The 72,089-nt window shown below is 37.8% G+C and overlaps 2 protein-coding genes across 2 annotated transcripts in view; one reads left to right on the plus strand and one right to left on the minus strand.

Annotated features, from left to right (window-relative positions):
* Positions 1–34,453: 34,453 nt before the first annotated feature.
* tdrd12 (tudor domain containing 12) lies at positions 34,454–59,313 on the minus strand. Its single transcript, XM_062420715.1, has 35 exons — positions 59,290–59,313; positions 57,644–57,808; positions 57,309–57,445; positions 56,916–57,035; positions 56,638–56,693; positions 56,451–56,536; positions 56,105–56,282; positions 55,790–55,821; positions 55,590–55,705; positions 55,422–55,487; positions 55,108–55,159; positions 54,543–54,622; positions 54,314–54,370; positions 53,739–53,795; positions 53,509–53,580; positions 52,820–52,880; positions 52,583–52,690; positions 51,371–51,556; positions 49,885–50,038; positions 49,215–49,342; positions 48,721–48,912; positions 48,329–48,457; positions 47,902–48,019; positions 47,670–47,809; positions 47,346–47,575; positions 46,750–46,831; positions 45,364–45,545; positions 45,071–45,278; positions 43,221–43,313; positions 42,231–42,403; positions 41,842–42,138; positions 39,629–39,742; positions 36,404–36,557; positions 34,634–34,694; positions 34,454–34,527 (listed from the first exon to the last, which is right to left on the minus strand). Exons 1-35 carry the CDS (start codon positions 59,311–59,313, stop codon positions 34,454–34,456), a joined length of 4,182 nt encoding a protein of 1,393 aa, XP_062276699.1.
* An 8,163-nt stretch (positions 59,314–67,476) lies between these two features.
* The window catches only part of faap24 (FA core complex associated protein 24), a 4,886-nt gene continuing 273 nt past the window's right edge, over positions 67,477–72,089 (plus strand). Inside the window, exons 1-4 of the mRNA XM_062420488.1 lie at positions 67,477–67,731; positions 69,647–69,789; positions 69,867–70,022; positions 71,840–72,089. The exon at positions 71,840–72,089 is cut by the window's right edge and continues 273 nt beyond it. Coding sequence (XP_062276472.1) covers positions 67,629–67,731; positions 69,647–69,789; positions 69,867–70,022; positions 71,840–72,089 — 652 coding nt within the window. The 5' untranslated portion in view covers positions 67,477–67,628. The remainder of the gene's footprint in view (positions 67,732–69,646; positions 69,790–69,866; positions 70,023–71,839) is intronic.

Here is a 72,089-nt window from a genome sequence, read left to right on the forward strand (position 1 = left end):
ATGTAGTATGCAGTATTACAGCAAAAGTACTGCAGTATTATGAGTGATGTAGTATGCAGTATTACAGTAAAGTAGTGGTTTGGTCCTCTGACTGATATATTATTATTATGACATCATTAGATTATTAATAGTGAAGCATCAGTGTTAGAGCAGCATGTTACTGTTGTAGCTGCTGGAGGTGGAGCTAGTTTACACTACTTTATATACAGTTAGCTAGTTTAGTCCAGTGGTTACCAATGGTAACAAGTTTCACAGACCTAAGAGGTAAAAGTTTTAATGTCAAGTTAAATTAAGTTTTAAGGAGGTGGTAAAACGGAAGGAAGGAAAGTGAAAGTTATGACTCACGATGCCGTGAAACTCTGCCACTCGTCTGCAGAGGTCCGGTCTCTGCTTCTCCAACGCCAGGTAGAAAGGATTCTTCAGGATGTTCTCATCATATACAGCCATAAGGAGCTGGAAGTCTGGGTCCTGAGGAGGAGGAGGAGGAGGAGGAGGAGGAGGAGGAATAGGAGGAGGAGGAGGAGGAAAGGAGGAGGAGGAGAAGAAGGAGGAAGAGGAGGAGGAGGAGAGGAGAAGGAGAAGAAAGAGAAGGAGGAGGAGGAGGAGGAGGAGGAAGAGGAGGAGGAAAAGGAGGAGGAAGAGGAGAAAGAGGAGAAGGAGGAGGAGAAGGAAGAGGAGGAGGAAGAGGAGGAGGAGAAGGAAGAGGAGGAGGAGAAGGAGAAGGAAGAGGAGAAGGAGGAGGAGAAGGAGGAAGAGGAAGAAGAGGAGGAGGAGGAGGAAGAGGAGGAGGAGGAGGAGGAGAAGGAAGAGGAAGAGGAGGAGGGGGAGAAGGAGAAGGAGAGGAGGAGAAGTAGAAGGAGGAGGAGGAGAAGGAGGAGGAGGAGGAGAAGGAGGAAGAGGAGGAAGAGGAGAAAGAGGGGGAGGAGGAAGAGTGGGACGAGGAGAAAGAGGAGGAGGAGGAGGAGAAAGAGGAGGAGGAGAAGGAGGAGAAAGAGAAGGAAGAGGAGGAGCAGGAAGAGGAGGATTATTATTAGCTTGTTTACATGAACACTTAAAAAGATGCTGTCGAGTAATTCTTGTGAAATCTAAACAAACTAAAGTTAGTTTTGGCTGAAATCAGAGTTACAGAATCGAGGTTTTTATTGCTTATAAACTAAATGAGGATCCGATTTAATCTAATACCCGTTATTTAGTTATTTAGTTATATAGTTTCATGTTGGACTCATTTATAAATCACATGTCTAGATCATAAAGCAACTAGAGCCCGACCGATATACTGGTATCAGTGTTTATGTTGTCCAATATGTAACGATTTTAAAGTTATATAAAGAGCATTTAATGGATATTTGATCCTTTTTTCTTATTTCAAGTTAAATATAAATAAACATGTTTTTTTGTTTTTTGTTATTTAGTTAGTTTAGTTATTTATAATTAATAAATTCCCAGTGTAGTTTACGGTTCATCAGTGCATTGATGTCATTTTATACATTAAGTAACATATCATGCCTTCATTACATATCTATAACTACTCTATATATCATATAACTACATTTAAGGGATCAATGCAAAAAATGTATGTTTATGTATATTTTCTTCATATATAAAATGATCAGCTGACATATTGATATCGGAATTGTTTTTTACTCCTTAATATCGATATCAGTATCAACATCGGCCCCAAAAATCCAGTATCAGTCGGGCTTTAAAAACAACACGACCAAAACACAAAAACAGACTTATATCCTGACTTTAGACATTCCTTTATGAAGACAACACCAGGTGCACAAGTACATTTTACCCATTGGTGGTTTTAGGTGAACAGCGCCCCCTCTGGCAGCATTAATCCACAGCATGTTGCAGTTGATTGTTTATCATTGTTTTGTTGATTGTTGCTACAGAGCAGCTCTGAAGAAACATTGTTTGGGTCTCGAGCTTCATGTGATTTTGGTTACAAGAGGAAAAAGAAAAACAAGCACCAACATCAACAACTATAAATAGATATTAATGAAAATATATAATAGACGAGTGATGACAGAGACTGCTGAACCTCGAGACAAAAGCATGTGTGCAGCTTTGTGAAGAATTGAGTTAAAGCAGATTAAAGAGACAGAACTCATGATTCCAGCGTGTTTCCAAATGAAACCCGCAAATATTTTAGAGACAAAGAGACAAACACAAGCTGAAAGATATTATTAATAAATCAAATATTTGCTTTGAGGATGAAAGACAAAAGACTCTTTCAGACACGAGTTTTCTCTGACGGAGTTTCTTTTATATATTATCTTGTTTTCTGACTCTTTCTTTCAGCACTGTCGTCCTCGTTTCTGTCGACTCTGCAGGAGCTCCGACTGACCAGCAGGGGTCACTAGACATGATTCCTCACCAGCTTCCCACCATAGACTGTATATAAAAATGGACCTAACATCCGTGACGTCACCCATTGGTTTGTGGACTGCTGCTCGGAAGCCAATAGTTTCCGATCTGGGCAGCGCCATCTTGAAAATTTCAGGTGCATGCTGGGAAAAATAAAAACATGGATTCTACTTATATGGGCATCAGGAGGAGCATGAGGCGCCCTCCTGAACCTGTGAACCAATCAACCTGTCAATCACCACGTAGCCACGCCCTAATGCATACCCTGCTTTATCGTCACATATAAAATCAGGGAGGCCAAAATGTCCCAAATGAACATCATACTGCATTGAAGAAGGCTTTAAACTAGCGATTGAGACCATAAACACATTTTGAAAACGTTTACTGAGGTTAGAAATCAAGTGAGAAGTTGGTGAATTCTCCATTGACTTGTATAGAGACGGAAGTCCTTTTGACACCAAAACGGTCGCCCCCTGGTGGCCCTTTGATAGAATGCAGTTTTAAGTTACTTCCGCGTTGGCCTCATTTCAGAGGACCGGAACTCCCCGCCTGCTTCCCACACGCAATACCTGACAGTGTAGAGTTGCAACGAGCTCATTAATCAATTAGCTACCTACTATTAAATCAATCAATCAACAACTATTTAGATAACTGAATAATCATTTTAAGTCATTTTTAAAAGGAAAAAACATCCAAATTCAATGATTCCAGCTTCTCAAATGTGAATATTTTCTGCTTTCTATGAGATTAAACTAAGTATCTTTGGGTTGGTTGGGGTATTTTTAGTTTTAGTTTTAGGCAAGGGGGTGAACAGTTCAAATAAGATGAAACAACACCCATCTTTCAATCAATGCACGTGACCAAACATGTGCAGCCCAAACAAAGATATAAACACATTTTGGCTCCTACTACAGGTGTTGCTGAAGGAAGGAGGCACAAACAGTTTTTCATCGTACTTGTTGTGCATTTATTTTAGTTTTATGTGACAAGCTTAATGAAAAGTGATGAACATTGGTATAAAAATAAAACACAGTATATGTAAATCTACTGGAAAAAACTTCTAAACCATTACTCCCATTGGCAGTTAAAGTTTAGGGGCTTTGTCACTACAATGGAGGATGCAGTGATTGGGTTATTAAACATGGTGGTTGATGCATTGGCTCAGTACATACCCTGAAATAAGAGCTAAAAAGTCCCTAAATATGGAGTGTTAAGAATTACAATCATTTTCTCTGCAGTGTGGACTAGGGGCCGACCTAGTTGACAAAATCAGGGGCTTAGTCCAGAGCTTAACACAGAGCACTCAGAGCCAGGAACAATTTCTTTGGATGGTTCACATGCACAGAACTTAATTTTATTGCTCCGTATGACTATTGCAAACATTAGTAGTAGAAGTACTGATTTAGTTTGGTCGTTATTAACAATTTCCCAAAAAGAATGCACATTGAATTAAGTAAATAACAATAAGTAGAGGTGGAAGTAACGAATTACAAGTACTCACGTTACTGTGATTGAGCTATTTTACTTTTGACTTTTATGGTTTAAATGGAGTAAAAGAAGTAAGAGAAGTTAGTTATATTTGTACTTTCATCTGTTACTTAGTGCGATATGGGCAGAATCAAATATCACAATATTTTTGACGAAATACCTCGATATCGATATTTTGACAATATTGTAGAGATGACTATCAGTGCTTTCATAAAATATTTACGCAACAGGATTTTTGATAAATAATCATCAGTAATGTAGATATAATGACAACGTGGATAAAAGGCAGATAATAGAACAATCTGTTAAACTCAGAAAATCACATTTTTACTGTAATGCAGCCTTTAAAAGCATTACATACCATATGACAATATTCAAAATCTAAGACGATATCTATAAAATATCATTATATTGATATAATACTGATTTATTGCCCAGCCCTAGTGTGTACACTGTAAAAAGTGAGTAGATCCTCCAACAGTTCCTTCAGTCTTAAAAGAGCCTGATTTTAGTCAAGTCACTGTTATATGAACACCTAGATAATGTTTCCAGTGTTTTCACTTCACATGACGACGTTAATCTTCATTTTTTAAACATGTTAATATTTCATTGGTTCAAATGTGTATTCATCACTGCTGCTGCTGGATTTAATGGAGTCTAATAATCCGACCGCAGCCACAAGAAAACATGCTTCTTGTTGCTTAAGAGGTCAGGAGAGGTTGTTTATAAGTGTGTCGGGTTTCCTGTGTGTGTGTGTGTGTGTGTGTGTGTGTGTGTGTGTGTGTGTGTGTGTGTGTGTGTGTGTGTGTGTGTGTGTGTACATGGTGTGATGATATTAACAACAGTAAAACTGACGATAAACTCAATGTTCCACTTTTAAATTGATAGTTTTATGCTTTAAAATGACTTTATCTTCCTTATTGTTCAGGTCACTGTGAGTAAAATACACAATGTAAAAAAAACTCTGCTTTCAATGTTGGGGTTAAAAGATCTAAAATAATCTAGTAAACACAGATTTCTTTAAGATTTGATGAGATGAAACCTTTTAATCACATTTATAAGAGAAGATTGTAAAGCACACAGTAAAAACAGGCTGAATAAGAGACATAATCACACTGTAAACTTAACACTACAGGAGGAATATAACACACAACAGCAGCTTTAAGTCACAACTACTGAATTACAATAAATACTAAACATTCACTCACACCCACTGAGCGTGTTATTAGGAACACTTGTGCAATCGTGTCTAATACGACAGCTCATACTGAATCACTTCCTACAGTATTAACAGTAATACAGAAGTGATGATTCACAAACTGGACAATTTTAGGCGGAACAGCAACTCAACAATCAGTAAAAAGACTAATTTAAACACTTCATGCAGTAGTGACCTGTCTCAGATAAATCACAGAAATCTGATTTATGTGTTCAGTATGGCTGAGTATCGGTACTTGTTACCTTTAAGATAGCAACCGAAATTACCGAAATACCAAGTAGTATCGAAACATCTCCCATCAAATAATACCTGCTATCGATCATTTTTGCACCCAGAGATAGAAACATGACTATTTGTATGGACTTCAAACTTCAATCAATGCAAGAGTTATCCGATTAATAAATATTAATAATTTAAAGACTTTCAAAATGCATTTGTGTAAAAACCAAATCATTTAGATGTGGATGAGTGGAGGCAGGTGATGGGTATCGAATGAAGTACTCGATTGGTATCAGTATCACTTAAAGGGAACGTAGAGTCCGGTTCTGCTATAGATATAGGTTGTTCTATGGTTGCTATAGATACAGGTTGTTCTATGGTTGCTATAGATACAGGTTTTTCTATGGTTGCTATAGTTACAGGTTGTTCTATGGTTGCTATAGTTACAGGTTGTTCTATGGTTGCTATAGTTACAGGTTGTTCTATGGTTGTTATATATACAGGTTGTGTTATGGTTGCTATAGTTACAGGTTGTTCTATGGTTGCTATAGTTACAGGTTGTTCTATGGTTGCTATAGATACAGCTTGTTCTATGGTTGCTATAGATACAGCTTGTTCTATGGTTGCTATAGTTACAGGTTGTTCTATGGTTGCTATAGATACAGGTTGTTCTATGGTTGCTATAGATACAGGTTGTTCTATGGTTGCTATAGATACAGGTTGTTCTATGGTTGCTATAGATACAGGTTGTGCTTTAGTGTATAAAGGAAGAATAACACAAATCACTGCTGACATCAGAGATCCTGCTGGAGACATTTTTGAAGTTAATGTTTCATTTCTTCATCTTGTACATGAACAGAATGAGTCTCTAACATGTTTTTATTAAAAGTTTAGAACCAATGAGGTGTGAATGAGTCTGTAGAGGTCTGTAAAACATCACATTTAGGCTCAATGAGGAAATAAATCCATGTTTTATGTTGTCATGGCCTCAAAGAGAAAGGAAAAGTAAAGAAATAGCACTTTCTTGATGTGAACTACAAAGGGATAAAAGGGGAGTTTTTTCTTGCTGCTGTCGCCAAGTGCTTCTCATGTGGGAACGTTGAGTCTGTTAAGATTAAATTTAAGAGCACAGTCTAGACCTGCTCTATGTGAAAAGTGCCTTGAGATGACTTTTGTTGTGATTTGGTGCTATATAAATAAAGACTGATTGATTGATTGATTGATTGATTGATTGATTGATTGACTTGGATTGGTACTGATATCGTCAATTATTAAATGATAACCAGCCCCAGTGTTCAGTAGATCAATATAATCATCAATTAACTATTATTGACTGATGTACTCATGTCTAGTTTTATGTGCATCTTATTGTACTGTGTACCATGTTTTACTTTATTTATTATACAGATGTACTTTGAAGAAGTTGGGTTTAGACCTGCTCTATGTGTAAAGTGCCTTGACATGACTTTGTTGTGATTTGGCGCTATAAAAAAATAAAGATTGATTGAATTTGTTTACCTCCTTTCTTGTTCTTTAAAATATATTTTAATGTCTTACTTTCACAAAAGCCCTTCTAGAGACAGGTGGTGCAAATCAGCAATCACTACACACACTGTGATACTTACATCAGACAGTTGTTTTAGTCTGTCTATGTATATATTTTATCTGTCCCTATTTAAATAAACCATAATAAATAAATAATCCAGCCAATGAACCTTTTCTAGATGCTGCAAATTCAGATTTTTATAGTAAAATAGTTTAATTTAAAGTCCACATTGAACAAATCCAATGCATCATTCAACAGGACGATTCAAGAGTAACAACGACATCATAATAATGATAAATTAATATTCAGCTTCATGAATTAAAGTGATTTTAACAGCCTATAAGCTGAGTGAAAACACTAACTCACAGCTTGTGAAATAAAGCAAACTTTCTTGTATATATGAGGAAAGAAAATATATAATCTGCAGCTCAAACAGCCTCTAAACCTTCTTTTAAATCAGTCTTTTCCAGCTTTTCACTCATCAGGATCGAATATATCGAGACTACGTCTATCATCCACAGGCTAGCCCTCCACAGGTTTAAATCCCTTCAATCAATCAGTTTAACTTAATTTATACAGCAGCTTTCATTCAGTTAATGTAGTTCAAAGTGCTTCACAGTTGATTGACAAGCTGATAAATAAGACAGAACAAGTGTAGACCGAGGACGACGTAAAGAAAAGGAACAAATATGATGAATAATTTGAGACCAATGCACGCTAGAAAAAATGACAATGATAGAAAATGTAATAAAAATCTAAAATAAGAGAAAAGTTAGAGTAAAAACGGGGTTAAAATAGATTAAAAAGACTAAAATAAAAGCAATCTTCCCTCCGACAAGCTGATGGACTCACCTCATCTCTCTGCTCTGAGATCAGCTTCATCCTCTCTCAGACCAGCAGACTAACTGGGAACCAGCAGAGCACAGCAGAGACTCTTTACTCTGCGTCATGAGCCGACCCGACCGAGAAACAAACTGAGGAATGAGTCACCTGACCCCTCTGCCTCCACCGCTCCAACCCCCCCGCCCCCCACCCACCTCCCATGTCCTCGTGACCTCACAAGCTTGAGCCTCGCAGCGTTATTCTGCAGGAGTGCAGGAATGTCCGCGCCCCCCTCGAACGCACCGTTTCAAGACACGCTACTTACAGTCATTCAGCTGACGACTGAGCCTGAAGCTTTATAGTGTGTGTGTGTGTGTGTGTGTGTGTGTGTGTGTGTGTGTTACTGCAGCCACACAACAAACAACCAACAGAGGAAGAGATTAAAGTTCAACAGATTCTGGTTTAAGATGCTCAACATGTCTTTGAGTCTTACTGTTGTTGCATAAATCCACAAAAAGGCAGAATGAGGCTACGAAATGAGCAGAGCTGCAATAATTAGTAGATTTATTGATCAACTAACAATAATCTGACATTCTTTTGATGATTAAATGATCATTTCAGTCATTTATTTACACAAAGATGCCAAATATTTGCTGGCTGCAGCTTCTCACATGTGTTCGTTGATGCTTTTCTTTGTTAAACATGAAAATAAACTAAATATCTTTGAATTTTTGGACTTTTTTTCACTTTTTTCTGAGAATTTAAAGACAATAATTAAGAAAATAATTGTCATATTAAATCAATAATGAAAGTAATTGTTACTTGCAGCTAGGCGAGCAACAATTAGTCGACAAAAATCGATGACGGAATTAGCTGCAGACTGATTTAAACTGTCGATAATTAATCGGTTACATCATCATGCACGAGCTGTGGAGATGAACTAACATCATCATTCCTGAGCTGAGCAGCTGAGGAGTGAGACATCTCTCTTCCATCTTATCTCTGCTGAGTTTACACATGATCAATAGTGACGGGGAAGCAAGAGGTAAACAAAACAAAGTCAAATAGTCGTTAACCAGCTCTGCATAGACGGAGCTGCGTTGGTTGTTAATATTAATATAAAGGTCAGTGACAGATAAGTGTTGGCAAGATGAGCAATTAAACAAAATATCTTTAAACTAGATTTAAAAGCAGCATCAGGTTTGTTAAAATGTACATTTAGTATTTTTGTTGGTTTTATATCTATTGAAATGACATTTGCACCATTTTTTACCAAAAGTAAGACTGAATGCTCCTGAAAATGTCAAATGGTGTAACCACAAAAGAATGATAAATATTAAATATTTTATCACCTACAGTGTATTTAAGTTGACTTATACTAATAATGACTTCATTTAAAAACATCAAATGACATTTTTTTTGGAGTATTTTCTACTTTTTCAAGCATTTTGTCGACATTGAGCAGGACATATCCTAAAAACAACCAATGTAAAATGTGTTATAAAAACATAGTGTTGTGTTATTAAAATTTATCACACATCTATTTTCCTGTATATAAATTACATTTTTATGAAAAAATACCGGTTACACCAAATGAAACTGGGTTGCATCACATCATTGACCGAAATACAGGCTTTCCTCTGCCTATCTATATACAGGCAGGTTGCCTTTAGATTCACGATTCAAGAAGTTTATTGTCATATGCAGAGTAAAGAAGCACAGAGGTTCTGACAATGCAATGAAATTCTTACATTGCTGCTCTCCCTTAGACTCTACAATAACACACAACATATAGAATTAAGCCTGAGAAGAATAAAATTAAGCTTAAAGTTAAACTTAAAGACTTTAAGTGGCAGCGACTCTGAACCACGAAGCCTTTAAATACTGCCAACAGAAACAGGAAGTGATGAAAAAGTAAATATGAAACAACAGAGAGACGCTTTGAATCTAAAAGGTCTAAAGCTCATTTTTAATGTCCCTTTATTTACAAGTATATAGTAGAGTCACTACATGTATCTTTTGTAATTTTAAAAAATCCAGCACAGATCTCCGTGTATGAGCGAATGGAGGAGACGATCAGGGTTTCAGGGATATAAGAAGCCAATTGAAGAAGAAACCTCACAATTAAAGTCATGTTTAGGATCCATACTGTCTGAGATTGATTAGACTAGAAATCACCAGTAAAGTGGCCACTTATATCTCAAACTACAGCGTTGTTACTGCCTCAGTTTGGAAGAAATAACCAATCATGAATAACAGGTTGGTATAGAGGTCGAGATGTGTTTTTTTAGATGAATACAGCGAGCAGATGACGGAGGAGAGGAAGAGAGGAAAAGAGGAGGAGGAGGGTGAAGCGATGATGTGAAAGAAGACACCACTGCTGCTGCCGTCGGCTTTCACCGGATCAATGAAAATCTCTCAGCGGCCGAAAACACTAAAAAAAAAACCCACTGCAGACCAGATTCACAGCTCAGATGTGACTCTCACATCTCATCTCATCGTCGGGGCAACACACACATGATGCAGCCTGAACACACAACGCTGCTGAGAGGACAGAAACACCAGCGACCTTTGACCTTTACACAACTTATCAGAGTCACATATCTGATTCAGACAGTCAGGAAGACTTTAAAAAGTCAACTGACCATTAAGATAAAATAAGAATGTGTCATTTCCACAATATAATTAGTACTGATAAACTATTTAAACAAAGATAAGTACATTTACTGCAGTACAGTTTGAGGTACTTGTACTTTACTGTAGTACAGTTTGAGGTACTTGTACTTTACTGTAGTATTTCCATGTGATGTTACTTTCTACATCTCAGAGGGAAATATTGTACTTTCTACTCCACTACATTTATTTAACAGCTTTAGTTAATTTTCAGATGCAGATTTGACACAATGGATAATATAACAAGCTTTTAAAATACAACACATTGCACTCATAATACTGCAGTACTTTTACTGTAATACTGCATACTACATCGCTCATAATACTGCAGTACTTTTACTGTAATACTGCATACTACATCACTCATAATACTGCAGTACTTTTACTGTAATACGTAGTATTACTGAGCACTTCTCCCACCATAATATATTCATTTTTCAAAATACAAATTGTTTAAAGATCTACATATACATGATATTGTGGCATTAAGTTTTCAGGTTGAATTGTTTGCTGTAGGTAATGTTTGTACAGCTGTTTCCTTTGTGCACACAGACAAATAAAACCAAACTCCATTTAAAAAAGTGTCATTTTAAAGTTAATTTCCTTACTGGTGTTGTTACAAACCACACAAAACATACCGCGTGCTAAGAAGTGAAACCTTTCTGTCCTCTGATAAATTCGGCAAACAAATAATTATCTTATTTGAACGTTAAATCAAGTAAAAAACATCTTTTGTTTTTGCACCGTGACAATGACTGGATCGAGAAGGAGGCGTGCCAATTGTCTGTGATACCAAGTCATTTAATATCGAAAACCACGTATATCATCTTATTTTAACGCATTTCTTAACGTTATATTATACATTATATGGACGGAGACTGGTGTGACATTCCTGCTCATATTTATGTTAAATATTAGCTAAACAAACAGGTTAATAAAGGAGCTATAACACTAGCTTCCTCTCAGCCGGTGTTACGGTTTAATTGGTGACCGTGTTATCTGGTGACTCTCTGACATCACAAGATACGTTACGAGATGTTGAAATGAGTCTTCTTAACACAATTGAACTTAAACATAAATGGTTATTAGATAATTTAAATATTAAAAACACAGATGACATGTGATTAAAAACTATAAAGTAATTTTTTAGTAGAAAGTCACCAGATAACACGGTCACCAATTAAATCGTAACACCGCACACACGCAGGTGGAAGGAGACATTTTTTTTAGGTGCTACGGTTAAACTGGTGACCGTGTTATCTGGTGACTTTCTACTAAAACATGACTTTATAGACTATTACTTTAATATCTAAGTATCTAATAACTATTTATATTTAAGTTCAATTGTCAGGGTTCTCACACATTTTTACCATTGGATTTCCATAACTATTCCATAATATTTTACCACATTTCCATGACTTAATTTAAGTAGTTTAACGAAAGGTAAGGGGCGATTCTAGGATCAGACCTTTTGTAATTTGACCAATAATGAGCTGCAAGTGTTTAAACCCTCTGCTGATTAATTCATTTCACTGGATAACAGAAATTACAACAAGAAATATTAATACATAGTAGAGTAGTGTACTGTAGTGTATAATTATAATGGTTCAGAATAAACAATCAGATTTCTACAGAGAGGACCCTAAGGTAGTTACTGAACCCTGAGGGAAAGATTCCTATCTATTAATGCCAGAACTATCCAAAGTATATTAAAGCTGTTAAAATAAAGTCATTTGAACCTGTTTGTCCCATCTCTAACAGACAGGCTCGCAAAAATAATTCAAGTTGTATAAAATAATGGTAATTTATTTATTTTTTAGGGGTGCTGAGATCAAATTTAGAGGTGCTTGAGCATTCCAAAAAAGGGTCTGAAAATCACCCCTGGTATCGGGTTTTCATCTGTTTGAGTTGGAGAGCTTTGTTGAGGCTTTTGTCGAACATCAGAACCAGAGCTGTCAACTTTTCAGAAAACCTTGGAGCGAGATTGGAGGGGGGGCTTTTCAAGAAAGTTGGGCTTTCATGGTCATGACCCAACGTCAAAGACATTTTTCATTTAATTTGTACTTTAACCCTTAAACAGGCACCAGGAGGTAAATGCATATATCCATTTTTTTTATACCTTAATAGGAGCAATATATCCTGGTGGAGATACAACTCATAAAACCCAAAATAGACAAAATATTTTAAAAATTGCAACATGTTTAACAGGGTAGATGTAATTTCCTGTATTATGCCTTTTAACAGGTGTTTGGACACTTTGATCTCACTGAATGATGGGTGCATTTTAGAAATTGATGATTAGTATATTCATATTAAATGAATCTACTGATTTTGTCATGGTAAAAGTGGGAGGGTCCAAGTTCTTATATCTTTGATCCCTAATTCAATAGTTTTCCAAAACATTTCCAGGCCTGGGAAACAGTTATTCTCATTTCATAACATTTCCAGGAATGTCATGACAGTGGGAACCCTGAAACATGTTCAGATTATTCATTCAACCTCTAGTAACGTATCCTAAAATGTGAGAAAGTCACCAGATAACACGGTCACCAGATAACACGGTCACCAGATAAACCGTTACACCGGACATTTTAAACATTAGCGCACGATAGCTTCAAACAACCAGAAACAGCTCAGGTTTAGGGTTAAATATATCTAATGTGAGCTGGTTAGTATGTGAACATGAACACACAGGAGTGATATTCAGTAGGTGAGTGTTTTTACCTGTTATCAGTGAGTCCCGCAGGTCATTTAGGGTTTGGCATGGCACAGATAAAAACACCCTCCGCCTGTCAAGAGCTGCTGCGATCAGCTGGCTGCTACTTCTTCTGCTACTGCTTTCAGGCTCACTGGGTGCAGGTTAGAGCCCTGCTGCCCCCTGCTGGTGGAAGGAGCGTCACTGCTACTGCTTTGACTGGGTGCAGGTTAGAGCCCTGCTGCCCCCTGCTGGTGGAAGGAGCGTCACTGCTACTGCTTTGACTGGGTGCAGGTTAGAGCCCTGCTGCCCCCTGCTGGTGGAAGGAGCGTCACTGCTACTGCTTTGACTGGGTGCAGGTTAGAGCCCTGCTGCCCCCTGCTGGTGAAAGGAGCGTCACTGCTACTGCTTTTACTGGGTGAAGGTTAGAGCCCTGCTGCCCCCTACTGGTGGAAGGAGTCACTGCTGCTTTTACCCTCTTGAGACTTAACGTGTTTACACTAAATGTATGTATGGAAGCTCATTACTGACAATATGATGAAAAAAGAAAATTATATAGGTCATTATTATGAGATTTTTTTCCTCAAAATAATTACTTAGTAACTCAAAATAATGACTTGGTATCTCAAAATAACGAAATATTATCTCAAAATAATGACATATTATCTCAGAATAATGACTTAGTATCTAAAAATAATGACATAGTAACTCAAAATAATGAGGAACTATCTAAAAAATAATGACTTAGAAACTCAAAATAATGACTTAGAAACTCAAAATAATGATTAGTATCTCAAAATAATAAAATACTATCAAATTAATGACTTAGTAACTCAAAATAATGACTCAGTATCTCAAAATAATGACTTGGTATCTCAAAATAATGAAATATTATCTCAAAATAATTAGATACTATCTCAGAATAATGACTTAATATCTAAAAATAATGACTTAGTAACTCAAAATAATGACTTAGAAACTCAAAATAATGACTTAGTAACTCAAAATAATGACTTAGAAACTCAAAATAATGATTAGGATCTCAAAATAATAAAATACTATCTCAAAATAATGACTTTGTAATTCAAAATTATGATTCAGTATCTCAAATAATAAGTTAGTATCTGAGGGAACAGGAACAGCCATGAAAGACGGCCCCTCTGCTCTACAGTAGAACCCAAGACCCCCTATGCAAGGGCCGCGAAGAGGAAATAAACTAAATGAAAAAACACCAACCTCTGACTGAGGACCCTTTGAACTGGTGGTGGGTACACACGGTCACATTTCCCCTCTTTTCTCAGCTGGCAAAACCATACTTGTGTGATACTCTCCACTTTTAAAACACTGCTTAAAACGCAGTTGTTAACCTTGGCCTATATGGCGGAATATAGACGCTTTTATTGGGTCTTTTATCTGTTATTTTGGGTATTTTATCTGTTATATTTCTCTGTATTATTGTTTTGATTTCATTGTTTTTTATTGCTTTTATTATTTTTATTGTTTCTGCTTATTTTACTGTAAAGCACTTTGGTAGGCCATTGGCTGTTTTAAATGTGCTATATAAATAAAGATGACATTGACAGTATTGCATTATTAACCATTCATATTAATTTTTTATTTACTGTTTATGAACATGTTACAAACTCTTCATGGGTTGAGAATATCCTCCTCCTTCTAAGCAAAACAAACCTTTTAAAAATGCTTTGAATTATCTGAAAATTGAATTGAATTGTCCTTATTGTCATTGCATTGAGGTCAATACAACGAAATGTAAACAGCTCCATCCTCAGTCATCACTCACACACACATCTCATACTTAAATAAAAGGAGAAGATAAAAATAAAATAAAAAATATATACACATATAGATACATACACCCCATACCCATGTACACACATACATACATAAAACTCATCATTTAAAGTGCATAGATGGTATATAAAGTGCATTTAGCGAAAGATCTACAGTCACAAAGTTGAAAGCTGCCTTTTCTCAGCCCACAAATCATGAACATTTTGCAGATACATCGTTTTCACAGGACTGTGATGAAATCATGTAAAATCTAATAAAGAAGCAGGATTTTTGAATTAATCTATCTATCTATCTATCTATCTATCTATCTATCTATCTATCTATCTATCTATCTATCTATCTATCTATCTATCTATCTATCTATCTATCTATCTATCTATCTATCTATCTATCTATCTATCTATCTATCTATCCATCCATCCATCTATCTATCTATCTATCTATCTATCTATCTATCTATCTATCTATCTATCTATCTATCTATCTATCTATCTATCTATCTATCTATCTATCCATCCATCCATCTATCTATCTATCTATCTATCTATCTATCTATCTTTGGTTCAAACTCTCAACAACTTTTGGATAGATTTTAATTCAAACAAGCATCCACTTTTCACGAGATAAAATACATTTTTAATACTTCAGTTTATAACTTAATATCTCAAACACTAATGACACAGCTGTAGACTTTTTCAACTGTAAATACCCCGCTCAGTTAATTTCTAAGTTAAACATTTTTGGGGGCATTATTGGCAGTGACTTTCTGCACTAACTCTAGACGTGTTCTAAGACATACAGAAATACTCTACTGCTCTAGTAAACAACTATTATTATGTAAAACCAAAAGCCTTTATCCCTGCACAAGCAATAACATCCAGGTACAACAATATGTATGAATATGAAAGGGGAGGAGGAGGAGTGGGCTGGTGTTGTGGTCTTTGAGGCTCTTGTACTGCCTCTCTAATGGGAGGAAGTCAAAAAGTTGATGTCTGGGGTGGGAGGAGTAATACTGATCATGGTGCCAGCCTGCTGCAGACGTCCCACCTGTCTCTTCCTCTTTCTCTTTCAAGAAGACAATAGGGCGCTGCAAAGTTTCCTTTAAGCAGACGCTCCTGATTGATCAGACCTCAGCAGACAGACTTCACTTCAGCACAGGTACGAGCTCCACTTTTAAGTTTTATTTATATATCGAGTTATAAATTCAACACATATAAACATTTTAGTCTTAATCTAAAACCCAACCCAAAACATATGAAATATGAAACCAAAAGGCAATTAGTTTAGCTTAGCATAAAGACTGAAAGCAGAGGGAAACAGTCAGCCTGGCTCTGTCCAAAGGTAACCAACCCTGAAGCTCACTTATAAACGTAATATCTCGTTTCTTTAATCCGTACAAAGGCCAAAGTTTAAAGTACAAATTGAATTTTTTGGGGGGCATCATTTCTTGGCAGTGACTTTCTGCACTAACTCTAGACGTGTTCTAAGACATACAGAAATACCAAGGCCGTAGCCAGGATTTTTCAAATACCAAGGTCAAAAAGAAGACCACAACTTATATATTAATTAATTTTTATATCGCAACACAGCTGGAGCTGTTTGGTAAGAAAACCAGTTAAATTGGAAACCAGTTGGGACATAACACCGGGGCTGGTGAAAATAATTCCCGGTGGATTTCAAGGCCTCACTCCGCCGCTGGCTATAGCCAACTGCTTTCGTTTTCACACGGCAGCGGTATCTGCAAGTATGTGTCATGTGATGGTCCGTTGATGCAAGGATAATTTTTTCTCGTCAGCTATTTTCACTTCCCAATGAAACTCAACTTCAAGAAAAACATACCGAGGACATGACCTCGGTGTCCTCAATGGTAGCTACGGCCATGAGAAATACTCTACTCTAGTAAACAACTACTATAATGTAAAACCAAAAGCCTTTATCCCTGCACAAGCAATAACATCCAGTTACAACAATACAGTATGTATGAATATGAAAGGGGAGGAGGAGGAGTGGGTTGGTGTAATACTGATAATACTGATAATACTGATCATGGTGCAAACGTCCCACCTGTTTATATCTCTTTCTCTTTCAAGAAGATAAAAGGACATGTGAAAGTTTCCTTTAAGCAGACGCTCCTGATTGATCAGACCTCAGCAGACAGACTTCACTGCAGCACAGGTACGAGCTCCACTTTTAAGTTTTATTTATATATCGAGTTATAAATTCCAACCCAAAACACATGATGAGAAATGAACAGAGGTGGAAAGAGTACTGAAATATTCTACTCAAGTAAAAGTACCACTACTTCGATTAAATGTTGATGAAAGTAAAAGGTACAGGTCTAAAAATATACTCAAGTAAAAGTAAAAAGTAGCTTGTTAAAAAAATTAGTAGTTCAAAAAGGACAAAGTGATGGCCCATACATCTCTAACTAGTTGTTTTAATTAAAGGTAAAGGTAAATTCAACTTCAATGACAAAATTAATATGTCGACACACAGCATTTAAAACATTTATGGAGATATGTGTCATCCCATAAAACATTTTCAAACAACACAACCATTGAATTGAAGGCGGCATAAAATGTGGATTCTGTAAACCAGGGGCGATTTTAGCCCCTTTTTAGGGATGCTCTAATACCCCTAAATTTGATCTCAGCACCCCTAAAAATAAATAATAAACCCACCATAGTCTCTACAAAAAATTGTGTGGGAAACACTTAATTAGGGCCTAAGCACTACAGTGCGAAGGCCCTATTGTAATCGTAGAGATTATTATTATAGTTCTGCCGGAACGAACGCCTTTTTGAAAGCCTAAACGTGCCCCAAAACTCACAAAAATGTGCGCGCACATCAGACCCGGCCAAAAATTTGATATTTTATGGTTCGCATAAATGGACTTCGCAAAATGGCTCAATAGCGCCCCCTAACGAATATAAAAATGTGACAGATTGACGTACATGAACGAAATTTGGTATATATATGTATCATGTCCAGACGCACAAAAAAGTCTATGGGGCCCATGACGTCACTCCAACAAGAAGTCGGCCATTTTGAAAAATATGTGCGATTTTGGCGTTTTCCACGCCTCGTATTTTAACGAACTTGTCCTAGGGATTTTATCCGACCGACTTCAAATTCACTCAGAAACATCTTGAGACATTGGAGATGAAAAGTTATCAAAACCTTTCTGATTAGGGATTCGGTTTGGGCGTGGCTGCGCCGACAATTTCCTTCGCCATTTGATCCTTCGCCAAAAAGCAGGAAGTCCTTATAACTCCTACAGACATCGTCCGATCTACACCAAATTAATCACGCATGTAGAAGGTCCCGCCCTGAACACGTATATGTATCAATAATGCGTTAGCTCCATAGCGCCACCTACTGGATACAATAGCGCACCCTAGAAAATCCCAAAAAAATTGAGCCCCTCAACTCAGATTGACATAGATAAACGAAATTTGGTACACATATGTATCATGTAAAGACGCACAAAAAAGTATCTTGGACCCATAGCCTCACCCCAACAGGAAGTCGGCCATTTTGAAAAATATGTGCGATTTGGGCGATTTCCATGCCTCGTATTTGAACGAACTCCTCCTAGAGATTTAATCTGACCGACTTCAAATTCACTCAGAAACATCTTCAGACATTGGAGATGAAAAGTTATCAAAATCTTTTTGATTACTGGTTTTGTTGCTTCGTGGCGATGTGAGGAATTTTGCCGTTTCGCCATTTAACAGGAACTACTGGCCAGATGGGGGTACTGCACCCCGTAGAAGATTAAGAAAATTGAGCCCCTCCCTCCAGATTGACGTAGACAAACGAAATGTGGCACACATATGTATCGTCCAATGACGCTCTCTTGGACCCATACTCTGACTCCAACAGGAAGTCGGCCATTTTGAAAAATATGTGCCATTTTGGAGATATTTGTTGCCATTTGGCTTAGAAGATGCGTCGCGGAAAGGTTCGCTCATTAGTGGCGTGGCGGGGGAGCTTGGGCCCGGTCATCGCTGCTTGCAGCTTTAATTATTATTGGGTTTTTTTCAGTTCTGAAGTTGAAACATAAACCTTCATGTTAACTTTCTCTGACCTTTAAGTCACCACATTTTGCTGCATTTATGTCACCCTCTGTCTTCATAAGCAGTGGTGGAAGAAATATTCAGATCCTTAAGTGAAAGAACCAAAACAACAATATAAAAATACTCTATTTTAAATAAAAGTTCTGTATACAAAACAATTCTACTTAAGTAAATATACAGAGGTGTTGCAACAAAAGTAACTTTTGAAAAGTTAACTACTATGTGTGTTTCAACTACTTAATTCACAATGTTATAAACAAACTCCTATGTGTTGTTATGGAGTCACTTGCTCAAACCAGGTATACAGTCCCCTCCAAAAGTATTGGAACAGTGGGGCTAATTCATTTATTTTTGCTGTAGACTGAACACATTTGGGTTTTGACATCAAAAGATGAATATGAGACAAGAGATCAACATTTCAGCTTTTATTTCCAGGTATTTACATCTAGATCTGATACACAACTTAGAAGATAGCATTTTTTGTAACGGAACACCACATATTTAGGTGAGCAAAAGTATTGGAACAGAAAGACCTAAAATAGATTAAAGTGAATAAGACTTAGTATTTAGTTGCAAATCCTTTGCTTGCAATAACTGCATCAAGCCTGTGAACCATTGACATCACCAAAGTTTTGCATTCTTCTTTTGTGATGCTTTTCCAGGCTTTCACCGCAGCCCCTTTCAGTTGTTGTTTGTTTTGGGGGGTTACTCCCTTCAGTCTCCTCTTTAGCAGGTGAAATGCATGCTCTAGAGGGTTTAAGTCTGGAGATTGACTTGGCCAGTCTAAAACCTCTAAAAACTCCTTTGTTGTTTTTGCAGTGTGTTTTGGGTCGTTATCTTGCTGCATGATGAAGGATCTCCCAATCAGTTTGGTTGCATCTTTCTTTAAACTGGCAGACAAAATGTTTCTGTAGACTTCTGAGTTCATTTTGCTGCTGCCATCATGTGTTACATCATCAATGAAGATTAATGAGCCCGTCCCAGTAGAAGCCATGCAAGCCCAAGCCATGACATTACCTCCACCGTGTTTCACAGATGAGCTTGTATGTTTGGGATCATGAGCAGATCCTTTCTTTATCCAAACTTTAGCCTTTCCATCACTTTGGTAAAGGTTAATCTTTGTCTCATCAGTCCATAAAACTTTGTCCCAGAATTTTTGAGGCTCGTCTCTGTACTTTTTGGCAAAATCCAGCCTGGCCTTCCTATTCTTTTTGCTAATGAGTGGTTTGCATCTCCTGGTGTAGCCTCTGTACTTTTATTCATGAAGTCTTCTGCGAACAGTAGATTCTGATACCTTCACTCCTGCCCTCTGGAGGTTGTTGCTGATGTCACTAACCGTTGTTTTAGGATCTTTCTTTACAGCTCTCACAATGTTTCTGTCGTCAACTGCTGTTGTTTTCCTTGGTCTACCCGTTCGATGTCTGTTACTTAGAACACCAGTGGTTTCTTTCTTCTTCAGAACGTTCCAAATGGTTGTACTGGCTATGGCCAATGTTTGTGCAATGGCTCTGATTGATTTTCCATCTTCTCTCAGCTTCACAATTGCTTTTTTTTCACCCATAGACAGCTCTCTGGTTTTCATGTTGGTTACACCTCTAACTATAATTAACTAAGTCTGCACAGGCAAAACCCAAATCTGAAACAGAGCGTAGACATTCAGCGCTATTTATTGTTTGGATAATCAATGTAATAGGACACACCTGGGCAACAAAACACACCTGTCAGTCACATGTTCCAATACTTTTGCTCACCTAAAAATGTGGTGTTCCGTTACAAATAATGCTATCTTCTAATTTGTGTATCAGATCCAGATGTGAATACCTGGACATAAAAGCTGAAATGTTGATCTCTTGTCTCATATTCATCTTTTGATGTCAAAACCCAAATGTTTTCAGTCTACAGCAAAAATAAAGGAATTGGCCCCACTGTTCCAATACTTTTGGAGGGGACTGTATGGTCGTTTTAATTTGAAGGACGTATAGTAAATTCTAGTACTTATATATAAGTTTGCAGACGTTACAACCTCGGTTAAGTTCACTTTAGTTCAGAATCATTTCACGTTACTTACATTCATCTCAGGTCAGTTCAGTTTATCTTTGCTCAGTCCTCCATCTCTGCCTCAGCTGTAATTATTGTCTCCATGTGTTCATGTCTGATTAATGCTGCTCTATTCTGTTTCAGGCCAACTATGGATCAGGATGAATTAGAAGGGGCCTTAAGTGTCATAACACAACTCACTCCTTTAATCTGCAAACGGTACGACCAGGTGAAAAATAATGAAGAAAGGTGTGAACATTTTGCCAATATAGCCCAAGAACTGAAGTCTATCACAAAGGGCGAGTGGAAAGAAATATCTCCGAAACTGAAGTCCACTTTGATAAACATTGAAAATGTTGTGCAGTCAGCTGATAAACTAATACATAAGTTCAACAATGCCAAAAGTATGGAGCGCTTGCTTAGGGCCTTTAAATACCGAGATAAGTTCGACAACCTGAACCAAACGCTCCTTGATGTCTCCGTTCAGCTCAATGAGGTTCTGTGTGAAGAGCTGAAACGGATGAACATCAAAATGGCTTCGATGGAAAGACGACGTGAGTCTATGTCTAGGTCTGAGTCTAAGTGTATTATTCTGTGAAGCTGCTGCACTACAACTGTGTTCGTAAACAAGTAATAGAATGAATGAAATAATTTGAAGATAATGTAAATCAGCTGTTGATGATGATATTGTTTTCTCACATTTCTTACTTTTGTACAAACTGATTAATCTCTTTCACTTTTCTTGCCCTTTGAACATTTGTCATTTTTGTTTTTCTTGTTATGTGACACTGAGATGAATTCAAAAGTATGTCTGTTAAAAATAACATATGATCAGTGATGGAAGAAGGTATTAGATCCTTTAATGAAGTAAAAGTAGTTTCACAGTGAGATGATTTTATCTTTCATGTGGGGCTTTGAAACTTACTTTAATAATTGCTCCTTAAATTAAATGATTCTTTCTTATTCAGAATTAGTGATTGTATTGTTAAAACCAGAACAATGTAAGTAAGTTCTTGTTAATACTCTTTAATAATTTTGTGAAGAATAAAATTGTCAGAAAATGTGCTTTTATGTTGTTCCTTAATATTTAATTATATTCTCCTATTTACCAATAGAGAAAAGGTATATTAAAGGAAAGTCTGTCTTAAACCAACAGTCAGGAGCCCAAATGAACATTAAAGCAGTGTTTTCGTGCTGTAATGATTCCTCCTGTTCATACTGACCATTAGAGGATCCCTTCATAATGTTTACAATGGAAGTGATGGAGGACTAAAGTCTTTGTGTTCCTATACTTCCACCACAGCTCAACAGGGAAACACTAAGAGGTTATTTGATGCTAAAAAGACTGTAAATGTGTCAGATATCACTTGATATGACTAACTCACATTGCTGAAGCTCAATAGAAGCTGATCATCTACTTTTAAAATCTATTTACTGTTCATATGGACACTTACTGTTTAAAAAGAGACTATCCTATAAACCTGCAATAACTGGTTTGTCCACTTGATGGCAGCAGAAACGAGCAGTGAACGCAGCACTGACAGAATATTAATAATTCAGCCATGAAACAAAGCTAAGCGTCACAGAGACAGCCACCTTCATGAGGGAGAGAGGTTTGAATGTTATCTGTGTCATTTCCCAGAAGTACCACAGGTATGAACACTTTCAGCATGTTTAGGTTTATGAGACTGGACTTTCAAATGTCACATGATAATATCATGTATGTATTGTTTTGAAACAGAGAACCACCTATTTTAGTTTTGGTTCAGATGTGTCATTTTACCAACACATTTAAACAAAGATAACAATAAATTTATAGTATTGTTCTATTGTGATAACAGATTTATGTTCTCATTAAAAACAGACAACACATCACATGATTTACATGTTTCTTTTGATTTTTCTCTGTATACAGAAAGTACCACAAAGCTTATAATCTGATAGAGGAACAGATCAGAGCTGAATACTAGAAACATTGACAGGTCTAAAAGTGTGACATCAAAACGTATTAAAGCATGTATCAAATACATGACTTATACTACTATTAACCCACATACAGCAGCTCTGAGGCTTACTCATTAACATGTTATATCTTTCAAAAGATCAAATTGTAAATGTACAACCTGCAGTTTTATGGTGGTTGCTGATTATTTCTTGGCAGCACTTCCTGCACTAAGAGAGAAAATACGCTGATATTTTCCAAAATGTTGAACTATTCCTGTAAAGATTTTAAAACATATGAAATTACTGTACTGCTCTATTAAACTATTATGAAGTAAACTGTCAGAATTTAACCTAAAGCTTTTGATCTCCATGTTAATAAATACATCCAGGTACATTACTGTCATAGAACAACAAGGTTTAATCTACACTTCAAATTTATAGTATTGTTCTATTGTAACAACAGATTTATGTTCTCATTAAAAACAGACAACACATCACATGATTTACATCTTTCTTATGATTTTTCTCTGTATACAGAAAAAAACACAAAGCTTATAATCTGATAGAGGAACAGATCAGAGCTGAATACTAGAAACATTGACAGGTCTAAAAGTGTGACATCAAAACGTATTAAAGCATGTATCAAATACATGACTTATACAACACAGAAAAAATAACCCTATAAATACAGTTAATTAATTACTTGTTTTAATTACAGACCTCCCACCTGTTTCTATCTCTTTCTCTTTCAAGAAGATAAAAGGACGTGTGAAAGTTTCATTGAAGCAGACGCTCCTGATTGATCAGACCTCAGCAGACAGACTTCACTGCAGCACAGGTACGAGCTCCACTTTAAAGTTTTATCATATATCGAGCTGTAAATTCAACAAGTATTAATGTTTTATTCTTAATCTAAAACCCAACCCAAAACACATGATGAGAAATATCACTTTGTGTCAGTAATTGTTATAATTTAATGGGCTCACTTAATAACTGTATTATAATGACTTTAACAAACTGCATAAACAACTTATTCTCTATCAGACATCCAAATATATTCAGTTCTCTGTTAGGTTTTATAAAAACTGAAAAACAAAGCAGAAGCATGGTTATATTTCTAGAAGCAGATCTGATGAAGGAATCTTAAGATTTCTTTCAGACTTTTTTTAGTAGTATAAATACTGTTATTTGCTCACTTTACTTTCATTCAGAGTATTCATGTAAGCATGTTAATATGCTGATGATATGGAAACATTTTATTGTTTCCATAAAGTCCAGTAGGTTATTTCTAGGTAGGTTGTTTCTGACAGAGTTACCATCATAAGTCAGAACAATGTGTGATAAATGACATACAGTTTAATTATAGTCTCATATTTCTGTAGAAATCAAAGGTTTGAAAAGATGTAAATAGTAATCTGATGTCTGAGTAATGTAATCAGTAGTTGTTATAATTTAATGGGCTCACTTAATAACTATTATAATTATTTTACTAACAAACTGCATAAACAACTTATTCTCTATCAGACATCCAAATATATTCAGTTCTCTGTTAGGTTTTATAAAAACTGAAAATACACATCAAAGGATGTTAGTATGATTATATTTCTAGTAGCAGATCTTATCTTAAGATTTTTTTCAGACTTTTTTAGTAGTGTAAATACTGTTGTTATCCCACTTTGCTTTCATTCAGTGTATTCATGTAAAGATGTTCATTTGCTGATGATATGGAAACATTTTATTGCCTCCATAAATTCTGTAGGTTACCACCGAGGTCAGAGGTGCAATAAATACATTTTTAAAAAAGTAGAAAAAGAATGAATAATAACCATAAAATTGAGGTCATTTATTTGATACAATGGATGGAAACAAAGGTGTGTAAGGTTAGGGTCAATGTTGTTTTTGTGTTTTATGGTTCTTCTGTCCTTCCAGTAAATTGATAAGATGCCTTGTTTTTATTATTATTATTATTATTATTATTATTATTATTATTATTATTGTTATTATTATTATTATTATTATTATTATTATTATTATTATTATTATTATTATTATTATTATTGTTATTATTATTATTATTATTATTATTATTATTGTTATTATTATTATTATTATTATTATTATTATTATTATTATCTGATGATTTTTTTTGTTGTTAATTATTGGAGCCACATCACAACAACATGATTATAAACTACTGTATGTGGACATTTAAAATGTTCCCTCAGTTTGCTGAAGCTGTGTCAGGCTGCATGTGCTCCATAAATAATGACTTATAGTCCTGTCACAAATTCAGAATTGAATTGAGACTCTGACTCCTGGAGATTAAAGGATGGGTTCACAAAGTCAGTCTTAAAGTCAGGAGTTTAAATGAACACTGAAACAGGTTTTTCTTGTCCTAATCATTCCTCCTGTTCATACTGCTTTTAAGAAGCACTTGGAAAATTGTGAAATTGTGGGGCAGTTGTTTTGCTAATTTGTCAATTTGGTTATTCTTGATTCATCCAGTGACGTGTCACCTTGTTCACACACAGCTAAACACAATCACATCTGAATCAGCCCAGTTCAACCACAGCCTGATCCACTACTCACTCAGAAGGTAAGGACTCCTCATCACTGGTTTACTCACCAAGACAGTTCTGAAGTTGAAACATAAACCTTCATGTTACTTTCTCTGACCTTTAAGTCACCACATTCTGCTGCATTAATGTCACCTTTAGCAGTGGTGGAAGAAGTATTCAGATCCTGAGGTGAACCATGGATACAACAATCTAAACATACTGTACTACAAATTCTGAATACAAAAAAATCGACTTCAGTAAAAATACAGAAGAGTTATCAACAAAAAGCATTAAAAGCATCAAGCAAAGCATCTACTATATGTGTAAGCATCATGTTAATGCTGGAGCTGCTGGAGGAGGAGCTAGTTTCAACTACTACATAAACAATATTATAAAACACTCCTATGTGTTGTTCTGGTCAAACCACGTATATGGTCGTTTTAAATGTGAAGGACGTATCGTAGACTCTAATGATCACATATAAGTTTGAAAACATTACCCAGCTTCAGTTAAAAGTTCAACTTAGTTAATAATTATATTTAGTTCATCATAATTTCACATTACTTCAGTTCATCTCAGGTCAGTTCAGTTTATCTTTGCTCAGTCCAACATCTCTGTCTCAACTATAATTATTGTCTCCATGTGTTCATGTTTAATTAATGCTGCTCTTTTCTGTTTCAGTGCAAATCCCCGTAAGGCTCGGGGCTCCAACATGGATGTGGCCGTAGAGATCAAAGTTATAACTCCTATCATTAAGGTAGCATTGTACATCTGCACAAAATGCCAGGATGTGAAGACAAATGAGGAGCAATGCAGGAAGATTGCTGAAACAGTCAAAGAACTGCAGAGATTGTTGAATTCAATCAAAGAAAAGGGCTGGGACAAAGTATCTCCGAATTTAAACTCTGCTCTGGAGAAAGTGGGAGGTGTTCTGCAGTCAACTAAAACACTGATAGATGAATTAACCAACAAAAACAGGATGGAGCTCATGATTATGTTCAGTAAATACAGAGATGAACTCAACGACCAGCACCACAGGCTCACTCGTGCCTCAGTGGGTCTCTCTAGGGCTCTGCATGATGAGCTGGAGAAGGAGAAAAAGAAGCTGGAGAAGGAGAAAAAGAAGCTGGAGGAGGAGAAACAGAGACGGGCTTTGGTGGAAGCTGAAAACGCTCAGCAGCGGGCACGGATTAAAAAATTAGAAGATGAAGCTAAGTGTAGTATTCAGTGATGCTGCTACACTGTAACTGTGTACATACATAACTAATAGAATAAATGAAATTATTTGAAGATAATGTACACCAGCTGTTGATAATGATATTGTTTTTTCTCACATTTCTTACTTTTGTACAAACTGATTAATCTCTTTCACTTTTCTTGCCTTTAGAACATTTGTAATTTTTGTTTTTCTTGTTACTTATGTGACACTGAGATGAATTCAAAAGTATGTCTGTTAAAAACAACATATGATCAGTGATGGAAGAAGGTCTTAGATCCTTTAATGAAGTAAAAGTAGTTTCACAGTGAGATGATTTTATCTTTGATGTGGAGCTCTGAAACTTACTTTAATAATTGCTCCTTAAATTAAATGATTCTTTCTTATTCAGAATTAGTGATTGTACTGTTAAAACCAGAACAATGGAAGTAAAGAAAACCTTTTTTAATACTCTTTCATAATTTTGTGAAGAATAAAATTGTCAGAAAAATTTGCTTCTATGTTGTTCCTTTATATTTAATTATATTCTCCTATTTACCAATAGAGAAAAGGTATATTAAAGGAAAGTCATATTCAGGAGCCCAAATGAACATGAAGTGTGTTTTTCTTGATGTAATGATTCCTCCTGTTCATACTGACCATTAGAAGATCCCTTCATCATGTTTACAATGGAAGTGATGGAGGACTAAATCCACAGTCCTCCTTCTGTGGAAACATGGATTTAAAAGTTAATCTGAAGCTAATATGAAGCTTCAGTCGTCTGAATGAGTCTTCTATGAATCTTCATCTTCTAACGTTACAGTGTTTTTAGTACCAAAGTCTTTGTGTTACTATGGTTACACCACAGCTCAACAGGAAACACTAAGAGGGAATCTGATGCTAAAAAGACTGTAAATGTGTCAGATATCACTTGATATGACTAACTCACACTGATGAAGCTCAATAGAAGCTGATCATCTACTTTTTAATAGTCAGTATGAACAGGAGGAATTATTACAGAGAGGAAAATGTCTTTCACTGTTCATATGGACCTGCAATAACTGGTTTTTCCACTTGATGGCAGCAGAAACGAGCAGTGAGCGCAGCACTGACAGAATATTAATAACTCAGCCAACAGTTCATGCTGAGTCTCCAACTAAAAAAACAACAGTCTAAGAATTGGATGAGTCTTTGACTTCAGGATTTATCTGAATGTGATATCAGTGTGTGTGAAGTCAGTTGAGACTTTACGATGAAACAAAGCTAAGCATCACAGAGACAGCCACCTTCATGAGGGAGAGAGGTTTGAATGTTATCTGTGTCATTTCCCAGAAGTCCCAGAGGTATGAACACTTTCAGCATGTTTAGGTTTATGAGACTAGACTTTGAAATGACTCATGATAATATCATGTATGTATTGTTTTGAAACAGAGAAGCACCTATTTTAGTTTTGGTTCAGATGTGTAATTTTACCAACACATTTAAACAAAAATAACATTAAATTTATAGTAATGTTCTATTGTGACAACAGATTTATGTTCTCATTAAAAACAGACAACACATCACATGATTTACATGTTTCTTATGATTTTTCTCTGTATACAGAAAAAACCACAAAGTTTATAATCTGATAGAGGAACAGATCAGAGCTGAATACTAGAAACATTGACAGGTCTAAAAGTGTGAATTCAAAACGTATTAAAGCATGTATCAAATACATGACTTATACTACTATTAACCCACATACAGCAGCTCTGAGGCTTACTCATTAACATGTTATATCTTTCAAAAGATCAAATTGTAAATGTACAAACTGCAGTTTTATGGTGGTTGCTGATTATTTCTTGGCAGCGACTTCCTGCACTAAGAGAGAAAATACGCTGATATTTTCCAAAATGTTGAACTATTCCTTTAACAATTTTAAAACATACAAAATTACTGTACTGCTCTATTAAACTATTATTAAGTAAAACTGTCAGAATTTAACCAAAAGCTTTTGATCTCCATGTTAATAAATACATCCAGGTACATTACTGTCATAGAACAACAAGGTTTAATCTACACTTCAAATTTATAGTATTGTTCTATTGTGATAACAGATTTATGTTCTCATTAAAAACAGACAACACATCACATGATTTACATGTTTCTTATGATTTATCTATGTATACAGAAAGTAACACAAAGCTTATAATCTGATAGAGGAACAGATCAGAGCTGAATACTAGAAACATTGACAGGTCTAAAAGTGTGACATCAAAAAGTACTAATGCATGTATCAAATACATGACTTATACAACACAGAAAAAAATAACCCTATAAATTCAGCTAATTAATTACTTGCTGAGAGTTGGCAGAGAAGATTGATACCATTCTCTAGTTTCTACAGTCAATATGAAGCTGGAAGTAGAGGGAAACAGTTTGGCTCTGTCCAAAGGTATAACTCACATACAGCAGCTCTGAGGCTTACTCATAAACATTTTATATCTTTACAAAGAACGGGGCAGATAGCAGCTGGCTGACTGAAGTTCGAGTCTGAGTTTTTGTTTTCTTTGACTCATTCAGTATTTATTATATTCGGTGACCAGTGACTCATTTACAGGTAAACACCTTACGCACACATAGGCTAGTTATATCAGTGGAGAGCAGTAATGTGTGCAACAAGCTCTCTTTTAACTCATTTGTAAGTCTTTGGTACTTATCATAGACTGTATATAAGAAATGGACGTAACATCCGTGACCACACCCATTGTTTTGTGGACTGCTGCTCGGAGGCCAATAGTATCGGATCTGAGCAGCGCCATCTTGAAAATTTCAGGTGCATGCCGGGAAAAATAAATAAATAATAAATAAAAACACAGATTCTCCTTATATGGGCATCAGGAGGAGCAAGAGGCGCCCTCCTGAACCTGTGAACCAATCAACCTGTCAATCACGACGTAGCCACGCCCTAATGCATACCCTGCTTTATCGTCACATATAAAATCAGGGAGGCCAAAATGTCCCAAATGAACATCATACTGCATTGAAGAAGGCTTTAAACTAGCGATTGAGACCATAAACACATTTTGAAAACGTTTACTGAGGTTAGAAATCAAGTGAGAAGTTGGTGAATTCTCCATTGACTTGTATAGAGACGGAAGTCCTTTTGACACCAAACGGTCGCCCCCTGGTGGCCTTTTGATAGAATGCAGTTTTAAGTTACTTCCACGTTGGCCTCATTTCAGAGGACCGGAACTCCCCGCCTGCTTTTAACTGATTTGTAAGAGTCTTTGGTAACTTTTGCCAACTTTTAAATTCAATGTGTGTGTATTCAGTTAATCCCCGAATTTGAAACGAGCACAGGACCGGCTGACATCACAGATAAAAGACAAACTGTGAAATGATTGAACCAATAATAACTGCTTTATTTTACTGGATTAACAACATAAACATTCATCAGATTATTACACAAGTAAAAGAAATCAGATTCACACTCATCTTTGTTAAAGTGGTACAATTTAGTAGAAAACTGAAATACAAGTCATTCAGATCTGACCTTCTTTAAACTGGAGGTAGATTCTGTCACATCTCAACAACAGACTGCAAGTATATTCAACCCTGTGAACTTTTAGTCTTGTGCCACAAAATCAAGTTAAATATTCACCTCAAGTATTTTTACACAGGAGGCTGAAAACTCTATAAAAAAAGAACAAATTAAGATAGAAAACATTTAAAGATGTGTTCAGCTGTAGGTTTCAGCCTTGTAAGACACCTTTTTAAACACAGGCCCCACCAATGTAATGCTGTTTATGTCCGTGGTAAAATGTTGAAAATTGATCATAAAAATAACTTTTTACAAACGTTGGGTTCACTATTTTTGCTATAGTCATTCCTCCTGTTCATACTGACCATTAGAAGATCCCTTCATAATGCACTTACACTGTAATTAAAAGTTAAATGATTAAATTAAAGAATATATATGAAAATATAGGTGAGTTTTACCTCTTTGGATCTTAAACTATGTGTGTATCATGTATTAGCTCATCATTAATGTAAAATTTAAATCTGAAAAGTAACTAAGGCTGAAAGTACAATATTTCCCTCTGAGATGTAGAAAATAGCATCACATGGAAATACTACAGTAAAGTACAAGAACCTCAACATTGTAGTTAACCCTTACATACTGTTCATATTCTACCTTCGCAGTCAAAACAGACGGGGGTCAATATGACCCGGGAGGATAACAGGAGGGTTAATAAGATAGTAATTATGAGGTTTTCTTTTTATGATGTAGCAGTGAAGACTGATGGCTCTAATGGTTCTACTATAAACCTCACACCTCCATAAAGTTCAGCTCATTTTCACTTTCAGTAAAATCTAACATCTGTGGTTCAACATTTGGTATAGACACTTTTTATGAGGAGGACAAACTGTGAGGGTAGAATATGAACAGTATGTAAGGGTTAACTACAATGTTGAGGTTCTTGTACTTCACTGTAGTATTTCCATGTGATGCTACTTTCTACATCTCAGAGGGAAATATGACTATTTTCTACTTTATAACTATTAAATTTGTTATTATCACGTTTGTTTGATGTTTTTTTTAATGTGAAGCACTTTGGAACTTTTGTTTTGAAATCTTATAAACCAGGTGAAGTGAAAGAGCAGTGAAGTGCAATAAAAGCTCCATGAGTAAAGAGCCACCTGCTGCCGGTATATTTAACCCTTTACATACTGTTCATATTCTGACTCATAATTAGCCTTTACACCAATTCACAATCAGTCATTAACCTTTGTGTCGTCCTCCCGGGTCAAATTGACCCCGTCTGTTTTGACTGTTCCTTCTTTCCTCCCTTCCTTCCTTCCTTCCGTCTGTCCTTCCTCCCTCCCTCCTTCCTTCTTTCCTTCCTCCCTTTCTTCCTTCCTTCCATCATTCCTTTTTCCCTTCCTTCTATCTTTCCTTCCTTCCTTCACTCGAGGACAACAGGAGGCTTAATAACTGTTCGATTACAATCACAGTTCTACAATTTTGTAGAATATGATGAATACAACAGGTTTTACTGCTGATTTTTTTTACATTTTAAATAAACACAGGTCAATTTTGCATGTATAAAACTGTATATCAACTACACCAAAATAAAAAAAACGATGCATTTTATTTCTATTTTTGTAAACTGTGGGTCACATTAAGAAAATAAACATGTATATGGTGTTTTTACAGCTCTTAAATATAAGGACAGTATGTAAGGGGTTAACTTAGTTTCTAAGGTATATTAAAACTAGTCAAACTTAATCAATGTATTGTATTATTAGAATGAAGATGAAGGTTTTTGGGGGAAATGTCTCGGTTGGCTGCGGCTGTGTGTCGGTGTCTGTGTTTGATTGACAGGAGCTTAAAGCTACGTCGGGTCGGGCGGAGGAATCTGTGATAAACTTTGTCTCAAATGAGTAAATTATGTCTTTTTCAAAATATTGTGTGGTACAGTAACTATGTTTCATAACTCACAGAGGAGAATATGTTTGCCATCTGTTGTACTATGACTATGTAAATATAATATTAACTATTAACACAACATAAAATAAAGCGTTAGAAAATACAGACCAAGCATCAAAGAGCAGAGTCTAGTTTCTCAAACTTCAGGTTTCACCATCAATTAAGATTTTACAATCGCTATAATGAGAATTAATACTTCTGTATCAATACAAATAACACTCAACAGATGCAAATGAAATGAACAAATGAAACAGTCCCTTTTTACAGTCAGCTCATCAAGCTTTCAATAAATGAACTATTAATTAAACTCCATTAATTAAAATTACAAAACTAAAAGTTCTTCAGGTGCATTTCAAAATCAATTTCTTCATATTTTCCTCCTCTAAGAAATCAAAGTATGGACTGAGCTAAATTTTTCTCCAACGTTTTAATTCAAGTTTCAAAAAAATAAAGTAAAACAGTAAAACTTCAGTAACATTTTTTCCCTCAATTAAAGTGATTTTTAGGGATTTTTTCTTATTCCAATGGAGGATGTAAGGACAGAGGATGTAAGGACAGAGGATGTAAGGACAGAGGATGTATGTTTCTATGAATTGCTGTACAGATTGTAAAGTCTTGTTTCTACAATAACCAAACACTGGTTCTGGTTCTAGAGGGGTCATTCTACGTTTTTTTAAGGCCACTATTTGTTCTCCTACACGCTTGGAGGAAGAGGGGTGATCAGTTGGTTGCATCACACCACTAGATGCCACCATGGATGTATTATAAGAGCTGGATCGGGTGCTATCACTCAGCCTCGCAGACAAGTCATCCCAGTGGTCACTCGCGGTATTGCACCCCCCCCGGCCCATAGACTACCATTGTAAAAGAGACGTCTGTAAAACTGCTGACAGGACATCTCGAACTGCAGACAAAGATAATTATGACTCTTTCTGTTATGAATGTTTGATCCATAGAGATTTTATATTTGTTACACTTCCCTCAAGCAGAGAAAAGCAATTAAAAAAAAATCAGTGATGTCATCACAATGTAAAGTCTGTGGGCCGAGCAGGAACAATGTTTTACTTTTCTGGATTTTTCTCTCATTTTCTCTGAATTTAGTTGCTCAACAGGATTTCCATTTAAAAGAAGAGTTCATCCTAAATGTAGAACAGCACATCAGTATGTCTGTTACAGTCGGACTGACTCTCCTCTTCCATCTGTCGGTTCAAAGTATTAAAAGAAAAAGACTCCTCGATGTAAAAGTGAAAATAAATCTCTTTATATGACTCAATTTTAAAATGTGAAGCACCTCAAATAACTGGATTATGCCTAAAAGTGACTATAGAAGGTTTGTCTATAGACTGTGTTTATACATTAACCTGCGTCTCAGGTGATCCGATCACAAGCAGACAGCTGAGAGACATCCCTGTTCACACCTGTCTCTATTAGAGCTGATCACTTGGGTCATAGCTAGCTCTGCTAGAAGGTCAAAGGTCACCATGTACAGCTATTACATCAGTCAGACAAACATCAGATTTCTTTTTTGGTGCTTAAGAACTAATAAACATGTGTGGACTATTCCAGCTGTTCAGATTAATCCAACCACTTACCTCTGTGCTCATTAAAACAAAGAAAAAGAAAGAAATATTTATTTATTTTATAGTGTATACTTATATATATTGTTATTATTATTTAAAATACTTTGGGTATTCTGAATTTTTACATTGTTATCTTAACTCTTGTGTTTCCTCATTGCAGATTCATGACAGTTATGACAGCGTTTCCTCTGTTTTTTGACCACGTAAAGTACTTTGTGTTACACTACGATGTATGAAAAGTGCGACACAAATAAAGTTTGATTGATCTGTCTCATTTCCATTGACTAAAATAACTCCCATGTCCTGTTACGTCTTTGCCAGGGAAGCATCAGGACACATTTACAGCATTTACACTAAATATGATGTCAGGTGTAAACAGGGTCTGTGTGGATCTACAGATTTAAACTTCTTTATTTTAATAAACAGTAGGAGGAGGAAAGCAGCCCTGCAGTGACCTGACTCTCCATAGTGGATCTTTGGGTCCCACAGTGACCTTTTAACACTGTTTCTAATAAATGTTTCAACAGAGATGATGATCACTACAGCTGAAGTTAGTCATATTTTACATGATAATCCTGACAAACGCAGACCAGACACTTTCCCTGCTTCTAACAGTTGATTGCCACTAGTCAATTTTATTTATATGGCCCAAAAACACAACCTTGCCTCAAGTAGTTTTACAATCTACACAGCACACATCATCCTCTATCTCTAGACTGCTGTTAAATCTTCAGTCTTCAGTCACTCTCACTGCCGCTCTCTGAGTTCACGTACCAGTTATCTTCTCCCGTGTTCCCCACAAACAGCGGACCTGAAGAACAAACAGGTGTCAGCTCAGTGAAGCACAGCAGGAGTACAGCAGGTTATCCAAGACAATGTTTCACTCTATTTTCAGGTTTTCAGTGACTGTTTCTCACCGTTTGGTGCTGCGTCTTCTTCCTCTTCAAAGTGGTCCATGTCGTAACTCACAAAAATATTCTGTGAAAAGAAAAAAATGTTGTTGCTTATTTTGCTGCAGCTCAAACTCAAAAATATCTGGGTCAGTGACAAATAAGGTTTGGCAAGATGAGCAATTCATAAATACCTTAAACTAGTTTTAAAAGCAGCATCAGGTTTGTTCAAATGTACATTTAGTATTTTTGTTGGTTTTAAACAACAAAAATACTAAATTTCAAATGTTATTTGAAATAACATTTGCACCATTTTTTTTTTACCAAAAGTAAGACTGAATGCTCCTGAAAATGTCAAATGGTGTAACCACAAAACAATGATACATATTACATATCTTATCCACAATGAAAGAAAGAAAGAAAACTAAAAGGAGGAAGAGGAGAAAGAAAGAAGGAAGAGGAGAAAGAAAGAAGGAAGAAAGACAAAGAAAGAAAGATAAAGGAGGAAGAAGAGAAAAAAGAACAAGGAGGAAAAGGAGAAAGAAAGAAGAGGAAAAAGGAAAAAAGAAAGATAAAGATAAAGGAGAAAGAAAGAAAGAAAGATAGAAAGAAAGAAAAGAGGAGAAAGGAAGAAAGAAAGATAAAGGAGGAAGAAAGAAAGAACAAGGAAGAGGAGAAAGAAAGAAAAAAGAGGAGAGAGAAAGAAAGAAAAACAAAGGAGGAAAAAGACAAAGAAACAAAGGAGGAAGAAGAGAAAACAAGGAGGAAGAGGAGAAAGAAAGAAAAAAGAGGAGAGAAAGAAAGAAAGAAAGAAAGAAAGAAAGAAAGAAAGAAAGATAGAAGAAAGAAAAAGAAGTAAAGCAGCAGGTTCCTGATCTCCATGGTTACCAGAGTAAATGTAATATTGATAACAATAGTATTCCATTACCTTTATTTAATATAAAGTTATAATGTAAGATCATGCCAAACTAGTTGATATGGTGTTTTATTGACAATTTACTGTTTTTAAGCAAGTTTAATTATTTGGTACAAAGTTTTTATGGTTACACCACTTAGACATTTTTACCATAATCCTCTAATATATTCTCTCTAAATGGATTAAAAGCAGAAATTTGATGCTGGGTCCACAAAAAAAGAATGTGTGCAAGTTATTGATCCTTAAATACCGAAACAATGATAATAAACTATTCTATTTTAAGTGACTGCAGGATTAATTTCATGTAGATTAACCCTCCTGTTGTCCTCGAGTCAAGGCAGGAAGGGAAGAAGAAGGAAGAAAAGGAGGGAGGAAGGAAGGAAGGAAGGGAGGAAGAAGGAAGGAAAGGTGGGAGGAAGGAAGGAAGGAAGGAAGGAAGGAAAGGAGGGAGGAAGGGAAGAAGAAGGACGGAAAGCAGAGAGGGAGGAAGGAAGGAGGAAGGAAGGAAGGACAGGAGGGAGGAAGGAAAGCAGGAAAGGAAAGAAGGAAGGGAGGAAGGAAAGGACGGAGAAAAGAAGGAAGGAAAGAAGGAAGGAGGGAGGGAGGGAGAAAGGAAAAGAGGAAGGGAAAGGACAGAAGGACAAAGGAAAGAAGTACGAAGTTTTTATGGTTACACCACTTAGACATTTTTACCATAATCCTCTAATATATTCTCTCTAAATGGATTAAAAGCAGAAATTTGATGCTGGGTCCACAAACAAACAATGTGTGCAAGTTATTCATACGTTTATTTTCATATTTTAAACCTTTAAATTTAAACTAAACCACATGGGCACAGTAAAACATCACTGACCCATGTATGGTTGGTCTAACTGGGGTACCTTGTTCTTGAGGAATCTCTCCCAGTATCCCTGCTGCTGTTTGACCAGTTTGAGGACCGGCTCGTTGGACTTCATTTCCCAGCAGCATCGGTCAGCAGCGATGTTTCCCTGAAGCTTGAGATCGGCTCCGTAGAAGCGACCGCTCACGTTGCCGCTGAACACAACCAACAGAGAGAGAAAGGGTTTCGTTCTTTAACTCACGGTCATTCACACAAATTCAAAGCAGTTCCCCTCCATGTATCCACAGACTGTAAATAAAGCACCACCCTCCTTATCCTCCTCCTTCTCCATAATGACAGGCACATCTCCACCTCTCTCATGTCCACAGGTCTAAAGCCTTCGTACAAACTAGTGTATCCTATAGTTATTTTATTTAAATTTGGTTACTCAGTCTGTCCTCAGTACATGTGCTAAATTGCTATTGTGATTATTGTTTAATTTGTTCCAACCATAGACTGTATATAAAATGGACGTAACATCCGTGACGTCACCCATTGGTTTGTGGACTGCTGCTCGGAGGCCAATAGTATCGGATCTGAGCAGCGCCATCTTGAAAATTTCCGGTGCATGCTGGGAGAAAATAAAAACAGGGATTCTACTTATATGGGCATCAGGAGGGGCATGAGGCGCCCTCCTGAACCTGTGAACCAATCAACCTGTCAATCACCACGTAGCCACGCCCTAATGCATACCCTGCTTTATCGTCACATATAAAATCAGGGAGGCCAAAATGTCCCAAATGAACATCATACTGCATTGAAGAAGGCTTTAAACTAGCGATTGAGACCATAAACACATTTTGAAAACGTTTACTGAGGTTAGAAATCAAGTGAGAAGTTGGTGAATTCTCCATTGACTTGTATAGAGACGGAAGTCCCTTTGACACCAAAACGGTCGCCCCCTGGTGGCCTTTTGATAGAATGCAGTTTTAAGTTACTTCCACGTTGGCCTCATGTCAGAGGAACTCCCCGCCTGGTTTCAAATCATCAATTAAACATTAAGTTCATAAAAGCGTGAAAAACCATTAGAGAGTATGATGGTAAAGTCTTCATCAGAGCCCCCAGCTTAGAAACAGTAGGACACATAAACTCAGTAAAAAACACATTTAGTTTTTATGTGGTTTAAACCAACAAGATGTAACATATTAGAAAGCTTTCGAGGTGCTTTATAGCCCAACTTGTTTTTACATTTAGACATAACCAAGCTGTGTTTTCCCTCATGTTTTACAGAGATGATGCTATACTGAGATATTTAACACTATCATGAGCTGGTTCGATCTTAAATTATCTTAAATGTTAAATTTTTTATTAAACATGCACCTTTACAGAGTTTTTAGAGAATATTTTAGCTCTTGTAGCACCAATTATTTGCTCATATAATTATTTCATAATTATTTATCATTATGAATTATTATTATTTTTCCTATCTAGTTCATAATATATATGCACTGCAGTCCTAACATTGCTTATCTCCAATATTTCTCCACAGACCTGCACAGATGGACTGTACTTATATAGCGCCTTTCTAGTCTTTACGACCACGCAAAGCGCTTTACACTACAACTCATTCACACACTGATGGCAGGGGCTACCACGCAGGGTGCGAACCTGGGGGGGAATTTAACCATTCATACACCATTGGCACAGCAACGGGAGCAATTTGGGTTTAAGTGTCTTACCCAAGAACACATCAACATGTAGACTGGAGGAGCCAGGAATCGAACCGCCAAACTTCCAAGTGGAGGACGACCGCTCTACCTCCTGAGCCACAGCCGCCCCACAGGTGCCTCAATCCACCAGTTATAGATTTGTGAGTGCAGCGGTAAGGTTGTGATCCCTCACTGGCATCCCACCAACAAACAGCATGGTGCTTGTTAAAGCTCACGACGAAGCCAGAGGTGCAGATACCAGCTACTGAAGCTCAGGCAGCCAGCGCACCTCTACGCTTCACTTCTTAACTTTAACTGAACTTTTTCTTTACGTGTGAAAATAACAACACCGTAGTTACGTCACAAACTACATAACGTTGACATTGTTGGCTGAATGTCTGCAATAAATACAAACGTCAGCTAGAAACCTGTTTCTGACGGTGCTCTTGTTCCGTCTTTAAGTCTGACAACATTTACAACCTTTAAAAATACTATTTCTGGCTCCAAAGCGATCACAGGCTTTGGTATTGTCAACGGTGTACCTTTTGCAATGGATCAGTCAAAAAAATTTCATTAAAATATTATAAAATAAATGTTGTTAAAATATCACGTTAAGTTGTTTAATACGTTAACGTGAGTTCACTAACATAACATCACATCTTTGGTACGATTAATCATGCTAACGTTACTTTTTAAAGTCTGTCTAGATTTTATTATTAACGTGTTACTGAGCAATGCTAACTAGCCTATCGCTAAGTTAAATATACCAACGTTTGTGTCGTTAGCTTACGTTACGTAGACTAAAACGTTGTTAACTATACAAGAGAAACCAAGATGAACTAGTCTGTATGGTAACTATATTTTAAAGTATGTAACTCATCACTATGACGTCTAAAATGTAACTGCAGCAACATATCAGTCAGTTTTAAAAGAAGGTAAAATGTTTGTATATGTGTATATGTATAACTGAGTTTATAATATAATAATCATATACCTATGTAATAATAATAATAATAATAATAATAATAATAATGATGTGACGCTAAAAAACAATTTGAAAACATTTTATTACAAAACTAAATTGACTGAAAAACCAAAACTGTGATTACAGAAACATCTGTAGGTAGTTTAAACCCATGATGTTACTGTTACAGAAACCCAAACCTAACCAGAACCAACCAGTTCTGTCACACTTCATTCAAAGGAAACTCTTGGCTGTATTTTGTTGGACTGCATTGCGCAACATTTTGTGTCACATGATGTCATAGATTGATTACATCCTAACCTGTGAAGCAGCTCAGAAGCAGCATTATTCACAACAACAGATAAACAGAAACACTTCATGAAACTGCTTCTACACACATTATTAATACTGTAAACCAGAACTATGTTTGACCTGCCAGCCAATCAGAAGCTGTAAACTCATATCTCTCTGTGTCTAATGCACACACAGGCTCGCCATGCTAAACATGTATCCGCTCCCACCGGTGTACAGAGCTCTGGATCGAGAGCTCCACTGAATGTCGGATGTGTTGTGCAGTAAGTGAGCGATCATTGGCGGTCTGCTCCTCACAGACCTGTAAACGACTCGGTCAGGGTAGAAGTCGCAGCGTTGACTCTGCGGGTTCGACAGCTTCACCGTGACGACCACCGAGTCGGACGTCTGGTACCAGCGGACCTGAGGGTGGAAACTGACACAGAAGGAAAGGGAGAATTAAGACGTTTAGAGTTGAGACACTTCAGTCTAGATAATCTACAGTAGATTTAGTAACTTCAGGTTTCTCTACCATGTATAAACAGTTTTAGATAAAATAAACCTTTGAAAGTTCAATATTTTAAAAGCTGTTGTTTTTTTAATATTAATATAACCAGGGTTGGGAAGGTTACTTTGGAAATGTAATAGATTACTAGTTACTCTATTTAAAATGTAATAAGTAATGTAACTATTTTAATTACTTAATCAAAGTAATGTAACTTTACATTTGATGACTTTTCTAATGTTCTAACTAATGTTTTCAGCTGTTAGGGTAAATGTTCCCTCCATCTGTCCTTCTGTCCTTCCTTCCTAAGATCTAAGATCAGCAGTAAGGGTAAATGTTCCCTTCATCTGTCCTTCCTTCCTTCCTTCCTTCCTTCCTTCCTAAGATCTAAGATCAGCTGTTAGGGTAAGTGTTTTTCATGGATACTGACATGATTTATAAGGGAGATCATTTCTTATAAAGCAACATTTATATCTCATGTGAAAATGTATTCATTAGTTCATGTAGATGTTGGAATATAAAATAAAGATATTTGATGAATAAAGTGGGTTTAATTGGTACTGTGACTCCATTTAAGCTCATGTGTGCTCCTAATAAGCCCACGTCATGACTTATTTACTAAATACATATAAAAATATTGATTTCAAAGAATTAAAAACAGCAATATATGTATTCAGTAACATGTTCAATATTAAAAAATGAGGAAAAAACCCTCCTGAGTAAAATCTTAAAGGTCTGACTTCAGATGTAACCTCCTTTATAATCATCAACATTTTCATCAGTAACTGTAATTTAATGACACATTTTACTGTAACAGATTAGTTACATTTATTTATAAATTAAATGATGTAACGCTGTGACATGTAACTATTTACTCCCCAACACTGAATATAAGTGATCTTTTACCTTTTTGTAGATCCGTCACACTCTGCGCCATGATTACTGATAATCAGCTGACTGGCATTTTTATCATCGCGTGCAGGGACACCTAAAACAATACACACACACACACACACACACACACACACACACACACACACAGGTGAAACTATTAAGGCAAAACTTAAAATGCAGATTGGTTATATATATTTACTTTGTTATAAATTAACACTATTTCATCTCTTGCAGGATTTTTTAGTCTTTCTAGAAGTTAGAAAGAAAAAACAAAAAATATTTTTACCGTCTTCGCAGCAGTTGAGGTTCATTGTGGAGTGAAGTTCACGTCCGTCTCCATTGCTGTGTATCACCATTAAAACGTTTCAGTTTAGTTCTCGAATCAGACAAACAATCATTAATCTGTGCTGACTGTAAAATACACAAAAAGAACACAAATTTGACCCATTTGTACCTCCGAAAGCTGTAAAAACACATTTTCTTTTTAGCCTGAAATCTGATATCGTCCCCTAATGTGACCCACAATGTACAAAAAAGGAAATATATTTGACACATTTCATTTTAACAATGCTCATTTTTCACATTTAATATAATTCGTTGAAATAGCTCTCATGTTTTATGTAACACTGGACCATAATATAGTGTCTTTTTTAAATCATAACAACTAAAGAATAAACTGTCTCTGCTCTCTGAAAGCTTGATTAAGGATAAATCATGTTTATCTGTGACTGATGATGTCATTATGAATGATCTGTGATTCAAAAGTTTAGTATAGAGACGAATTATGTGAGGAAATACTGTGACGGGTCAGAATATGAACAGTGTGAAGTATTAAATGAGATGTGATCACAAACAATACATGATTTATGTTATACCAGTATAAAAAGTACTAAAATATGTAAGCTGATATTGATTTCTTACAATAGTTTTGTTTAGATTGATATGACATAACTTCTCCATACAAACAATGACACCTAAAACTGAGACGGCACAAACACACATCAGATATTAAAGCATTGCATTTAAACTACTTGATTATAAGAGGTGGTTAGGAAAGAAGATGAAGAGAGGTGAAGGCTTAATGATTGTTTTTTATCTGTTTAATTCTGTTTTAGCTTCTCTATAAAGACACCGACCTCATCCTCTGCACAGCTGACCTCAGATCAGCAGTTTGGATGCTCCTCTGTTCGTCTGCAGCCTGGACGATATCTGACCTCTGATCATAAGCTGAGACCGTTTGGACTTGAGGTGCTGGTGTTGCTGGGATCAGGAACCGGTTCAGAGTAGATACTGGACTGAGTGGCTCATGTGTTTTGGGGCGATGAAGATCTGGAGCAGCGAGCTTCTTGATCTCGGTTGCTCTGAAGGCTTCGGCCAGAACTTCTTCCTCAGCTTTGATCCGGACCTCCAGAGACGCCGAATCACCATCTGACCTACAATCCACATGAACCAGTGCTTCAGTCATCATGTAGAGAAGATAGCTGATAAATCCTGACGTGTACACCTCAGTTTAGAGTTTCCTTACCCAGAAACGTGTCCGGCCTCGTTACTGCAGCCGCCCGCACCGTCCTTGCAAAGCGCCTTAAGCAAGTCCAGATGCTCCGGGTTTAATGCTCCCATCCCCGTGTTTAAAATCTCAGACTGCACGTTGTATTCATTGATCTGAGTCTTCATACCTGGCACCTGCGTCACCCGCACCTTAAAAAAACACAGGAAGCACACAAGTTTACTGAGGGCTACAGAACCCAAAAAATCACATCTCATAGCGGTGGCTGCTCCAACACTGTGGAACAGCCTAACATACAATATCTGCTCAGAACCTAGAAAGTTTTAAATTATTGCTTAAGACTCACCTGTTTGCTTTGGCTCTTAATCCTAGTTGAGCTTGACATCCTGACTTTTATTGTGCAATTATATTTTGCTTTTATCAATTGTGTTTTTATCATAGACTGTATATAAGAAATGGACGTAACATCCGTGACACGGATTCTACTTATATGGGCATCAGGAGGAGCATGAGGCGCCCTCCTGAACCTGTGAACCAATCAACCAGTCAATCACCACGTAGCCACGCCCTAATGCATACCCTGCTTTATCGTCACATATAATATCAGGGAGGCCAAAATGTCCCAAATGAACATCATACTGCATTGAAGAAGGCTTTAAACTAGCGATTGAGACCATAAACACATTTTGAAAACGTTTACTGAGGTTAGAAAATTAAGTGAGAAGTTGGTGAATTCTCCATTGACTTGTATAGAGACGGAAGTCCTTCTGACACCAAAATGGTCGCCCCCTGGTGGCCTTTTGATAGAATGCAGCTATAAGTTGTTTCCGCGTTGGCCTCATTTCAGAGGACCGTAACTCCCCTCCTGGTTTTTATAGTTGATCTTACTCATAACTGTCTGATACTTGACATGATATCAGACATATATTATTTATTACAAAGACTTAAATTTCTACCTTCGAAACCTGGTAATGTGTTATTGATTCAGACTGAAGGGGGAAAACGTACCATGGGATCAACAAATACAGTTTTTCCCAGACTGAGGACTGCTCTGGCTCTGTGCTGCAGACCTCGGATCTTCTGGCTGACGGCTCTGGTAACCTGCAGGTCAAACAGTGTCACATGTTCAGTAACCAGGGTACAAATATAATGACTTTTAAGACCTTTTTAAAACCTCTTATAGGAAAAAAACATTGCTGCTTTTTGTATCAAAACTGCTCTGCAAACAGTGGTGGAGGAAGTATTTAGATCCTTTACTAGTTTAAAAACACTAATGTCCCTTCAGTAATAGTCTGCATTACCACATGTGACTGTTGTACTCATATATATTATATATATTATGAGACATATAATAATGTAAAAGCAGGATTTTACTGTTGTAGTGGGTTGAAATGGAGCTAATCTTGAAGTCATTTATATAGGACTGTAACTAATGATTAGTTTCATTAAAGTTCCCACTGCCGATTATTTTTTATTTTAATTAATAAATTGACTGGCTGGTTATGTAAAATAATAAATATAATTACGCTCATTCACTCTGCCCCATCTCCAATTAAATTCAATGCCTTCACTCCTACAGTTCCAGACATTTTAAAGACATTTTAAGAAATTTTTAGACCTTGAATATCAAAAACTAAATTGAAAGATATTTTAAGACTTTTTAAGGATCCGCAGAGACTCTGTAAACTGACCTACCTGATAATTTTAACATTATGACGCCTGATTAAACTGTCCAGAACTCAGTTCACACACAGTAAAGTCTCATAACTGTTTATTCACTGATCATTAAGAGCTCGGTCACAATGAGAGTAACCTGCATGTCTTTGCCCAGCAGGTGGTGCTGTAGGCTCAGTGAGTGATTAACTGAGGGATAAATGATGAGCTACTGTAACTAGTGAAGAACCAACTAACACACTGATTAGATTAGCTCAGTACACGCAGATGTGTGTGTGTGTACATATAAAGGAACCTCACAAACAATAATCTTCTATAAAATTAGCTAAAATTAGAGTTTTGCTGCATCATCTACATCTGCTGTTTCTCCTATTCTAGCATTAAGGTTGCATTATTATTTTCTCTTTTATTGTAATTTTATTCATGAATGTATTATTTTATATTCACTAATGAGAGTTTGTGAAAAACTTTATGTTGCTGCCAGTCTTGTAAAATCACCCTTACATGTATTATTAGACCTGCTGCATCAATTTAAGAAAGAAGACACTGAAATCTTGTGTTAACCTGCCTAAATCTAAGTGGTTACTCATATTTCAGAGAGGAAACATTTGGCGCTTTTCCACTACACAGTTCTAGCACGACTCGCCTCGACTCGGCTCGGCTCGCCACGGTTCCAGAACAGACCTTTTCCATTACAAAAAAGTACCTACTCAATGTGAGCGGGGTCGTCATAGCACGGCTCCGCGAACCTGCGGTGACTTTGTTTTATACGCGACACAAACACATAAACAATGGAGGACATGGAGGCGATGATGTACTTGCTGCTGTATGAGGCTTTCTGTCACACACAAAGCAAGAAAATTGAGCCGTATGGCTGTAACTATGGTAACGCTGCTGCCGGTATTTAAAAATGCCGGGTTTGATTCTTGTGTGGGACGGCTCATGACAATTCCAGCAACAACTACCAATCAGCGACCAGCAGTGTGTCGACGTCACATTTTAGTATCGGCTCGGCTCGCTTGGAACCTCACCAGAGCAGGTACTAAAAAAGGACCAGGTACCAGGTACTTTCTCTAGTGGAAACGCAAAAAAAACAGAGTCGAGTCGAGGCGAGGCGAGTCGTGCTGGAACTGTGTAGTGGAAAAGCGCCAATCGGGAGCAGACTGAGGATGTGTAAAGGAGACCTTTGGGTGCCAGTCCATCTCTGCGTCGACTGGTTTGACCCTGCAGACGATGATCTCTATGGCCTGTTCGGGCAGAGAGTGAAACTGCTCCGGCAGCTGCAGGATCTGATGAGATTTGACCTCCTCTTCTTTTCCGATGTCGATAAACCGAACGAAGACGCAGTAGAAGAGCAGATCGCGTACGTCTGGGACACATAGGACCTTCACCCTGCCACAGGAAGTTACATCAGAGACATGGTTAGATTTCAAATGTCTGACATATTGATTGAATTGTATGATGCTGTAAATCAGACCTGTAGAAGACGTCGTCCTCCTGCACTGCATATAATCCTCCCTGCTGCAGTTTCGTGGCTCCGAGTTTCTTGTCGGCGTAGTATGAAGCCATCTCAGCCGCCATGCTGTCAAACCCGCCGTCCTCCTTCCTCACAATACGACCGTAAAAGACTGACGCGGTCTTGATGTAGAGAGGCACAACCTGAGAGCAGCAGACACAACAACACAAGTCCACTTCAGTCACAGATGGAGTTTTATTTAAAAGGTTTTGTAATAAAGAAGTTTAAATTAACAATGTTGCAATCAATGAATAAAGACAAAGGTTGGGAACTGTGTGAGGGGAATAAAAACTACAATTCATTTAACCAAAGCAAAGAAGAGCGAGCGTATTACTCTGGGTTTAGCTGCACTTTATTGGCTCCCAGTATCGGTTAGAATAGATTTTCTTTTACTTGTTTTTAAAGCTCTAAATGCTCTTTTGGAGACCGGCCTCCATCACACACAAGCTCTCAGATCGTCTACTGGTGAGGTTTCTAAATATATATATAATATATATATGTTTCTAAATTATGCACACAAGGAAATAAGAAGTGATGCTTTCTTTAATTATCCTCTAAAATTATGGAATAGTCCACCTAAAGCTATAAAAGATGTGAAAACATATTTATTTAATCTGGATTTTATTTAGTGTCATTTTAACCTATTTTTACTAAATGTCTAATTTCATTATTTTATTTTGTATTTGTTTATTTGCTGTTTTATTGTATTGTATTATTATTTTTCTCTGTAAAGCACTTTGAGCTACATCCATTGTATGAAAGATGCTCTATAAATAAAGTTTATTAATCAGGAGTTCCGGTCCATGAGGCCAACGCGGAAGTAACTTAAAACTGCATTCTATCAAAAGGCCACCAGGGGGCGACCGTTTTGGTGTCAAAAGGACTTCCGTCTCTATACCAGTCAATGGAGAATTCACCAACTTCTCACTTGATTTCTAACCTCAGTAAACGTTTTCAAAATGTGTTTATGGTCTCAATCGCTAGTTTAAAGCCTTCTTCAATGCAGTATAATGTTCATTTGGGACATTTTGGCCTCCCTGATTTTATATGTGACGATAAAGCAGGGTATGCATTAGGGCGTGGCTACGTCGTGATTGACTGGTTGATTGGTTCACAGGTTCAGGAGGGCGCCTCATGCTCCTCCTGATTACCATATAAGTAGAATCCGTGTTTTTATTTCACCCAGCATGCACCGGAAATTTTCAAGATGGTGCTGCTCAGATCCGATACTATTGGCCTCCAAGCAGCAGTCCACAAACCAATGGGTGACGTCACGGATATTACGTCCATTTCTTATATACAGTCTATGATCAGAATCTGCATTTATCCTGAAGCAGCGTTCCTCACTTCTATGACTCCAGAGCCGGGGAGATCAGACTGATCCAGGATGGGGATGAACCTGTGACGGTCGGGACACACGCTGCTGTCTCTGCAGAGGAAAACACACACACACACACACACACACAAACACAAAATCATTATGAGGGTTATTAAATGTTTTTTTTATTTTAAGTACATACCTGAGTCACAGTCTCTCTCTATTTTTAGGAATTGTAAAAAAATATTGTATCTCAATTGATCCAGTTTGTTTGTTTGTTTCCATGGATTCAGATTTGCTTTATTTTTCATTCTTCAGTGCAGAACAATAAATAAAATTAATAGTAATACCAGAATAAAACAGATTAACTGAGACAGCCACCATTTAAAAGCAGTGGCCATAAAGCATGTGTGGTGTTGGGCTGTACTGTGTTGATGTTGTGGTTGAACATGATGGTCGCCAGTAAAGCAGTTACTAAACTTACTTTTAATGTAACACTCTGGACTGTGATGAACCAGATAAATAAGGGTTCAGTTTGTCCTTTCTAGATAACTGAGGAAGGATTTAATAAATGAACAGTTACTGAGATCTCTTAGCAGTTATTATGTGAAGCAGTGAGCCAAACCTGCAGACTCCAAAGCTCTTCAGGTAGCTGCAGAGAGGCCTGTTGGTCTTCTGGTCCTCTCGGGCTACGTGGATGCCCTGAGCGAAGGACAGCAGCTCAGGGGGCAGCAGGGCGTTGGTTCGACCCAGGTACCGCAGAACCCCAACCACGTGGCGGGCGTTCCTTTCTGAGATCAGGAGCACAGACCTGGTGGCGTGAGGGCAACTCTGTGTTTGATCCTGGGAGGAAACCTTAAGAGGAGGAAGCACAGAAAAACAACACTGTGGTTATGTTTATTCATCGATGATTTGTACAGAAAGAAAGAAGTTCATCCTTTGTTCTTACTCGTTCTGAGAGGTTTCTGAAGTTGTCGGCCATGCAGAAGAGTCGGCTGCCGAACAGTTTGGGTGACGTGGGGAAACCGTAGTGGACGACACACGTAGCATCTCTGATTCCCAAACACCTCAGACACTCGTTGGTCGTCACTAGAGAGCAAAAGATTAAAAAGTTAATATCCTGACAGGAAATATTGATAATGTTCTTCATGTTAGCGCTTTACGTGATGCATTCAGTTTACCCAGAATAACATGAGTGCCGGGGCCGATGTCTTTCTTCCACTGCTGCGCCACAAAGTCAAACTGGTGCGTTAACCCTTCGTGGGTCTTGAGGCAGAACGCTGATTTGTTGCTCACAGCCTGAAAATTAGAAAATACACCTGTAAGCTTCAAGGAAAACTCGTCTTTGGAGGCTCTGTCCACTGTCAGATGTCATCAGTCTATTCAAGCTGTAGATTAAGCCTTAATGTGGAAGAGGTAATAACAGAGATGCTAATAAGAGTCAGTCACTGCTGCCACTGGAAACCTGTGCTACTGCTGTGTTTAGACTGAAGGAGTGACTGTATTTCACAAGAAAGTCAGTCAATTCACATACGAAGGGTTACTAATCTGCTGATGATCCTTAAAAGATTTAAAGCGCTGAATGTAAAACCGAAACTGTCGTTTCACCTGGAATACGTCTTCGACCTCCTCGGCAGAGTTGGTTACGATTACAGTCTTCTGGCCGACTTCGGGGTTGAAGTCTAGCGCACCCAACAGTACGGAGATCCTATTGTTCTCAGGAGTCATGAGGATGATCTGCGGGAAGAGAAGCAGACATTAGACCGTAGAGCTGAGCACTAGTCTCACAAAACAACTGCTGACATCATTAATATAGTCCTACAGTCGGATCACACGTCATTTTTTCCAGAATACCAAGGAGCAAAGTTAATTCACTGATCTTTTTTCTTCTTGTAGTCATCTTAAATGTTAAGTAAAAGTGATATTTTAAGGTTTAAAAAAGCCATTTATAACATGTCAGCAACATAAAATTCTACTTATTCACTGACACTGACACTGACCTGCTGGACGTTGCCATACAGAGCAGCTTCCTCTGGGACTGTCATGACAACGCAGGGATTGGACATGTGATTGGTTAACAAAGCCTCCATGTGACTGGTCCACCGCTTCGCCACAGCAACCAGCTGCTGAGGACACGACGCCTTCTCCTCGCTGGAGGTCACCTTCTGGAAATGCTGCAAGATGGTCGCCATCTAACAGGGAAGCGTAACACCATTTTTTATGTTTTAACTATTCATTCCCCCTTGTGTGATTGTTTTTGTTGTTTGTCCTATTGGTTTGTTTTTATTTATCTACTGAGTACTTGTTTCAGATGGAGCACTCCAAATCTCGTTGTATATTCTTGTGCAATGATAATAAAGAAGGCTTTCTGTTCTATTCTATTCTATGTTTAAGGGGACGCGTAGAGAAACGTTCCTTTAGGTTTTGTAGAACAACAATATATGAAATTCTTCTCTCAGAATGTGTTGAGTGTGAAAGATGAACAGACTGTCACCTGGTCCGGAGCGAGAGTGAAGAGCTGGTCGGCCTCGTCCAGGATCAGGTGATACATACGCAGGAACAGGAAGCAGTGGCAGGACAGCAGGCGGACCAGACTGAAGGGAGTGGTCACTAACAGGAGGCCTGGGTCAAAGACAAGAACAAAAAAAAAAAAATCAAGAAATTATAAACTTCACAAAGGTGAAGTAAGCATGCTATTAAAGATCCACCAGAAAATGTGATTCAATTAGAAAGTTTGCACAATTCTGCTTATTACTTTTATGACTTTGGAATGGATCGTTGTCTCTATAGAAACATGTTTTGAAATTTTTAAAAAAACATCCCCTTTTTAAAGGTTTTTACTATTCTACCATCTATGGTGGTTAAAGCAGATTGTCACAGCTGGCTCAAAACCAAGACAAATAATGTGAGAAAATCATAATTTATTTGAATTAACCCAAAACAAAATATTGGTGTATCAGTCAGTAGATCAGTAGTGTTAGTGTGTGAGTGATGAGGCTGTAAGGTGGAAACAACAAGCAAAAAACAACAATAGTGAGCGTGGAGACGAGAGAGCAGAGTTCCCCCTCGTCCCGTCTCTTCCAGCCCAGAACTTGTGAGGTGTGCTCTTACAGCACTGGGAGCACTGGGAGCACTGGAGGCAGGGCCATCACACAGAGACTCACAGTTTTTTGGGATCCTAACAGACTTGGGCTCGTCTTTGCCGACGCCCAGCAGCGCGATGGCCGGGTGGAGCGTCTGGATCATTCTGCTCTCCTCCAGCAGGTCGAACACAGTCTGGACTTTCTCCCAGCCTGGACACAGCAGCACCGCCACCGGCTGGACACAAACAGGACAACACGGACCACGAAGATGCAAATAGTTAGAAAGCTTCCTTACGTATAAAGGGATGCATGGTACTGTAGATTCTGGGCAAGTTAAAGAAAAAAAACTACATTTCAGGGAATTGTGTTGAACTTTTTTGACCTCAGGATTACTAGATTAGTGGTAGATAAATACACCTTTCTTATTAACTTCCTGTTTAGATGCATCCACAGCCATAATAGAAGAAACTGTTGATCCAAATAATAACAAAAATATTTATATAATTTTATCATTGGGTGATGCTCAAAGATACTTAATGTTTTTATGTTTTCCACTCAGATGCAATCATACAACCATGAGTTCAGTATCAGTCATGTATATCCTTTATGGTTCTGTTCATAAAAAAATATTTTCATTTTAGTGTTGCCTTGTTTGATATAAGATTCAGAGGTGGAAGCTTGCCTAAATATCTATTATGAAACCTGTATTTCTTTTTTGCATATATAGTTTTATTTTGGAATACAATTTCAAAAGGAGGATCTACAGCTGCCCGATCATATTGTCTGCTTCTTTATGTATTCTTTCTTTTATTGTATTCTGTTGTGATATGGAGTAGGGCTGGGACGATCCGCAATCAAATCGTATATCGGCGATTGGAGGGTTGCCAGGCGATTTGCTGTTTATCAAGGCGATTTTGAAAAAAAAAGAAAAAAAGGCGCTCTACTGTGCGTTAAGAGATGTTTCTGGAGGAAATACATGACTGTTAGAGAAGCCCCGTTTACAAACAGACCTATAATCTACTTTCTCTCTTCTCTTCTCTCAGCGCAGGGAACAATGTCAGCCAGCCCTGTGCTGACAGTGACGGGGCGCATCTCTTTGATCCGAACCCACACAGCCCGTTTGCTCATGCTTCGGGGTCGTTCAATAGAGAGTAATTGCAAATAAATATTGTTTTAATGTGTAACTATTGAAATGTTCACACAAGGGCTTTCATGCATTCCTACAGTGTTGCAGCACTGCCGCCTTTGCAGGTTAAAAGTTGATGACAGCGACTTGAAGTGAGGACGAGCAACACGTCTCCGGCTTGTCAGCGCAGCGGTGTCGCTCACTTTTGCATGCATGTGATGCAAAACATTATAAATAACGTCATTATGCTCCCCCACCCCTTCCTTGCCGATTTAATCGTGTATTGGCAATCTTGAGCAATGACAATCTACAATTTGAAATTTAGAGGCAATCGCACAGCCCAAATATGGAGCCCCCATGAGCTGTGTTCTGCTACTTAAATTCATCATATGCCTCCTCCCCTCTCTCTCTCTCTCTTTGTGTTTGTGTGGATATCCTCACCCCTGCGCTGGAGGTGAGGGGGGTGAAGATGGAGTTGAGCACAATGTGGGTGAGCAGCGGGGCGAGGTAGCTGAGCGGCTGGTCGGCGTTCTGGGACACGATGACGGCGTTGCAGCCTCGAGCCACAGCGGGCCAGCTGTGACAGTCGGCCGGAGACGGAGCGCAGTACGACTTCCTCCGTAACACCTGGAGACAAAAAGGAGCGCTGTGTGAACAACAGGATTCAACAGGTGAGCGGAACAGAAAACACAACGTCCCGTCAGCGGGTTGGATCATTTTGCCTTTCTTATTTAAATCCTCTCATCAGCAGCTTTTGGGACAGTGACAGTTGGATGATGCCACAGAGGGATCTTGAGTCTTCCCAACACATCTCTCGTCATTATTATCTAGTTTTCAGGACATCCACATGGTCAAAAAAACATCTAAATGTCGGCTGCTCGGACTGAGACAGGAGTTGGTAACTATGGCAACCGCTACAGCATCATCTATGTGGACAGTGTGTTGAAACTCAAACACTTACAAAAAAAGTTATATACAGGTTTTGACTAATCTTTAAATACATCCTCATAACATTTACATGTCTCCACTACAATGTAAATTATTTCTATTACAGCCACAAAAAAATCAAACTTTAACATCTTCAGAAGTAGAAACACATCAATAACACATCACCACAGTCTGCCTAAATGCGGAGATGCTGAAACTAACTGAATATCCTCAATAAGTCCTGTAAAACAGAACAATATGGCTAAAATTACAAAATACTCAATTACTATCTGTGGTAATTTATATAATTCAGAGTGAGCATAAATACCAATTATGAGAACTGCATTTCTCCTTTATCGCATTTTTATTTGTACTTTTATTTCTGTGCCATTATAAACATTTGGCTCATCCTACTTTGGATCACTAGACACCGCTTTATCATGTTCTTCTGTTTTGACTTTATTTTGAAACGTGGAAAAAACAAGACAAAAATCCCAAATGCAGTGATCACTTAGAGAATAAAAAAGCTCCTTCTTTGAGTCCTAACTCAGAAAGTTTACTTCACACTGAATCTACAAATATGTTTATCCTGTCTGTGTGTTCAGAATTTACTGACTGTTTTAATCTCATAACAAAGAAAACTCAGAGATACTGAGAGATAATAATAAAATAATATATAATAATAATTTAGCCTCAAAATAAAACTCAGAGCATGTCCTTGTTTACCCAGCGGAGTCCATCTGTGATGGGAGCGTCATCCAGGCTGGTGCATGGCTCCACTGGGAGGGCAGAGTGCACCAGAATCCCACTCTTCCTGGGATCACTAGGAACAGCCTGGGGCCAATCAGAAGACAGGACAAAGACAAATGACAGAGGATCTATCATGGTAATAAAATGAAGACTAATGTCTACCGGCTGCAGTGCAATCACATGACACTGAGGCTGCGACCTGAGGATACTAACCAGGTCTTCTTCTGCGTCTGGATTGGGGTTCAGAGGCTCTGGGTTCAACCACTCCAAAAGTCTGCATCAGACACAACAGGCAGGGATTATGACATGAATAACATTCAACCGTGTCTCTTTACGTAAAAGCATTAACATCATACGCTGGCACACACTGGGTCAAACTAGGCCTTGTAGTCATTGTGAGGCTGCACCAAATCTGGACTGTGAGATTCTGTCTCCCCTTGAGACAGTAGGTCTGCTTCTTTTGGGGAAAACAGGAGGCACCCTGTCAGCGTTGCTATGGCAGCCCAGGTCAGAGATGTGTTTGCCTGTCTCTCTCTGAACGGAGTAGAGTTAGAGGGGTCAGAGGTTGGATCTGGTGAACCCTGCCGGATGGAGGACGAGGGTGCTGAGCTGTGTTTCAGACACTGTCCTCACCTGTAGACCAACTCAATTCTATATAATGTAGATGTGTTGGATCTGCCCATATTTGGGCATGGCTCAACTATGGCGTTATCTGTGTGGTTTAAGACTCTTCCTGCAGGACCCAAACTCCAGAATTGAAGGGAGCATCAGGACAGAACGTGTATTGATTCTTCTTTCATTCTTCTTGATCAAGTAAATAAAACTTACCACCACAAGCCACCAGGATAAACTGTCATGACACATCTTGTGTGTGAATGTTTCCTGTCTGAGCTGCAGCTCACCTGGAACAGGCCCAGTGCTCTTCATTCATCCTCCTCTCTGTCTCTGCTCGTCCCTCTCCTGATCTACTGGAACTGCTGACAAACACAGAGACAGAGTGGAGAACTCACTTTCCACCTGGTATCACAATGCATCTGCTATCCAGACAGTATAATCTAATTCAGATGGATTACATTCACAGTGTAATGTATTTATACTGTAACAGAGGGTTTAATGCTTCATCTTGTTGTACCTTGTTTCTTCATCCATCTGACTGCTCTCAACACCTTCAGCTGCACTTTTTCCAGTGCTGAAAAGATAAATCAGTTTAAGACAACAGTTACTAAAAACCAATTCATGTTTGCCACACCTGAGTAGCTGTGAGTCAGCATGATGTGAATGTTGTCATCTATCCATGTGTGAAAAGTATTCCCCATCACTCATTTTCTCATGAATCGATCACACACATCATTAAAACTGTTTCTTCTTGTTCATCACCTGTGCATCTAATCAAATTCAATCCAACAGCTCTGCTATAAATTCTACTTTAATGAAGTTTACACGTTTTCAGTTTTTGTTGACATTGTCAGAAAGGTGATTATATTAACTATATTTAATATTGAGGTCATAATTGGTGGTAGTGGTGTACTAAAGTGCATTATATTGAAAAGTGTTCCTAATACTTTGATCACCCTATTAACAAACATCAACCAACAAATCCTGCGTACTTTCCCTTTAACATAAAAGAAAGCAATACAATCAGCTTCATTAACTAATACTGACATCTGAAGTAAGAAAGCGTTGATCGGTCATTTTCAATATCCTCACCTCATATGAAGCAACACCTGCTGGTCCTGTGTCACAGGCTCACTGTTGTGTGTTAATCTGTGGGGCAAAAACATACATGGGAATATTTTATGTACAATTACACTGATGAACCAAAGCAGCAGAGCAAATGGGGCAGTTCTTAAACTGAAGCCTTTCTTTTATAATCAAAGAAAGACAAAGTCACAATTAGTCATTTAAACAGCTTTTTAAAGGCATGATGGCAGCTTACACTTCCTGTGCTGTGCTGCTGCTGGAGGCTGCAGTCGTCTCTTCAGGCTGACAGACTTTCACCTCTTCTTTCTGACTCACCTGAAATACAAACAGAGCAAAGCTGATTTTGGTTCATTGTGAGGAGATAGACTGGTTTGTAAAGTTGCTTTATTTAGCTGTCCAAATGAGTCCAATCAAGTCTTCTATGTTTCAACGTTACAGTGTTTTTAGTAGCAAAGTCTTTGTGTTCCTATACTTCCAGCACAGCTCAACAGGGAAACACTAAGAGGGAATCTGATGCTAAAAAGACTGTAAATGTGTCAGATATCACTTGCTATGACTAACTCACACTGATGAAGCTCAATAGAAGCTGATCATCTACTTTATAATGATTTAATCCACCATCACTTTACACTGAAAGCACATTTAAAGGAGATCTTTTAATAGTGAACAGGAGGAATATTTACAGAGAGGAAAATGTCTTTCACTACTCATAACCTCTTGTGAACATAACCCACAATATAACTGTGTGAGTGTGTTAGATAATGTGCTGAAAGCTGTCCTGCAGTTGTAAATGTACTCACGGGAGGAGCCGCCTGCTGGTAGTTGCTGCCAGGATTCAAGAACCGTAGAAACCTGAAGGAAACACAAGATGTTCCATTAGTGGCAACTCTTCAACACAAAGACCGAGAGGAACTAACCCCTACTGCTTTGTTCTCACTGCTGCTCCTACTTTTAACTTTATTAAATGGAGAGAAATGTCTTCCCCTCGTCCTAAATTGATACTAGAGCACTTCCTTGTTTATGGAAACGCTGCTAGTGTCAACCAGTGAGATCAGACAGTGGTGTGATGTTATGATGCTGTGATGTTGGTTGTGTGACTGAGGTCAGTGCTCACTTGAACAGACTGAGGTCTTTGGTCAGAGCTGCAGCCAGAGACGAGTCTGTGTCCTCTGATGAGTCACTGAAACAACAAGAGAGCACTTCTGTTAACTCAGATGTACATTAAACAATCATCTTCACTCATATCTCACACACTTCTGAACTGAACCAAGTGTAAACTCACCTCTCCGCAGCAGCACCTTCTGAGCCGTTCTTTGATCGGCTGCCTGGACAAAGCGGTCCTTCTGTGACCTTTGACCTGCTGCCTTCCTCACAGGTCTCCGGCTCATGTCGTCGGCTCTGCAGCTGCACAGAAGTCAGAGGTGAGGATGTGTGGATATTAACTGCGGTACTGACAGTGAGACGGTGAGCGGAGCTGCTGACCTCAGGTGTGGAGGGAGCCGTCAGACAGTCGCCTGCTCCGTCTGCAGCCGCATTCTCTGAAGTCACTGAGGGTTAAAACAGACACTATGAAACAGATTCATAAAGTATTTAACTTCTGAAGAGAATTAAAGACACAAAAAAGAAGCATCAGTTCAGACTTCATTTAGTTTTTCAACCCACTCTGACTCTGAAACTCAAAACAATCAGTTATTATGATGCACTGAGCCCAAGATGTACGACAGCACATCCCCCTGCTGTCTGTGTACTTCTTACACCCTACAACCCCTGAACAGGAAGTCACATGTGTGTGTTTACCAGGACGAGGCGGGCTTTGTGACGACAGCTTGACTGAAGTCGTGGAGACGGTCTGACTCAACAAGCTGAAGGACAACATGATGGGACATCGGTCCACCGCGTCCATCCCGCCGCTGTCAGCTGACTCTGTGCCGTAATACGCAAACTTCTTGGCCACCAGATCGTCGTTTGCACAGATCTGAAAAGTCAAAAGAATCCTGAAAGACTTTTAAACAGTTTAAGTATACATTTTAATACTGGAGTAGCAGACGTTATGGTCTAACCTGTTTTCATGTCTGTATAAATCTGTGTTAAAACTAAATGTTTGCCGCTCTTTTTTCTGAATTAACATGACATCAAAGTTCACCTTGATCTTCCCGACCATCAGGTAGAGCTCAATGGAGACGGAGGCTGAGTCGGATTCAAGCAGCACGGCCTCCGTCTGAGTGGACGCTTTAAGATTGAAGAGAAGCAAACTTTCAAGATTGCAGAAAACGTTTCAACATCAATCAACAGTTTAAAGAACATCAGATGTAGCTCTGAGCATTTCTCACCTTGCAGCAGGTTGTGCAGGTAAAGTGTAGCAGAGCTGTCCCACTGACTGGACGGACTGCAGAGCAAAAGAAAAACTGAATTTAAAAAGCACAAATATAACTTTATAACATGAACATAGAAGTGGTCTGAAAAGTACAGAAGGATGTTTGTGCTTCAGAGCTTCTAAACTACTTTAGATATTATATTTTAGTTTTTAACATTTTGAACGATCAGCTTTAATAATGTGCGTCGTGCTTCATAATCCGTCATCAGTGCACAGGAGCGCAGCATGTCTTACATGAGCTCGGCCTTCTCCTCATACACGGACACTCGCAGGGTTGTTGGTTTGATTCCCGCCAGGTGGAACCTTCTCACCCAGAAAGGCAGCTGGAGGAAGCTCTGCATAGCAATTCGAATCCTGATCAGAGACAAAAAGACGCAAGTTATAGCTCAAAAAGATGAACAAAGCAACCAGCGACACACAGCAGCTCTCAGGTAACTCTAATATGATCCGGGTTGTATTGACTTCAAGCTTTAAGTGATTTGTTTTAATATAATGCCTTAAAAAAAATAAGCTCGAGACCAATGAGCATTAAATGATGCAATCACACAACTTATGATCAAAGGTAGTCTTATATTCTTGGATGGATCAGTGGGCCAGTGGTGAGGACTGGTGCTATTCTGGTCTTACTGGTCTGAGGCAACAACGAGCCGCTCTCCGTGGTCGACCAGGAGGCAGCGAGCCTGACAGGACACCGAGTCCATGATGATCGACTCCACCACGGCCCGACACCACGACTTCATCACCGACCAGTACACCACACACACCTGAGAGGAAACACAGGAACACACACACATGAAACACCACACACACACACACACCTGACAGACGATACACCAACACACACATTCAATCCCCCTGCAGACCAATTAAAGGTGCTGTGTGTAGGACTCAGTGGCATCTAGCCGTGAGGTTTATAATTAAACTGCCACTAAATTCTACACTCTGGTCCTTTAAGGTGTTACCTGTCCCTCATCTAACGACGTGGGTTTTAGGTTGCGGAGGTCCTGGGTGACGTCATGGTAGAAAAAGTTCATCTGAGCTAGCAGGTTGTTGTACTGCTCGGCGGTCTCTTCGTCACCGCCGGGGCCCCGGACGACCCGGCCCCAGAGGCAGGACGGGTTCTCAACCTGCAGAGGCGGAGAAGCCAAAAGTGATGTTTTCAAACAGGCAGCAGAAATGAGTCTTTTTACACAACATCTACACAGGAGACTACACATGTCTGACAGATGTGTTTCTATTTTTATCAATACAGCTGTACAACAACTCACTGTTCACTCAACCTTTACACACATACCTGCAACCTCTTGGATCTTTTTTTTTGGCCTAGTTTTAGTCTAGCTTTTATTAAACTTTAACTCTTTAATTTCATTTTAATTTTCTTCTAGCTTTTTAATCTATTTGAACCTAGTTTTTTACTCTGTATTCTCTTATTCTTATTTTTATTTATCTGTTTAATAGTTTCATCAGTTAGGGTTGATTGGTGTAATGTGGGACACTTTTTGTACATGACTTCTATGCTTGGATTCAACACCAATCATGTTCCTTTTAATGTTGTAGAAAGAGCAATAAATGCACTGGAGCTTAGGTGTCCCGCATTAGTCAATGTCCCACATTACACTAATGCAGCCTTGTTATTATAATAATGACAGAAATTCAGGAAAAATGAAGAAACACATAAGTAGTACTCCAGCAATACTTCTAATGTGTTTCACTTCGTACATAGTCACACAGGTTAGTAATTAGTATTAAACAGTGTGCAGTGTCACGGCACTGACCAGTGTTTTTGGGTTAACTGGTGACTTTGAGCTGGGGTGTAATTTCCACTGGGGACAGAGGGAACATGTCCCCCTAACTTTTCAAAATCCTGTTTGTGTCCCCCTCACTTTCAAATTCTTTTATAATGTTTTAACTGCACAGTGTCATCTCCACAGACCATCACAGTTTTTTCATCTATTACTGCATGGTCTAAAGTGGTACATATATGAAAAACAACAGTGAAATCTGCTTTTATTGTATTTTCACAAATAGAATAAAGCTTTAACAATTCTGAAACTGTGTTTTAAAGAGACTTTGGCCTCTCTGAGATAATCCAGTCCAGATTTTACCAGTCTACTACATAGTGGTAGCCTACTATACTTTCTGGTAAAATGTATCATTATGAACAAGATAATTATATCATGAATTTTGTATCACCATAGTCCCTAAATGTATGCAGTCTATAAAATACAGGAAATGGAATTCAAAATATTTTTATAGAGGAGGACCCCCAGACCCCTTGTTTTGTGTCCCCCTACTTCTCAAACCAAAGTTACACCCTTGACTTTCAAGTAGGTGTTCTCCTAAAAGTTCTCCTTAAATTGTAGTTTAATCCTTTTTTAACATACATACTCATATGTATTTAATATCCAAGTTACACTGACCCATTTATGTAAGTTAAATTGTGTTCAGAAGACTCATTCATCTCTCCTAATGTATCTTGTGATGTGAGAGAGTCACCAATTAAACCGGTCACCAGTTATCACGGTCACCAGTAATCATGGTCACCAGTTAACACGGTCACCAATTAAATCATAACACCTGCCTTTACCTTACTGAAAAATCCTCTTACCTTTAAAATAGATATTTTCAGCATCGTATGAGGGCTCGTCAATCCACACCGTACAACAGTCACTGCAAGACAACACAAGCATATTAATGATTCTGTAGTAATTCCGAGTAGTTGCTGAATTAAATCAAATTAACGTCCAAATTAACGTTAGCTGCTGATTAGTTAAGACTTGACATGACCACGCTGATTAGCTAACATTAGCTAACCGGAGTTGGGCTGGTTAACATTAATGCAAATTAAAGTTAAAACCTTACCTCAGTGAAGCGGAATTTAACTATTGTTCGTTTATGTAGTGTTTAGTAATCCTTCCGTTTGATTCACGTCTAATTTAAAACGTAAATCGTGACACTTTCCGCCCTTGTAAACGTTAACTTCACGGTCGGTGTAACAGTGGAAAAGAAGAGTGTGTCACTCTGAGTCTGACCACTAGGGGTCGCCATGGAGACCGAGGTGAGAGGGAATCTGACCGCTAGGGGTCGCCATGGCGACCGAGGTGAGAGGGAATCTGACCGCTAGGGGTTGCCATGGAGCCCGAGGTGAGAGGGAATCTGACCGCTAGGGGTCGCCATGGAGCCCGAGGTGAGAGGGAGGCTCCGTTTGTGTTTTTTTACTGTTTATTTCAATTTTTTTAAATGTAAAACAGGGTTGAAACTAATCTTCATTCAAAGGCCACAAACAGCCGTTTTATGAACTTGATGTAGTGAAAGTATAACAGTACAAGTACATATGTATTATGAGTGATGTAGTATGCAGTATTACAGTAAAAGTACTGCAGTATGATGAGTGATGTAGTATGCAGTATTACAGTAAAAGTACTGCAGTATTATGAGTGATGTAGTATGCAGTATTACAGTAAAAGTACTGCAGTATTATGAGTGATGTAGTATGCAGTATTACAGTAAAAGTAGTGGTTTGGTCCTCTGACTGATATATTATTATATATGACATCATTAGATTATTAATAGTGAAGCATCAGTGTTAGAGCAGCATGTTACTGTTGTAGCTGCTGGAGGTGGAGCTAGTTTACACTATTGTATTTACAGTTATATAGTCCAGTGGTTCCCAACCTAGGGGTGGGGCCCCTCCAAAGGGTCAGCAGATACATGTGAGGGGTGGTGAGATGATTAATGGGAGAGGAAAGAAAAAAAAACATATTCTGATACACAAATCTGGGGGAGGCAAATTAGTTATAGTTAGTTTTATTTCATGTTTCCATATTCATCTTTACATGCAAATATCATATTAATTCATTACATTTGACAACACTAGTGAATGTTTTGCATGGTTTACCAAATTACAGTTTACACTCCAAAGACAGCATATCCTCTGTCTGGGTTTTGAAAATAAATCTAAGAAAACAAACAAAGCTTTTTCGGTAAACTTGTGACCTTTCTTGCTCTGTTAGACCTCTTTCAGCAGGAGACCATAAGGACGGATGGCCCTTTCTACCATGTCCTGCTCATTTGTAGATGAGGTTCCTGCTGGGATGGGGACCAGCCAGTACTTGTCATTGTTGTGTTTCTGTCTGTATTCGGTGTTGATTCGATTCTGCAGAATCACTTGGTACGTCTTGCCCGTCTTGTTGGAAGTGAATGTTTTGGTGTAGTAGACCGCCTCCTCGATGTATGGGGTCGAGTAAATCCCCCTACCATAAGCCTGACCAGAGCCTGGCTGTTAAATACAAGAATGAGAATTTATCAACTTTGAACAAACTATCATATTTAACACTAGTGTTTGCAGAAATACAGTAATTCTAACATTTTACAAATATTCAGAAGAAACCACCTCATGATCTTCTAGCTTTAGATTTTTTTTGTTGAGGTTTGTGAATCTTTTTTGTTTTGTTTTATTACTTACTTGAATTAAAGACAGGGGGTCATTTTATGTTTCAAGTTTAGTTTTAGTTGGACACGATCAACAGTTTGAAAATTTGGGAGAAAATCCAAATATATGTATTGCATTAAAATGTAAAAGACACTGAAAACTACATTACATGGTTTCTAGAAAGACAAACTGTTTCTTCTGTAAATATATTTCAATGGCAGGACATAGCCCTGTGCAATTTATGGTGTTAAATAGGCTGTACTGTTAAGCCAATATTTATCCCTCATGCAAGAGTTGTCGACTTCTGCCAGTGTCAGTGATGCTCATGTTCTTGAGCTGTCATAGTTTATTGAATAATTGAAGTATTTTTCAAACTTTGTCTGAGGATATAATGTTGATTTAGACCCTTTGAGACCAGAGTGTTTGGTGTTATAGGTCCAAATGTGGTAAAAACTTCAAAAGGTAATGTGATGACATTTGTCAGTCTGCTGGCATGTAGATTAACATTACTCAGCCCCCACCCCAACCAGACTACAAACTGAAATATTAATGAATATTATAACCGCTATCTTTACTCTTTATTGCCCACAATTATAAACAGAATAGATATGAACAGACCCTCTATAATAATATGTATAAGAATTATAATCGTATCATTTGACATGTATTGTCTATTATGAATTAATTACCAGGATTAATAATTTTGTATGGCCTCTTGTGTAGGGAGTTGTGTTTCAAAGTCTCAATTGTTTTCAAAAAATTCATATTAGCAACATAATTGCTTTCTCCAACTGCCACCATGATGAATGTTTATTTACCAGCGTGCTTCCATGACAGGGAACAGGTTAGAGAGAGAGCTCCTGCTGGTGGTTATTGTCGGTACATGGTGGTAATATCAGTAATAAAAACTTAAACCACTGAAATGTGGTTGTTAAATGTAGTTTTCAATTTCAGAGGTGGCTGTCTCACATGAATCCAAAACAATATGTAAGTCAGTGAAAGAGTGTGTTACATTTTACCACATAAACCCTGATCATGATGGATGTGTAAACAGACCTTGTAGTATCCTTCGATGATGCCTTCAGCACCTTTCCTTGAGGTCCCATGGTAGGACACAGGCCACTCCCCTGGCACCGACTGGGTGCTGCGGAATCGGGTTCCCAGCCAAGCATTTCCATCATACTTATTCAGCACCTGTGACAAGATGTAACATTACAAATGCTGCTTGGCCTTTGCCTTCTTTTAAAAGATAAGATTCAAAAAATTCTATGGCAAATGACTCCTTTATTAATTGTTGTTGTTTTAAGTCTGTTTTAGTCTTTGTATTTTGCTTTAGTGATTTTCAGTTTTTAACTGTTTTTGACCTTCTTGGTTTATATTGTTTTATTGGTGTGCCTGATGTTGTATCATCCTGTCTGCAACCTTTTATGCTGATGCAAAAGATTTCAGACATCAACTGAACTCCCTCATGATACATTAATTAAATTAACCATTTCTAAACAAACTAATATGCCCAAACTCTTCGGCATGTTCCTAATGAAGAAACATGTCACCCAGTGCAGCAGTGTGCCTCACTAACACGTTTTTAATAGTTTCTGGACATCAACTGAGGTCTACAGCACAGAGGAATAGGGTATATCAGGCTTTGGATACACACCTAATATTTCTCAGTAGATCAGTTAATTTTTGGCTTGACTCTGTACATGAGATTAGTGGACAATCAGAAAAATAAAGAAAATCCCCAGCCATATTCTTTAAAGCCTAAATGCTGCATTTAAATTCATATCTGGATGCTGAATGAAAGTTAAATTAAAACAAATGCATATTTACCTTCAGAGCAAAGCGGAACCAACCATAAGGGCGTTCATACACCTCCCCTCCTCTGAAAAAGGTCTCGTTGTCTTTCAGTGAGCGGAAGTCATAGTCGAACTTAGGGTCAAAGAATTCATCCTCATCAATGACGAGATCCCTTCCCGTTGGTGCACGCACAGCGTGGTCCTGGGGCTGGTCTGTTAGCCCAAAACCTTGCAGGGCGCATTGCATGCGACAAAAACTGGATCTTGACACCTCGCTGTCATGTAAAGAGAGGAAATGCAGTTTTAAAGCCCTTTAATTGTCTCTTCTTATAGTCACAGCTCTGTTTTTCAAATTACATTCTGCAAATAGTTCATTTACAAACTCTCTCGTGACTGCTGAGTGAAATTTGTTTAACCCCTTGTGTGTACGATTTTCAGAAATATTGTCACTACATAGATGTTAAAAAATCTGAAATAATTACCAGGTTTCATCTCCATCCAAGACTGTGCAGATGAAGTCCTTGACACACATCTGATGTGGTGCTCCTCCATGAAACCCAACACTGAAAGCACAAGGTTGTGATCCTTGTTTTTGAATAGATGTTACAGAGGAATTGCAGAGTGCACCCAAAGCTTCGAGTGCAAGATCTCTATCCATCTTGACAATTAAAGTATCAAAAAGGGTAGCACACTGTCTACCTTGAAAGGGAGGTATGAGGTTTATAAAGTCTTGTCTCCTGGCTCCGAGGAAAGTGTGGACTGAGGAACGAGTGCTCAGATTTATAAGCAGATGACAAGAGATGACATAATTACGCCACACCCAAAGCAAATAGAGGTGATATTGGCTGACTGACACATTGTTTTCTTTTTTTAAAGATTTAAAGTAGACCGACAGGAAACATGGGAGAGGAGGGGGGGGGGGTGACATGCAGCAAAGGACCTCCGATTGGGATTCAAACCGGGGTTGGCTGCGTATATGGCATGCACTCTAACCACTCGACCACCTGCATGCCCTCACATTGTTTTCTTTACTTTACTTTACTAAGTTTCACACAGTTACCAAAAATTGAAAATTCAATTTCTGTTTGATTATCAGGGACATGTGTTGGTGCACCTGCAGGTATAGAAACGCACACGTTTATCCATGAGCACTTTCCATTGAACTACATACATATTTATTAAATACTAAATATTGTAAAGGTTTCCATTTTGTAGAGCTTGAGTAGCTAATATAAAAAAATAAATCAACCAACACAAAGAAAACAAGAACAATGGTACATTTCACCAAATGTTAAACTTGAAAGCTGCTCTACATGAAAAATACCCTGCACTTTATGTGAACAATGGCACTGAATTTTCAACATGAAAGCTGCAACTCGAAACACAAGATAATTTATACCAAAGAACACCAGTGTACCCCCGCTCTACATGAGGTAACTGAGATTGGCGCCTTTTTTGTGGATGTTACAACAGACACAGAAGAAGAGTTAAGAAGAAACAGTACCAAATCCAAATGATAAACATTGTTTTAGAACAGATTTTATATTTACAACAGAAAAAAATAAGCTTTTAAAGAAAAAAACACCATGAAACATAGAGGAGGCTCAGTTATGTTTTGTTTGCTTTGTCGCCTCAGGTACTGGGCGCCTTGAATCTGTGCAGGACACAATGGATTTCAGAAGACATTTGGGAGCAAAATATACAGTCTAGTGTCAGGAAGCTGTGTCTTAGTCACAGGTCATCAGTCTTTCAGGAGCATAATGACCCCAAATATAAAAAGCACTTAAAGGTGGATGAGAATAAAATGTTGGACCATCCTGGAGTGGCCTGCTATGAGTCCTGATCAGAATCCTGTTGAACATCTGTGGAAAGAGCTGAAACTTGCTGTTGGGAGACAGAACCCATCAAACCTGAGGGAACTGCAGCATTTTAGGCCAAAATACCATTGGAGATGTGTTGAGACCTTATTTAGAGTTACAGAAAGTGGTTTACTGTAGTTATAGCATCCAAACACTGTGCTACAAAATATTAAGTTAAGGGTATCAGTATGTTTGGCCATGCTGTGGCCATGTGTGTGTCTGTGTGTTTGATTATGTGTTTGTTACAGTATGTTCATGTTTGTTTTTTATATGTGTGTCTTTTCGTGAAAAGTTTCACCATTTCTAAAGAAATTAAAATAACCTTCAAACCATTTATTCACCTTTACAAAACCTTTGCGGCTTGCATTTCTCAGGAATATTCTCAGGAACTGTTGTGAAACAATGCTCATGAGATTTGGAACCGTTTCATCTTACATCTGTAATATAATATGCTATTGTGTTTCATAACCAAGAGGACTCAAAAATGTGTCTTTGCAAGCAACAGCAGCCTCAGGGACATAGGACACATCTAGACCTGTGCTGTGCCTACGTGACACATTGCTTGAGATAACAGAGATTAGCATGTGTCAGCTCTTTGTGTGGGTGTAACAATAGAGAAGAAACGGTTCCAAATAAAAATTGTTTGACAACAGTTCCTGAGAAATGCAAGCTGCATTTCCAGAAATTTGTATAGGTGAGTAAATGGACTCAAGGTTACTGTAATTTCTTTAGAAATGGTTATACGTTTCACTTTTCACACGCACAGACACACATAAAAAACAAATAGAAAACATTCTGTGACATAATTAAACACACACATGGTCACAGCATAGCTAAACATATCATCAAAACTATACATTTGATTACACTTTTCTTTCACTGATTGGCATTTCCTTTTTGGATCTGCATTTCTCTTTCAGTTCCAGGGGTCATGTAAGTCTTCAAGACTGCAATTAGATCCTTTTCAAAACTGGAGCAACGAAACTGGAAAAAAAAGGGGACAGCAAAAAAAAAGAAATCCCAATCAGTGAGAGAGAAGTGAGAATATTGTATCAATCAATGACATTTTATTTATATAGCACCTTTCATACAGACTAATGTTCAAAGTGCTTTATAGATATTTGATTGACAAGCTGATAATAAGACAGAACAAAAGATACAATTAAAAAATAGGGAGAAAAATAACAACAACAATAATAATAAAAGTAATTTTAAAAAGTAATAAAACAAAGAACAATTTAAAGACAAAACTGGAGACCAAGAGAAAATGAAAATGATACAAATGCTTAAAACATTTAAATGAAATATGTGGAAATAAATAATTAAATAAATGAGTAAAATAAAAGAGAATAAGATAAAAGGTTTATTAAAAGTATGAGTACAAATAAAATAAAATAAAAATAGGTTAAAATAGATTAAAAAGACAAAAGAAAAGTAAAATATAAGAAGTTTAATAAAAGCTGGAATAAAACTAGGTTAAGAAAGAGGCTAAAAGACAAAAAAAAGGAAAAATAAAATTGATAAGGAGATACAACTATAGAAAGATAATAATATGATAGTGTAAAATGAAATAGACCAAAAATAAATAAATAAAATTAAAGAATTTAAAACATCAAAAACAAGCACAGAATAAAATTAAAGGCTATAAACTATTACATTTTTAATCAAAAGCCAGGCTGAACTCGTAGGTTTTGAGCTTCCTTTTAAACATTTCCACACTTCCAGCAATTCTGAGGTCCTCAGTCTGTTCCATCACGTGTATCTACACGGTCGCCCATAAAGTTGGAATAATTTAGTTTTCAGACACATTCCTCTTCTTATTTTCTATTCATACACATCAGTAATCACCTTTGACCAGGTGCAATGAGATGGATCAATACAATTTTGAGAATATTTACACTTTATCTATCAAGAATAAAAATCAAATTTTCACAATCATTTCATGGAAAGAGGTAAAAAATATTTTATTCCAACTTTATGGGCGACCATGTATGTATGTAGGTATGTATTTCTGGTATGTTGTTTTTGTTTTTATAATGCACATTGTTACTTTGCTGTAACCTACCTATTTAATATATATATACACAGTACCAGTCAAAAATGTTCACTCACTATCTATCTATCTATCTATCTATCTATCTATCTATCTATCTATCTATCTATCTATCTATCTATCTATCTATCTATCTACCTACCTACCTACCTACCTACCTACCTACCTACCCATCCATCCATCCATCCATCCATCCATCCATCCATCCATCCATCCATCCATCCATCCATCCATCCATCCATCTATCTACCTACCTACCTACCTATCTATCTATCTATCTATCTATCTATCTATCTATCTATCTATCTATCTATCTATCTATCTATCTATCTATCTATCTATCTATCTATCTATCTATCTATCTATCTATCTATCTATCTATCTATTAACCTTGGCCTTGTAGCGTAAAAATGAACATATTGTAATTAAATGTCACACTCTAGTTTTGCCTTTAATTAATTTTTTCTTTCAATTCATTTTTATTCACTTTTAGTTTTATTTATTTTTTTGTTTATGGGAGATTTTGTTGAATTTTTATGACACAAATTTAATCCCATAGTGCAAGGCTGTGCTTCTCATTTTGACCACTAGGTGTCGACATGCAGGCGTGTGTTTGTCACCTGTGCAGATTTCAGACAGTAGAAGAAGACATTTGGACGCTTTGGAGGCAAACATGACATCTGCAGCATTTTTTACACGGTTGCTTGGAAACAGTTAATTTTCAATATACACCAAAAACCTGATAGAGTTTAATAAATGTGTCTTTAATTGCAATAAGGTGGTGAAGCCGGTTAGCGTTTGATTTCAATGGAAACTAAAGTGAAAGTGGTGCTGCATGCTGTTCCTCCTTATGGACACATCATAGCCAGCGAGAAGTGGAGACACACAACACTTATTCAAAGTTTAAAGGGTAAGAAATCACTTAATCTGCAGCAACATTTTATTTTATTTCTAATTAATCTATAACAGCCTTGTTGTGTGTAACTTTAGGGAGAGTCTGTGATGTCCTCTTTTACCTGCAGACCTCAAACGCACCAAACTCCATTGAAAAATATGAATATTTAAGATTATTTTGCTTAAAAAATAAACAAAAAAACCTGTTATAATAAGACTGTGTAGCTTTTCTGGATCATATAATCCCTGTTTTTAATTCGGCTCACATGTCATTGACTAAAAATCATCTTTTCATGTTAAATAAAGACTAAACTGAGCTGCTCATAGGTCAGGTTTTAATGTGTATCTGTGGGATAAAGTGGCATTTTATAGAAATAAAGCTTGCAAACGAGATGTTATTAATGCCGAAATGAAGAATGACTATTAAATAATCATAAACTTACTCAAAGTTTAAAGGTGACACTTAATTATATCTTTTTTTTTTAGGTTTAGAGTCGTATTTAGTGAGATTTGTGAGTGGAGTTCTGCATTGAAAATCTGCATTAAGATTTTACTCAGGAAGGTTTTTTCCTCATTTTTTAATATTTAACATGTTACTGAATACATGTATTGATGTTTTTAATCCTTTGAAATAAATATATTTTTTTTATATTTAGTAAACAAATCATGATGTGGGCTTATTTGGAGCACACATGAGCTTAAATGGAGTCACAGTACCAATTAAACCCACTTTATTCATCAAAGGAAGGAAGGAAAGAAGGAAGGAAGGACAGAAGGAAGGACAGAAGGTAGGAAGAAAGGAGGGAAGGAAGGAAGAAAGAAAGGACAGAAAGATAGAAGGAAGGAAAGAAGGAAGGAAGTAAGTAACGAACAAACGAGGAAAAGAAAGAAGGAAAGGAGGAAGGACAGATGGCAGGAAGGAAAGAAGGAAAGTGTGAAGGAAGGAAGGAAGAAGGGAAGAAAGGAAGGAAGATGGTCATGATGTGGGCTTATTAGGAGCACACATGAGCTTAAATGGAGTCACAGTACCAATTAAACCCACTTTATTCATCAAATATCTTTATTTTATATTCCAAAATCTACATGAACTAATGAATACATTTTACAATGAGAGATAAATGTTGCTTTATAAGAAATGATCTCCCTTATAAATCATGTCAGTATCCATAAAAACACTTACCCTAACAGCTGATATTAGATCTTAAGAAGGAAGGAAGGAAGGAAGGGAGGAAGGAAGGAAGGAAGGGAGGACAGAAGGAAGAAACAGAGGAAGGAAAGAAGGAAGGGGTGAAGGAAGGAACAAACAAACGAAGGAACGAAGAAAGGAAAGATGAAAGGAATGAAGGAAGGACAGATGGAAGGAAGGAAGGAAGGAATAAAGAAAGGAAGGAAAGGAAGGAAGGAAGGAAGGACAGAAGGAAGGAAGGTATGAAGGAAGGACAGATGGAAGGAAGGACAGAAGGAAGGACAGAAGGAAGGAAGGTATGAAGGAAGGAAGGAAGGAAGGACAGATGGAAGGAAGGACAGAACGAAGGAAGGTATGAAGGAAGGACGGAAGGAAGGAAGGAAGGACAGATGGAGGGAACATTTACACTAACAGCTGAAAACATTGGTTAGAAAATTAGAAAAGTCATCAAATGTAATAAGTTACATTACTTTGATTAAGTAATTGAAATAGTTACATTACTTATAACATTAAAACACCAGATTTGGACACATTTATAAATTACATACTGTTCTCTTTTTTTTTTTTTAACCATCTTTCACATCTCATTTATCATTTGTCTTATGTGCATTTTAATTCAGCCCAACCTAAAACTGCATTTTATGTTGCTTGCAGTTTTGCACAGCTGATAAGATTTGTCCATTTTTTTCTGCAGTTTATAGCATGTAATATGTTTTTTTGTTTTTTTTTAAATCTTCTGCTGCAGCTGGAAGTGTGAAGATCCTCTTTGAGAACGAGCTCGGTGTTGCAGATTTCCACCTTCCCAACAAAAGCTGCATCCTGTACGTGTCCGAGTGTGACATCATAGCAGGAAGCAGCTACAAGAGGAAGCTGGTTCGCTACAGAAATGTGAGTTTGATGAATATCAGCTTAATCTGTTTTATTGTGTGTGATGTATCTGAGCCAGTGTGTCTCCTGATCTGAAGGCCAGCAGCAGCCTCCAGCAGCTGGTGTTGGTGGAGAAAACCAGACTGAGCGAGCAGTACTTCTCCGCTGTCCAGAAGTTCGTAGTGTTCGATCTCGGCCTGACTCTCCTGCCGGTCAGCGGGCAGACTGAGGCCTCACAGCTCATCAATCAAATGGTAAAATAATGTCTTATTATAACCTTCATTTACTCTCAGAGGTTGGGGATTCATTTTAAAGTTGTAGTTTGATAAGAAAATGTCCTTTTATCTGTGTTTCAGCGTCAGTGTCCCTCTTTACTAATGCAGTTTTTCTGTGTTCATACACTCAGTGATCACTTTATTAGGAACACCTGTACTATTAATTCTACATTTATGAAGCTCATACATTTTCAGTTTTTGTTGACATTATCAGAAAGTTGATAAACTGCTCTTAATGAAGAGCATTATCCTGGAAAGTCTACCTAAAAATGTTCCCCACTTCTTTTCTCTCTCTCTTTCTATGTCTATATCTCTTTCTCTCTCTCTATCTATATATTTATTTCTCTCTCTCTAGCTATGTCTGTTACGGTATATTCCATCATTGGCATGCACTGGGTCAAACTAGGCTCTGTGTTCATAGCAAGGCCACACCAAATCTTGGTTTAGACACTGTCTCCCTTTAGATAGTGGTGATCAGTGAGTCTGCTCCTTTTGGGGAAAACCGGAGGCTTTCTGATAGTGTTGCTATAGCAGCCAAGCTCAGACATGTGTTTGACTGTTTTCCCTGAATGGAGTAGAGGTAACTGGAGTCAGAGGTTTGATATAGTGTTGGATTGAGGACAAAGGCCCTGAGTGTCGTCTGTCTTGTCTTTAGACAAGTAGCAAAATTCTGTATGTTGTAGATGTGTTGGATCAACCTGTGGCTTTATCTGTGTGGTTTAAAGTCTACCTGTGTGGTTTAAAGTCTATCTGTGTGGTTTAAAGTCTACCTGTGTGGTTTAAAGTTTACCTGTGTGGTTTAAAGTCTATCTGTGTGGTTTAAAGTCTATCTGTGTGGTTTAAAGTCTACCTGTGTGGTTTAAAGTCTACCTGTGTGGTTTAAAGTCTATCAGTGTGGTTTAAAGTCTACCTGTGTGGTTTAAAGTCTATCTGCGTGGTTTAAAGTCTATCAGTGTGGTTTAAAGTCTATCAGTGTGGTTTAAAGTCTATCAGTGTGGTTTAAAGTCTACCTGTGTGGTTTAAAGTCTATCAGTGTGGTTTAAAGTCTACCTGTGTGGTTTAAAGTCTACCTGTGAGGTTTAAAGTCTACCTGTGTGGTTTAAAGTCTACCTGTGTGGTTTAAAGTGTATCTGTGTGGTTTAAAGTCTACCTGTGTGGTTTAAAGTTTACCTGCGTGGTTTAAAGTCTACCTGTGTGGTTAAAAGTCTACCTGTGTGGTTTAAAGTCTACCTGTGTGGTTTAAAGTTTACCTGCGTGGTTTAAAGTCTACCTGCGTGGTTTAAAGTCTACCTGTGTAGTTTAAAGTCTACCTGTGTGGTTTAAAGTCTATCTGTGTGGTTTAAAGTTTATCTGTGTGGTTTAAAGTCTATGTGTGGTTTCCCCGGAGGACAGAAACGTCAGAATTGAAAGGAACGTCAGAACATAATGTGTACTGATCATTCATTCACTTCTTCTTGGCCAAGTAAATAAACCATTTCAACGCAAGAGATCCTGGACTCATGTCTACTCTCTCCACTCACATATGGGCTGCATAATTAACAATCTATAACAATATCTCTCTCCCTCTCTCTCTAGCTATATCTATCGCTTTCTCTATCTCTCTTTCTCTCTCTATCTCTATCTATCTCTATCTCTCTCTCCCATTAGAAATATTCTCCATGTCCCTTCCTGGGCCTCCCTGTGTATTTTAAACAATGAGTGTGGTGTATATTACTGTATATGATTGTATAACACAGATCTCTGGTGTCTTCCATGTATCTAAGAAGTCTAACCCACAGCTGTGTGATCCTCTGCAGGTCAACAGCGACGGCAGAGACAACCCCTTCAGGAGGAGGAGTGCTTCTCGGCTGTTGGATCCTGTGGTCCTGGCCCTAGTGCAGCAGGTCCCGGGGGTGGGAAGGGTCAAAGCTCTGGCTCTGCTGCAGCACTTCTCCAGCATCCATCAGCTGTGTAACGCTGACCCGTCAGAGCTGGAGTCCGTCGTGGGTCAAGCTGCCGCTCAGCACATCCACAACTTCTTCCACCGACCCACCGCTGCTGGGAGCT

The sequence above is a fragment of the Scomber scombrus genome, chromosome 6, assembly GCF_963691925.1.
Source record: "Scomber scombrus chromosome 6, fScoSco1.1, whole genome shotgun sequence".
NCBI classification, from domain to species: domain Eukaryota; kingdom Metazoa; phylum Chordata; class Actinopteri; order Scombriformes; family Scombridae; genus Scomber; species Scomber scombrus.

What these genes read in the sequence shown, in the direction of transcription:
- tdrd12 (XM_062420715.1), bottom strand. Translation starts at nt 59,313, where the DNA reads ATGCTGAAAATATCTATTTTAAAG. An exon ending in GAAGGTGCTGCTGCGGAGAG is followed by an intron (nt 55,488 to 55,589) that starts GTGAGTTTACAC and finishes TTGTTGTTTCAG; the next exon opens with TGACTCATCAGAGGACACAG. An exon ending in AGAAGACGCAGCACCAAACG is followed by an intron (nt 34,528 to 34,633) that starts GTGAGAAACAGT and finishes TTTGTTCTTCAG; the next exon opens with GTCCGCTGTTTGTGGGGAAC.